The sequence below is a fragment of the Triticum aestivum genome, chromosome 6B, assembly GCF_018294505.1.
Source record: "Triticum aestivum cultivar Chinese Spring chromosome 6B, IWGSC CS RefSeq v2.1, whole genome shotgun sequence".
In the NCBI taxonomy this organism is placed as follows: Eukaryota; Viridiplantae; Streptophyta; class Magnoliopsida; order Poales; family Poaceae; genus Triticum; species Triticum aestivum.
The window spans coordinates 169,218,068-169,290,156 of record NC_057810.1 but is presented as its reverse complement, the minus strand read 5'-3'; the positions used below and the strand labels follow the sequence as shown (position 1 = coordinate 169,290,156).

Here is a 72,089-nt window from a genome sequence, read left to right as displayed (position 1 = left end):
AGCAGAGAGGTTATGGCGGCATGGGATTTCGAATGGTGAAAAGGAGGCGATGGGAGGGGGGAACCATGACTTAGGGACGCGCTTGTCCAAAATGTAGGGTGTGTTACAAAAGTACCCCCACCGATTTGAACTAGCGGCCCTTTCGGCTCAGGGTTAGAAGGGAGATTTCGCGTGTCGCGATTTGGCAGCTGGAGGGAGTTTTCACGCGCGTTGTAATTTTGGGATAGCAAGGCGCGGGTTGTGAAGGCGCGATTGTTGGGAGCACGATATCTAAATTTTCGGGATATAACAAGGCACGGGTTGAATTTTAGGGACAAGCCTAACATGTAATATTGTACTTGTACGTACCAGATCAATTCGCACTTCCCTCAATGAAAAAACGAAAAAATAAAACTATTCACACCACACAAAGAGAGAGTCTTGTCCCGTTTTACCGTACAAATTTTATTCAAAGCTATGAATCCATGTTATGTCCAATTAATTTTTTTCGCTGGCTGTATAATGTATGTAACCTACTCATACCAACATTTTAGTGCATTCCAAATGTCTATACTACTGCTGCAATTCAAACTAAATTTGAATTCGTTTCCCTACTTGAATAAGAATCTACAATCATGATTGTTGCCAACTTAAACCATCATTCGTGTATTACCTTAACACCACACCACATGATTACTATAGAGATAGATATGAACTATGTGTACTATATGAACTCGAATTCAATTTTTGAATACACTTGATGTTGATTCCAAATAATAGTACATTTGTTGTACTAACTATATATTCATAATCTAGACCATGTTCCATACGTACACCGTGTTTATCACACAAAGTATAGTGCCCCGCCCCCTGCATTATGACAAGTATTTAGCCCTGAGCTGCAAAAGCCACACGTTATCCCAAATTATAATCAATGTTCTATCTATTATATGTAGTATAACATGTTCATAACCGCACCATGTGTATCACCATCATATATATTCATTCATGCATGTGTCGGTTTAAAACACTATGATATCTTCTTCAAATATCCTAATCCACTTTTTTATAATGAATTATGATCTCTGTTTGTCTTTTACACCTTCACAATCCTCTTCTCTTTCTAGCTAGCTAGCGCTAACTTCCTATCATGCATGCACACGCCTGCCCCCCTCTCACCCTCCCTCAGCGTCCCCTCCATCACGCACATTCGTTTCTCTTTAGGTCGTTCACCCATGGTGTGTGTAGGCCCCCCGGCTCCTTCTTTCCGGTACACACCGGTTGATATACCTCTCTAGCCAAGTGTGCCTACCACAAAAACACACTTCCCCTCTTCTCTTCTCACCGTCCATGCCCCCCTATGTCCAATACGGTTCCACGCAGGTGCACACTCCCACCCCTTTTTTCATCGATCTCATACTCTCACACTCCTCCCCCCTTGACATAGTAGGCCTCTCGCACCACCTCCTAGTCGCACCCCTCTCCCCCTGTCCGTCTCTCCGAACCTTATTTGCTTCTAACACATGCATGCATGTATACGTACCGATCTCCCTACATATAGATAGGTCAACTATAATTCTTTTTCCCCACGCATCGATCAACTTACCTCACTAGTTATGTCTCCCCCTTTCTCGGACACACGACGATTGATCTTCCTATGTAGTTACGTCTGCTTACCACAACCATATCATCACCCCTCATCATCCCTGCATACCTCCCGGCCCGTCTCTCACACGCACGTGCATAGACAGGCAGACATCCCCTCTCTTATTGATTTGCACTTGTACCCTCCATTTGTTTAGCAGGCCTCTCCAACCATTTGTGAGAAGCAACTCCACCACCAACCCTCCGACACTCTACCTTTATCTTTCTCACAACCTTATTCCTCTGCTACACATATGCATGGATGTCGATCGATCTCCCTCAATACATAGCTAGGTCTCTCTCCTTCTCTACACATATACTAGTCGATCTACCTCTCTATAGTTAGGTCTCAGCCCCCTCCCCCCCCCCCCGCACACACACGGATAGTCGAACGTTGTAGGTAGGTATCCATGCCATAGAGAAAAACTGCACCTCTGCCCTCTCATATTCCAGTAGGCCGGCCGCCCTGTATCATTGACGTGGACAAACACAAATTCGATGGCACTCTTTATCGATTGCGCACCCAACACTTCATCACTGTTTTTGATTCTATCGATATCTCACGCCAATGATCCCTCCACTCTCTTCTCGTGCATCGCTCCCTCTATATATGATATATCCATGACTCTGTTTCACACACCTTACATATGTTACATTTTTTTGTTCGAGATATCATCGACACATTGCCTCTATTTAGCACAAACCATCTCTCTCACACCCACCCACGTATGTACCTGCAACTAAAGAAGAGGTGCACGCACGACGCACGTACTCATGTCTCGTTCCCGGCCACACCCGCGCGGGTACACGGTGGAGATCATTTCTGTATGAAAAGGCAACTCACATGATAATTTGACGTGTGTAGCGGTTGTTTACTCGAAGGAGGGTCGTGTATCACACGTAGACGGAACAAAGTTTGACTTGACGCATTAGTATTAAATAAAGTTATATTCCTCAATGGCACATACAAAATATAAAATGATTGTCATCGGGAAAAATAAAATCTGCTCCACTATATACAACGGAGCCTGCCTGCCGGGGTTTGTCTCTCGTCACACTATCTCACACAAGGCGGCGGTGGCCTCTCTCTCTCTTACTGTTGGTCACTGATCCGGTTGCATCCCGTCTGCCGGTGAAAAGGGAGGATGAGCATCATTTCTCTGTTCGACGGTGTTGAGGCAGCATGTCCCGATCTGCGGTACCCGCCGTTCTCTCTGACCAAGCTCCGGCGCTGTAGGGCCTTCGCCACTTGCTCGCTGCCGCAGTATGGGCAGATCTCGGCCGCCGGCGCCCTCCTAGTTACATCCCGACGACCCTCAGGTACAGCTTCCTCCGGCCTTGCTCCACTGCCCATCTTCCCACATTGCTGCATGTGGATCTTCTTTAGTTGTTTGCTTAAAACGTATCTTGGCCGGCATACTTTCCATCTTGTAATCTTGTACTCATATCGTTTTTGATAAATGACCATGCTTTTATCTTTCCCTTATTACATGGAATATGCTTCTTTTTTGTCGGCGTGTCTTCAACTCGTGTTATTGGCTAGTAATTGTTTCCTTTCTACCTCCTTCTGCAAACAGGGCTATCCATTTCACCTCATTGCTATTGCGACCTTTTGGTGAACTGCACAAATCACTTTTTTCTTAAGAGTGTTTTGTCCAGTTCCGCCAAAATGTCACATGGGCAACATTTTTACATTTCTATTGGACTGCAGAAAGGGAGATTGGTTTTGCTATCCTCCTCATCCAACTCCGTGCCTAATCTTCTCCAACAAGTAGTTAGTCCTAAAGAGAGGTCGCAGAGGTGATCAGCTTCTATTTGTGTGTGTTATGTTTCATCATCTAGTTCCACTATTATTGTAATCACACTGACTGAATATCTTTGTAAACATGGATGATCAGCTCGATTTTAGTGGAGCTGCACAAAATGATCGGATTGTGATGTCCTCCATACACCTCTTTTTTGGCTATAGAGCTGGGTGAAACTAGCAGCCAACCAATGAACACTGTGCCCAGGAAATGGAGCCATGCCTACAAACAGCATCGATCAATTATATATTTTTCTTTATTTGTACACCTTCTCACAACTTTGTATTCAGTTGTGATGTGAATATGGGCGCTGATCTGCGAACCATTGAGATGCATTAGCAGCCATGGTTGTTTCATTTGTATTTGATGGAATGTTGTAACGAGACAATCTTGAGGCAAGAGGACACATGAATCCTAAGTTGAAACCTTTTTTTCCTGCGGGAACCAAATTTGAAACCTTCATAGCATCACAATACAATTTCATTATGCTGGAAAATTATGCGTACATATAAAGAAATCTTGAAGGATTGATAGCAATGCCAGAAACAATTCAACTTCGTTTTGCCGACATGTGGGACATTCTTCATCTGGCTCCACCTACCATGCAGCAATATTGAGTGCACAACTTCAGGGAAGATTCACCCCGGTTGTTGTGCCATAGTAATAATGACTAGTGAGCAGTCAAATCACATAGCCCCACCTTCGCCACAGTAAGTTGCTCGGACGAAGCAACCATCATTTCTCTCTTCATTGAATCCACTGGTACTTCACCTTTCCCACAGTAAGTACTACCTCCTTTTTTTCTAGAAACAACCACATGCGAATATTGGATGGTAGCAGCACAGCAACTAAATCAAAAATCAAAACCAACCAATGAACTACTACTAATGGTGAGCATTTGCTAGTATCATGTACTCTGTTTGTCCATGTATATAGGGCTTAATGCGTTTTCCGAGGCTAACTTTGGCCCTGTTTGGATCCATGGGTTAGAGTTAGGTTGAGCTAGTTGGGGCTCAAATAGCCCTAAAGTATCCAAACATGAGGGTTAAATTGGAGCAAGTTGCACCAAACCCACCAAAAAACTGTCCCACCCAAGAGGTTCTAATTGGAGATAGTTCTCATTGGGCCCACTGAAAAATCACTTTTCTCTCTCTATATCCCGCCAGCCAAGTGGTGCTAATTGGAGCTGGTTCTCGTGGGGCCCACTGAAAAATCACTTTTCTCTCTCCATCAAGTGCATTTATTGTCAATCTAACCCTGTCATCCAAACACCTCTTTGGCTAGAGTTAGTTTAGGGTTAGTCATGAGTTAGTATAACATCTAGCTAAGTTAGAGTATCCAAACGTGAGCAGTATAGGACATGCAAGTTGCTCAAAGCATACCATTAAATTCGTACGTAAAAGGAACTTTTTTTTGGAAACGGAACATGAAAGGATCTTCGAATGATATAATTTTCAAATTATATAAAATCTTATCAATAGTCAAAGGCAACCTCGAAGAATACATTAGGCCCTATATAAAATCTTATCAATAGTCAAAACCAAGTGTTACTACTATACCAAACAAGTTCAAAACGAGAAACTGGACCCACTCACGGCACGGCACGCATGTCTCGTTTGGTCCGTCAGCCAAAGCGTTTCCTCTTCTTGGCATAACAATAGAGTACAATATTTTTTTAGAATGCTCTTGGCATGTCGCTAACATGTGATGAGTTAACCGACCTCAAGAGACGGCAAAATCGCCAGCCCATAGCACTTTGAGAGAGACGAGGAGCGAGAAGCAATACGGGCTGGTGGATTACTAGAGCTAGGTGTTGCATGGAGGCCAAGAAATATGGTGATAGCGTGGGTTGACATGTATGATGTAACTACACTGGATGTCGTGTTTCAGACTCTTCTGGTCTATTGTGGAGAAGATTGGGTAGATTTTATATCACCGAATAAAAATATTAAAGAGTCCAGACGCTCCACCACGAGGTTTCTTGCTCCTTCTCGGTCATCAGAAAGCGTTCTTCTAAGTTTTGCCGACACATGGGACATCCAGCATCCAGGTCCACGTGTCATGAAAGAAAATGGAGTTAAGTATAGTAGGAGGGACTCACCAACTATAATGAACGTAGGTGGAGTACATGCACGAATCACCCGAAAAAAGGAATATGAGCACGAAGAGAAGAGGTGCAGGCACCGACGCAGGTACTCTTTGCCTCTTTCCCTAATACTCACGCGCGGGTACATGGTGAGCTCATTTCTGTACGAAGAGGTAGCTCACCTAATAATTTGGCGAGTGTAGTAGTTGTTCATGGGAACCACGCGTGGACGAATCAAAGTTCGATCATGATGCGGTGGTGCATTTTTTATAAATTAAGTTATTCTATTCGATGGCACGTACGCAACATTATTTTCTCAATGGAACGTGAAATCGTGCACGCACTAAATGACGGAGCACGAGATGGTATCCATGGACATGGTCAGCCCTTTTTGGAGACTAATACACTACTTTTGATGTGTCCCGTCAACTCACAAATGAGGAGAAGCTTTGCTTACTAGTATGACCTCTCCCTCGCTCAGAGCAAGTACAATAAGGTGAATGATTACCTCCATGCTGGTTTTGACTAGTTTAATTTAGAAATGAACCACGTGTTTTCTTTAGTAACACAAAATTAGTAACTAAATGGTGATTGGACACCATGTCCTGCCATGTACATATCTACAGCAAGCAAGACTTATTCATGTTCCTTCTTGACGTGAGCTTTGCTCATCCTTTTCCAACACACGGGACATCTAGCATCAAGGTGCGTGTGTCATGCAAGAAAATAGAGATAAGTAGTGCGTAAGTGAGTCGTGCACTTCGATGGCATGTACTACGCAATATTTTTGCTCCTCGATGGCACGTGAATAGTGCACGTACTCAATGATGGAGCACGGATGGTAGCCATGGACATGGTCGACCCTTTATGGAGAGAGTACTAAATAACTTTGATGTGTCCCGTCAACTCGCAGAACAACAAGAAGCTTGCTTACTACACATTCTCTGTCGCCCACGTGTGTGCAGTGGCTCGTAGCACGAGGAGAAACTTTTGCTTAAAACTGGTGGACGTGCAGTAGTTTATTTGGTGTCAGATTGCCAGAAGTACTACTGTAGTACCATCATTATTGTTTGACTTCGGGAAGAGGCGAAGAGCCAAGCACAAGCTCAGGTACTAACCTAGTACAGTATCTACTATAGCCAAATCCGGTCCACCTTTTTAGAGCATGGTTAATTAATATAGGCGGCTCTTGCAGCGACACATCATTTAGAGCAAGTACTCTCTTCCTAGGAACTTAAAACACATGAATAGGAAAAATAAAGGATTGGAGTGGCATGTCCACTTGAATCCCATAGCATTAACGCAGTGTTCCCCTAAAAAATCCAGAGTGTTTGACACAGGAAAAACAAAGGAAGTGAAAAAAATTTGGAGTGGATGCTAGATTGCCAATTAACACATGATTTCATAGGGAAAAAATCCTATAGCATTCTATCCTATGAATCAAACGACCAATGTAGGAAAATTATGAAGGGGGTCTCTCCAACAGTGTTCCTCGGCTCGCACCTAAGAGCATGGTTAATAGTATAGCCAACTGCTGGCTATAAGCCATTGCCATGTCATCTATAGCCCATCTTATAGCCAATATGTACAATAGTTGATTAGAAGAGTGTACTGCTTTTTTTATTATATGGCCCACCTTTCACTCTCACAAAGTGCCTAGGAGCACGTGCTAGAGCTGGCTCTTCACCAAGAGCCCGCCTACCTTATCTCTCCTCTTCTCTTTCCTCCAACTAAGAAAGAATAGACTAGTTTATTTCTTATAGCCAACTGACTCAGCTCTATTGTACTTGCTCTAAGCATCACGGTCGTCGAACTTGGAGTCATTCATCTGGTACACGTGGCATCTCAGATCTGGATACAAGGTGTACACCGTCAAGGTCCAAGGATAATGTTGTCCTCAAGGTCGGACATACACGGTCAAGGTCCACGGTCAAGGGGGTCAGGGCGGACATGACCCCTCACTGCATCCGCCATTTGAAGCGGCACGCCGGTCGAGGGCGCCGCCCACTGCACTCCCAGCTGTTCCCGGCTCCTCACCGCATTCAAAAACCTACATTTAAACCCGCATGGAATGCGAGAAACCCACTCCAGCCACACACATCCATTCAGGAGCAGGATGCTAGCCAAGCTCCTTCTTCCACCATTTTCTCCACTCTTTCGGCGGCATCCGACGAGCGGGAAGAGCAGTTCTCCGGCATAAACTTGTCTGGGTGGCCCGCCTAGCCTGGCAGTTACAAGCTAGGCAGATCGCTGCTCCACCTACCTCGCCTAGCCCGTCGGAGGCAGTTGCCGAACTAAGCGGCACGGGCATCATCGTTGCCCTCAACGTCGCCGCGTCGTACAACGCCTCCAGTGCCTATGACTGCGCCATCTGCCGTCGATGCTCGTGTATCCGCGCCATGCAGGCATAGAAAGAAGCCACCACGGATGTTGACGAGGTGACGGTCAGCATGTCCCCGCCCGCCGCCATCATCGAGGAGAAGTAGAACACTGGAGTCCGCCGCCGATTGTATCCCATGAAGGCCACCGCCGAGGCGACGCCGGCAAAAACAGTCGGCGTCTTGCATGATTCTTCTTCAGCTAGATGCTGGAGAAGGACAAAGAGATCGGGCGGAGACCATTTAGATTAGGTATATTAATTCTACCAGGATGGTTGTAATGGGAGTATCATAAGTAGTATCATGCATGCCAACTAGGCAAATTTGATGAGGTGGCATAGAATTAAATGAAGAAAGAGAGGGTTGAGTATCATATTATGATACTGTATGGAATTAAGTTACTCCCACTGTGGTTAGTCTTAGGCCTTGTTCGGTTCAACCTCCTCCCAAGGGGTTTGGAGAGGAATGGAGGGGAATTTGTCTTGTACATGACTTAATCCCCCACAATCCCTGTTAATCCCCATTAAAACCCCTTGAACCGCACATGCCCTTAAGGTTAAAAATGACCGGGATTACAAAGGACATGGTACAAACTTCAAGGATTTGAAGGTGAGGGTTTGTTTCCAACTAGCTCTACAACCTCAAGGTTTATAAATCGGACTTCACTCTCCCCTCACGCACACGCCCGGGTACACTCACGATGGAGCGCCTTTGCACACGAAAAGGCAGGTAATGTGACAATTTGAGACATCTAGTCGTCCACTTAATGTGGGGTCTGGGACCAAATGTCAGCCATACCAAGTGCGACCTGAACGCGGTAGCACGGTTATTGATCGAGTATCTTTTTACTGGTACGTTAAATGAAAAATATATGGTTGCGCGCGTATTCAATTTAAAATGATCGCTATGGAGGGAAAAACAATTGCTACTCCACTAGTCCACTTCGAAACTTGCTTGCTAGGGTTGTTCTCTTCTTGTCACTCTCTCACCCTCTCTAGATCTAAACAAGACCGTGGTGTCCACTCTCTTTGTCTCTCTCTCTCTTCTCTCTGGTTGACACAGATCCGGCCGGATACCTTCTGCTGGTGGTCGCCGGTGAAGGGGGAGGAAGCCGACGCGCGCCGTCTTCTCTGACCTGGCGTCGGTGTGGGAGAGGTCCTCCTCACCCTTGCTCCCCACTGTCGAGTTGGCAGATCCCGTCGCCTGCCTCGCCACATCCCGTTGACCGGAGGTATAACCTTTTTTAGAACTGGCCTTGTTCTAATGGCCCAGCTCCCTGACGGTGTCCTAGACTAGGGGGTACTCACCACGTCGTCCCCCGATCAGTTAGATTGGGCCAAGGACCCCCATGGTCGTATACTCATGGGCCAGTTCGGACAGTTGCCGCATAGAAGGAAGATTCCACAAGACTTGGTGATCAAGACAAGGACTCCTCCCCCACCGGCGTATTCGGCTAGGACTCTTGTTACCCTAGGCCTATGGTACATTATATAAACCAAGGCCAGGCTAGTCGATAGATGATTATGACATTACTCATCATACCTCTAGGGTTTAGACCACAACATATGATCTCGGGGTAGATCAACTCTTGTAACCCCTATACTCATTATAGTCAATCAAGTAGCATGTAGGTTATTATCTCATCAAGAGAGCCCGAAGCTGGGTAAAATCCCGTGTTCATGTTACCATCGATCCTAAGATGCACATCTTGGGACCCCCTACCCGAGATCCGCCGGTTTTGACACCGACATTGGTGCTTTCATTGAGAGTTCCGCCGTGTGATCAGTGAAAGGATCAATGGCTCGACTGCAGGTCAACTGCGACGTCGGTTTCTTCATCACCAGGTCGACTGGTCACCTTGGCTTGACCGAGGGTTGCGCCCTACCTCCGATCGTCATGTTCGGATGAGGGCTTTCATTAACATCAACTCCAATCTCTATCAAGATCATGGAGGAGTCATTCATGGAGCTCGGGGGCTCAACGTGAACATTGCCCTCGGGCGACCGTGCTGTTTTTCTGGACAGCAAAATCGTATCCGCCGTCATCGCCTCCTCGAGTGTCGCCTAGATGATTGCATCGGTGGAATTATGCAGAATTAAGTCTACAACAACCCTGCAAAAATTTCGTTGAGTTCCGATGGAGGAATCTCCGGCAATCTCCGATATACCGGAGCCCTGTTGAATCTGGACGAGAATCCGGACGAGTTTGGAGCGGGGTGTCCAGCATCTAGCTCGGACGTCCTTTGGAAGATCCAACTGTTGATCGGCTGTGGAATTCCCATATCTACCACCTGCCAAAAAATCATCTCGACCCGACCGTCCAAACTCCGGGAACCTTCCGATTAGTGCACCACTTTTAGGATCTGTTTTCTGCGCGAGAACGAATCCGACCCAAGTTCATCTTCTTTACGAACGAGATTTCGGACATCCTTTTTGAAGGACGTTTTCGTATGGGGTATTGTGTTTTATTCTCAAACACATCCCATTATTATTAAAAGTATTTTTACAATACGATCTTCACCATCGCGCCGGTGTCAAACAAGCCCGACAACATCACTCCACGGCGGCCGACCTGCGCTAGACACGTCGTCGCTTTGTTAAGCCAAGCTCAACTTCTTCGGATCGTCATCTCGGCCGGCCGAACAATAGTTTGGCATTGCGAAGGATAAATCATCACCAACATCGCCGCCCCACGGATTACACGGAGCGGGCACACCGGCATTGCCGCACGGTCATTTCTTCAAGCCAGCATTGATCACGTCACAAGCTACGACCTACATCGGCATGGCCGAACTATTGCTTCATCGAGCCGATGTCTATCACGCTGAACTACTTCAACACCTCGGCTGACACATCTCCTCACTGACCTGCTCTGTCTCCTCGCCTGGACTGAGGGCTTCGTCATCCCTTCATCAACTTACCTCGGAGACTCCGGCGTCACCGGCCGACCAACTTCATTACATTAGCTGGACCACGGGCTTGCCTCGGCGAGCCAGCCTTTGCCAGCATCGTCATGCCTTCGCTTCATCACCCATTAGGCAATGGGTGTGCGGATTGAGTCCCAATTTTGGGAGTAACCTTTCTTCGGACCGCTATAACAAATAAACCAGGTGCTATTAATCCCAGCAATTTTTGCTTGTTTGGGTTTATTTTTCCCAAGGAATTATTACTCTGCTTTGTTCCATCATCTATTCACATGCCTATCAAATGGTGGCCGCATTAACGATGGTCGCGTGATGGTTCGGTCAGTTTCCGTACATAGTTCGGCGAACGCCGTATCTGGAACTTGGACCGACCTGTGAATTCGGGCTTTGCCACGCCTTTACCACATCACGCCCTGCATCGACATTGACCTCGACGCTCAGACCATATCTCTCTCATTATTTACTTCACTTGTATTAAACAAGTAGAAGAATTTATATATATATATATATTATTATCTTTATTTGTCATTACTTTTTGGTTTGCACTATTTTTTCTGTGCAGCCAATTGACTCAGACTGAGCCGTGCTGTCGCCTCCTTCAACCGAATTGTGTTGTCGCCTTGGCGCGCCGACCTGCTCCATTACCGCGGCTGGACTGAGGGCCTCATCTTCTTGGAGTGCCGAACTCTCGGCTCGGCCACCTGGGGACCAGCCTGAGAGGCTGGAACCTTGTCCCGCATCAAGCTCGGACCGCGTCATCAATGTCGAACACATTAACCAGCTAAGTCGCTCTTATGCTCAAAAACTTCCAGTTTAAATTTTTGTTCGGCTCGACCAAGCATTATAACTTTTTTGGCAAAAAAATGTTTGCAAAAAAACTCCTTGTCATAACTTTGTTTGTGACACACATATTCAAATACCCCGTTTAATTGGGGGCTCCCTTGCTGGAGCTTTTCCTCTTGCATATGATTGTACTTGTACGGCTTCGTTCCTTGTTTGTGTATTACGCCACAATATGCACCATATTGACCTAAGTGATTTGCGAGCTGGGTTACCTGGCTCCTGTGCTTACCCTACGTACCCGATTGTTTGGCTAGGGAGTAAAGGGAGCATCTCTGCGATTGTCACGACCGGTTCTTCCGAGCTCTGACCTCAAACTGGGTGAAGCCGAAAGCTAGCGCTCTTATTGTTTTCAATCATGGTTGGCACACAGCGGAACTCATGAGTACAAAAAATCTATTGCACAAGTCTCATAATAACAATGAGCAACCAAAGAAAGGTATCGGGGGGTACTATTTTCTTCGAAGATGCTTCTTACACTTCGTTAGTAATATAGCATAAGTTCCCTGAGCGCACTTTGTCTGTTACAGCCTTATAGCCTGATTGCCTGGTTATCGGAAACACCGTCGATATTCTCGACAGATGGAGTACATAACACTTTTCGGCCCTTGGCCGAAGAGGGAGAAGCCGGCGGTCAGTTAAGACGCGTTCAAAGTTCGGGTGAACACATATATGATATAAGTACTTCGGTACATACAACCATTATACATAAAATTCTTTTACCCAAGTCACTCTGGGGCTCTTAAATTTATATGAGCTGTTTTATAATAAGTGTTCTTCTTCCTAGTCGTTGCAAAGTTTTTTTCTATCACTCCTTTTTTCGACGCAAGTGTGTGGTCAATAGCCTGATTTCCCTCTCATCCACCTTCAGGATAGGAGGTTGAAGCCGTAGGCTGACCCGCTTGAAGTCTTGAGATAGGATGTGTCATGTTAAAGCACGACAGAAGCACAATTTTTTCTCTAAGACCAATTTTCTGATTGGCACCGAACAATTAATCTAGTTCGGACGTTGAGTTTTTACTGACGTTTTTTAGTTTTCCAATCCTATGGCACTTTTCAACTATTTGTGTGTTTTTCGCATAAGTCTCGCAGTGCAACGCCGGACACCTTTAGAGATTCAGCAAAAATTCTCGGATATTGCTATATATGCATCGGTTTCAAATTGTGTCTTCGGTCGATAGTTGGGTTGCCCGGCTCCTGTGCTTGCCTCCTACATTCCGCTTTGTTCGGTTAAGTGTGCAAAAGGAGAACCACTACGATTGTGCTTCCAGCTCGCATGGTTAAGCACCTCGGTGGAGAAAGCCGAAAACTGATTGTCATAATAAAGCATAAACCAGTCAGCGATCGGATGACTATATTAAATGACGGGCCATTCATAACATTGGCCGAAGTGTTTACGGCTTGACCTAGGCTATCGCCGAACACTAAGCGGGGGGCTACTTCCTGGCCTCCCAACTTTAATCTCCTATGACTAAGTGAAAGTCATAAAGCCTACATATCTTATTGCCTCGTTTTCGCCAACACAACCGCCATCGGGCACCGAGATGTTGGCTAAGGGTTGTTTTGTTATTTCGGAAACACCCTGCGTAGCATCTACAAGGGGGTAGAAGCCGACAATGGGCCACTTTCAGATTATAAACGGTCACAATGGAAGTGAAAATTTGGGTTTATCTAGACCACAGAGTTTGGAAGCTTTTCCCGAACTAAATCCTCAGTATTTTCCTCCCACATTGATTGGAGCTGAGGTTTCATGATCATGCTTAGCATGACAACCCAAAGAAAGGAACCGATAGCGGGACTATTTTCTTTGGACGATGTTTCTTATGTTAAACAATAATAACATGTCTCTCTGCGTACCTTTGTTTATAAAACCGTATGGCCGGATTGCCTTGTTTGCCACAAATCTTTGCCCTCATAAAGGCTTTATAAAGTGGGACAAACACTCCCCGGCTACTGGCCGAGGAGGTTAAAGCCGATGGCCGGTCAACAAAGTTTTGTACAATGCGGATCCGAGCATTGATGATGTAAAGTACTTGGATACATAGAATCATTACACATAATTTGTGATTTTACTTTGGACATCGATCCTTAATTCGGCCACCCGTTCCCACATTAAGGCTCGGGGGCTACTGGGCTTCGTGCTTATTATTTACAAATATTAAAGGGGTACATCGATCCCCTACTCTGGTGTCGCCACCCGACCAGTGTCTCGGGGGCTACTGCATTGCTTGTCCGCAGAAAATTTAAAGTGCAATATAGTTTTCGAGGAGATTATTATCCTCAGGTTGGTCGGCCGCACCCAACCTGAGTCTCGATGACTTTGCACACCGGGTTTCTATTCCTATGTATGCTGCTGAGCTAGGAGTTGATCCTCAGGCCAATTTCGCGCATCGACCTGAGTCTCAGGGGCAACTAGGATCAACGGTTTCATGTTTTCCTTCAGGTGCATCTTGGGTTTTAGACCGACGCACACACCTTGAGCGCTACTGGCTATATATCTCCGCAGAGAATAAATCGCACCAATCAAAAAATCAGCCCGCAGTCAGGGGTGGTGCACCACCTCGGAAGTAGTCCGGCATTAAGCTCGAGCGCCAGTGGCTGGCTCCATAGAGGCCATTTCCGGCATTAAGCTCGGCTAAACTCCTTCAACTTTTTGAACCCAGATGACCTATGACATCTCGGGTATAGTCCGACGTTGGAGCTCGGATACAGCCCGGTGTTGGAGCTTGGACACAGTCCGGCGTTAGAGCTTGGATACATTCTGGCGTTGGAGCTCGGAAGCAGTCTGGCGTTGGTGCTTGGCTGCAAAAGATACCTCAAACGCAATCCGGCATTGGAGCTCGGACGCAAGAGGACACTGCCGCCCGGGAATAACTTCAAACCTGAGGTGTGGCATAATAATAACAAGGCATTGATACAGGCCAGAAACTTAAAGGGCTCCTCGGATACCCGACATATAAACCCTTCGGATTTACTTCGCGATCCTCAAGATCAGAGATGAGAAGATTTGTTGAACCAGTTTTCAAGACCGACGACTAAAGATGAAGAATAGTTCGGCAGAATCGAGGAGCGTCCCCAACTTGAAGACCGGTTCAGGGGGCTACTGACGGTGTCCTGGACTAGGGGGTACTCACCACATCGTCCCCCGGTCAGTTAGATTGGGCCGAGGACCCCCATGGTTGTATACTCATGGGCCAGTTCGGACAGTTGCCGCATACAAGGAAGATTCCACAAGACTTGGTGATCAAGACAAGGACTCCTCCCCCACCGGCGTATTCGGCTAGGACTCTTGTTCCCCTAGGCCTATGGTACATTCTATAAACCAAGGCCAGGCTAGTCGATAGATGATTATGACATTACTCATCATACCTCTAAGGTTTAGACCACAACATATGATCTCGAGGTAGATCAACTCTTGTAACCCCTATACTCATTATAGTCAATCAAGCAGCATGTAGGGTATTATCTCATCAAGAGAGCCCGAAGCTGGGTAAAATCCCGTGTTCATGTTACCATCGATCCTAAGACGCACAGCTTGGGACCCCCTACCCGAGATCCGCCGGTTTTGACACCGACACTCCCCACGTTGTTGCATCCCTTTTTTCATCAAGTTAGGATTGCTCCCCACGTCGTTGCATCTTGCATGTGGATATTCTTCTAGTATTACAAAGCTCTCCATGTAGATAGCTTCGTCGGCTTGTCAAACACTTGAACACCACCTAAAGTTTTACTATTAGAGGAAAAAAGGTACTGCAGATGCTGGCTAATGAACCAATCTCTTGGTTGGAAAGGGAAATAAAGATGTTGGCCTGACCGGTCTCTTGGTCTAAAAAGGACAGAAAGTGTGTGTGGGGGGGGGGGGTGTTGGGTCGACAATGCAACCAAGAATGAGCACGTCTAGATTTCTTGTGGTCACATAGGAAAGGTCACTGACGAGAACAAAAAATGCACAAATCCAGACATCCTTTGCATGTTTGCCACACTCGGCAACACCTCTGCCTCACCACTTTATGCCTCAGTGGATGTAAAACATGCTTGTGCCTCCCCTGTCCCTATGCCCTTACGCTATTGTTAATCTAGCATCACAGGTACAATGAAACAATGCCATTGTTAATGTGATGTCGCTGTTAAGTAATGCTGCTGTCAATCTATTGCCATTGATAAAATGAATCAATGCCACCACCGTTTTATGAAATTCTTTTGTCTTGCTTTATTTCTCGTAAAGAGTGTTTTGGGCCGTTACACTAAAGTATGACATCGGTAAAATAGTTGCATCTCCATTGAACTGCACAAAATTTAATTGCACAATGGTTGACACGACGATGTGTTTGTCCTTTCCGTCCCTTCGTTAGAACGATCGTTCCCGTTACCCATGCACATACGTACTAATCAAGTGCTACTCCTAATCTATCATCACATAGTCATAATGCAATTGTTATGCATGTTAATGTAAGCCCCCGTTAATCTAGTGCCAGTGTTGATTTGATGTGATGGCACTTCTTAGTTAATGGCACTTTTTCATACTGTCACTGTAATGCCATTGATAACATATGAGATGCTGCTATTAATCATATGCCACTGCAAAAAAGTGACACTACTTATATAACCCTGTTACATATTTGTGCAAACAGGGTTGTTTATCTCCATATGGTGTCTATTTGTGCAAATGGAAGCACAAACCTCAATTTTAGTGGAACTTGCTGTCAGCTGGCCTCACGGTGTTCTAGGTATTCCTACATTCATAACTAGGTAGAATGACTAACGCAAGATGAAATAAGATTATTCGTACGCTGAATTGATGTTTGTAGTGTGGAACGAGCCTGTCATGTGTGGAGGAGCAAACAAGCACTTCAGCCATGCTGTCAACGCAAGATAAAAGGGACCGAGTCATTGATGGCCTGGCCGGCGAGTCGGGGTCGTGCAAACGGCGGTGATATTGGGGTTAGTCGGACAAATTTTCTACAGCCACACGGAAGGAATTATGCTCATCGATTGGATGGAATTTCCTCCTCCGTGCCATCATAGGAGATCCCAAGGTGGAAATCAACTAACCACCTATAAAGTTATGCATAATCTTCCTCACGCAGGTCAGTATCCCCTTCATCCAGATGATTGTGTTTTGTCATGCCGAGCTATTGATATGTGCTACTGTTTTGCGACACCGTTTAAGTACATCACTTTCCTATCTTTTCACATTCAGGACAATGAAGATGATTTTAGTGGAACTGCACAAAATGGCCTGATGTTGAGTGATCTCTATTGCCTCCTCTTTTTGCTGCAATGTGTCAGTGTAAATTGCAAGATGAGCCATCAAACTAGCTGTGGTGTTGCCAACATGCTCAAAGTGCACGCAACATTGAGTGGAAAGAAGCATGCCCAGGAAATTAATGCGTGCGTAGGGAGGCCCTTTGCTCAGAGAAGCATCGATCATTTTTTCTTTATTTCTACACCTTCTCACAGCTTTGTCTTGGTTATAGTCTTATGAATCATTTAGATGCGTAAACATGCTGAACTTAAGTGCTTGTGAATGTTATCTAGTATGCATACCGTATCTTGTGAAGCTTAGTTTGAATGTTAGCGTGTCAACCTTTACAATCTATGTATATTGTGGGCATGTTATTTGACACCTCATTTTGCCGCACTATGACCAGTGTGAGTGTCTGCATGTAGTACACCATCCTCTAATTTGGTAGATGCCAAGCCAGCCCAAAAAGGAGCTATAACTTTTTTTAAGTTGAAAAATGTTATCGATGAGGAGCCATAATTAAGATAGAGTCATCTCTTCTTTTTCTTTCAAATGGGAAATAAGCTAGAGAGTGTCTCTAATGGGCTGCCTCTAGTGTTAAGGGCCTCCAATATGGAACACGGGCAGCCGACTAGGCCATACAAAAGCCTATCCATCTTGAAGCCCATTTGTTTTTTTGTGAGGAAAAGCCCATATTTCTTAAAGAGGGGGTGATCCCAGAAAAACCATCCTTCCTCCTCGCTTCCACTTATACTGCAGCTCATTGGACTCTCCCGCTTCTATCGCTGAAGGAGTCCTAGATTAGGGGGTCCTCGGGTGTCCGGGCTATGTGATATGGGTCGAACTAATGGGCCGTAAAAGGACAAGGCAGAAGACCTTTCCCCGTGTCCGAATAGGACTCTCCTATGCGTGGATGGCAAGATTAGGTGTCTGGATATGTAATTTCCTTCCTCTACAAGCCGACTCTGCACAACCCTAGGCCCCCCCGGTGTGTATATAAATCGGAGGGCTTAGTCCGTAGAGGATATCTTGATTCACATAGGCTAGACGGCTAGGATTTAGCCATTATGATCTCGAGGTAGATCAACTCTTGTAACCCCTATGCTCATCAAAGACAATCAAGCAGGACGTAGGGTTTTACCTCCATTAAGAGGGCCCAAACCTGGGTAAACATCGTGTCTCCTTTGTCCCTTGTTACCTTCAATCCTCAGACGCATAGTTCAGGACCCCCTACCCGAGATCGGCCGGTTTTGACACAGACATTGGTGCTTTCATTGAGAGTTCCGTTGTGTCGTCGATAGAAGGTTCAATGGCTTGTTCGATCATCAACCACGATACTATTTCCGGGGAAACTTTCCTCCCTGGTCAACTTTTTGTGTTTGGCAGCTTTGTTCTGCATGCCAATTCAACTCGTCACCTTGAATAGATTGACAGATACGCCCCTGGTCGCCAGATCACATTTGGAAGCCTGAACTATGTCGCCGATATCCGAAGAAACTTGATCTTCGAAGGGTTCACGGCCTCGACCGCTATTCCTCATCTGCTAGAGGGAACCCCGTCGGATCCACCATCAGGCACCATTCAAGGATCAACTATCGTTCCTGCCCAGACCCTAGATCCAGAGCAGACCGCCTTGTCCGAAGATGGGAGTTTTATCCCTGCCAGACCTTCTCCCACTGCGGAGCTCCTTGCTGGAGACCCAGAGGCGGCCATATTATCGGCGGACCTGAACTCAAATAGGGTTCTCCCTATCAACAGAAATCCAAACTCACGTCCGAATCTTAACCCCGAACTCTTGAGGTCAGCATCCATTGGGCGTGGCCAAGCTGCGTTCATCAGGCCCAGCTCCACAGATCCTCAGCCACCCGCCTAGTTTTCACTTCTAAGTGAAGCTTTGGACTTGATGCAATCCCTCGCTATCACCTAAGTATCGCTTCTGAACTACGCCCAGCCCGAACTAGGAACTGAGTGCGGGGAATTTTGCGTACCACCCACCACCCACTTGGTAGCCACTGTTGAGGACTTAACCGACATGCTAGACTATGCCTCTGAAGACATTGACGATATGGACGACGATACCGTAGCCGACCAAGGACAAAATCCGCCTATCACTGGGCATTGGACGGCCACCTCCACATGTAACATGCACATGGTAGATACACCTAAAGAGGATGACGACAGGCAAGACCCGATCAAGGATAAACCAGTCGAGGTGCCACTAAAGCATCGATGACAGCGACGCCACCCACGATCGCATCGGGAAAAAGACAGCAATGCCGGCACCGAAGATAATAACACTCCGGATCACGCCGAAGATCCTGAAGACCCCGCAGAGCCTGTAGTCGAATAGGATGAATGGGAGGAGGGACAAGTTAACCATGACGAACCTATCAAGAATGAGGATTCGGAAGATAGTAACTACCTACTGGTCTCCGAAGAGGATGTCAGCCTCGGCAATGAAGATTTCATCATGCCAGAGGAACCCCTCGAGCAAGAGCGCTTCAAGCGACGGTTAATCGCCACTGCGCGGAGCCTTAGAAAGAAACAGCAACAGCTTCAAGCCGAACAGGATACACTCAATGACAGATGAACCAAGGTCCTGGCTGCCGAAGAATACGGCCTCGAGCACCCAACAAAGAGTTATCCGAAGCATCAGATGCTACCACAATTCGACGACGAGACCCTTGAGCCAATACCGTTAAGATATAATCCTGCTGATGAACCAGACCGACCACCACGTGGACGGGACAGAGCGGCTACCTACACCAAACACCAGCCCGCGCCACCTCACCGTCGAGGCAAAGAAATAGCAGCTTCGGGATATACTTACGGCTTACGTCAGGACATGGACAATAGAGCCGGTCAGACTAGATCAATCTACGGATCAAGGGGACATGCTCCAACACAAGACGACAGCCATCAAGCTTGGCGCGATAAGCATAACCAAACTCAGGCCGAAAACCGAACATGGATGTCATCCGAACTCCGTCGTGACATCGCCCGATGCAGAGGCGCCGCACACCCCTTGTGCTTTACCAATAAGTTAATGTAGCACCAATTTCCCAAAGGGTTTAAACCCATAAACACTGAAGCATATGATGGAACGACAGATCCCACTATATGGATTGAAGATTTCCTTCTCCATATTCACATGGCTCACGGTGACGATCTCCACGCCATCAAATACCTCCTCCTAAAGCTAAAGGGACCAGCAGAACACTAGTTAAATAGCCTCCCACATAACTCTATTGGCAGCTGGGAAGATTTGGAGGATGCTTTTCAAGACAACTTCTAAGGTACCTATGTCCGGCCACCGGATGCCGATGACCTTAGTCACATAGTCCAGCAACCCGGAGAGTCAGCCCGCCAACTCTGGACTCGGTTCCTAATCAAAAAGAACCAAATAGTCGACTTTCCAGATGCCAAAGCCTTAGCGGCCTTTAAACACAACGTCCGTTGAGGGAGTCCTAGACTAGGGGGTCCTCGGGCATCCGGGCTATGTGATACGGGCCGGACTGATGGGCCATGACGATATGAGATCAAAGACCTTCCCCCGTGTCCGGATGGGACTCTCCTTTGCATGGATGGAAAGCTTGGCGTTCGGATCATGCATCTTCCTTTCTCTATAAACCGACTCTATACAACCCTAGGTCCCTCCGGTGTCTATATAAATCGAAGGGTTAGTCCATAGGGGCAATCACAATCATACAGGCTAGACATCTAGGGTTTAGCCGTTACGATCTCGAGGTAGATCAACTCTTGTAACCCCTGTACTCATCAAAGTCAATCAAGCAGGAAGTAGGGTATTACCGCCATTAAGAGGGCCTGAACCTGGGTAAACATCATGTCCCCTACCTCCTGTTACCCTTGATCCTTAGATGCATAGTTCGGGACCCCCTACCCGAGATCTGCCAGTTTTGACACCGAAATTGGTGCTTTCATTGAGAGTTCCGCTGTGTCATCGCTAGAAGGCTTGATGGCTCCATTGATCATCTACAAGAATATCGCCTTAAGGGAGACTTTTCTCCCCGGCCAAATTTTCGTATTTGGCGGCTTCGCACTACGCACCAACTCGGTTGGCCATCTGGAGTAGATCGACAGCTATGCCCCTGGTCATCAGATCCGCTTTGGAAATCTAAACTATGTCGCTGATATCTGAGGAGACTTGATCTTCCAAGGCTTCGCGGCCCCAGCCTCAGCTCTGGCCTTAGATCCGGAGCACATCACTAGGTACGAAGGCGGGCGTTTAAATCCCGCCGGACTCTCTGCAGCTACAGAGCTTGGCACCGAAGAACCAGAGGAGATCACATCACCGACATGCCTGGAGCCATGCTAGGCCCCCTCTACCCTCAGAAAGCCGGACTCGCCTCCGGACACTAGCTCCGAACTCTCGAGATCCGTGTCATATGAGCTTGGCTAGGGAACTTCTATCCCGCCCTGCTCCATGGACTCTCGCTTCCTTGTCCAAACCTCACTCTTAAACGAGGCTCTGGAATTAATGCGATCCCTCGCCATTGTAGAGGAATCGCTGCCAAACTACGCCCAGCCCACACTAGGGGCTGAGGGCAGGGAATTTTACATCCCACCCACCACCCGCTTCATAGCCACTGCCGAAGACTTGACCGACATGCTCGACTACGCCTCCGAAGGCATCGATGACATGGACGACGATGCCGAAGAGGAGCAAAGCCAGAACCCGTCGTTCACCGGACGCTGGACGGCCACTTCCACATATGATGTGTACATGGTGGACACACCCAAAGAGGATGACGGCGATGGTGGGAAGGGTCCCATAAAGGGCAAGCCTTCTGAGGCACCACCAAAGCGTCGATGTCAGCGACGCCGCTCAAAATCACGTCACGAAAAAGACAGCAATATCGGCACCGGAGACAATAATACTCCGGAGAATGCCAAAGACCAGGAAGCCCCTGTCGAGCCAACATCCGAACTGGGTGATTGGGAAGAAGGGCAAGTCAACCCCGACGATCCTATCGGGAATGAGGGCTCGGAGGATAGTAACTACCTACCGATCTCCGAAGAGGACGAGAGCCTCGGTGACGAAGATTTCATCATGCCAGAGGAACCCCTCGAACAAGAGCGCTTTAAGCGCCAGCTAATAGCCACTGCAAGAAGCCTGAAAAAGAAGCAGCAACTAGCTGATTAGGATTTACTCAACAACAGATGGACTAATGTCCTGGCAGCTGAGGAATACGAACTTGAGCGTCCAACTAAGAGTTACCAAAAGCGCAGGTTTCTATCCCAATTCGAGGATGAGGTCCTAGGATCTATACCGACAGCATGTAACACAGCGGACGGACCTGACCGACCACCTCGTGGCCGGGACAGAGCTGCAACTCAAGCCGAACACCAGGCCGCACCACCTCGCCTTAGAGGCAGAGAGACAATAGCTGCAGGATACACATACGACCTATGATAGGACCTTGACAATAGAGCCAGTCACACCATATCAATCTATGGATCAAGGGGGCGTGCCCCAGCGCGAGAAGATGGCCATCAGGCCTGGCGCGACAAGCACAACCTCACTCAGGCCGAAAAACATATACGGACTCCATCCGAACTACGTCGTGACGCTGCCCAATAGAGAGGCGCCGCACACCCCCTATGCTTCACCGATGAGGTAATGGAGCACCAGTTCCCAGAAGGGTTTAAACCCGTGAACATTGAATCATACGATGGCACAACAGATCCCGCAGTATGGATTGAAGATTTTCTTCTCCACATCCACATGGCATGCGGTGATGACTTACATGCCATCAAATACCCCCCCCCCCCAAAAAAACTTAAGGGGCCAGCATGGCATTGGCTGAATAGCCTCCCAGAAAACTCTATTGGCAGCTGGGAAGACTTGGAGGACGCCTTCAGAGACAACTTCCAAGGTACCTATGTTCGGTCCCCAGACGCCGATGACCTTAGTCACATAATCCAGCAACTCGCTGAATCAGCCCGGAAGCTCTGGACCAGGTTCTTAATCAAAAAGAACCAGATTGTGGATTGTCCGAACGCCGAAGCCCTCGCGGCCTTCAAACACAGCGTCCGGGATGAGTGGCTCGCCCGACACCTCGGCCAGGAGAAGCCAAAGTCCATGGTATCCCTTACCGCACTTATGTCCCGCTTTTGTGCGGGAGAAGATAGCTGGCTAGCTCGTAGAAGCAATAGCACCAGTGACCCAAGCACCCCTGAAGCCAGGTACGGCAATGGAAAGCCACAACACGACAAGCACAAGCGTCGAAACAATAACGAAGACACGGTGGTCAACACCGGATTCAGTGGCTCCAAACCTGGTCAATGGAAGAAGCCATTCAAAGGAAACAAAGATGGTCCATCCAGTTTGGACAGAATACTTGATCGACCTTGCCAGATTCATGGCACCCCCGATAAACCTGCAAATCACACTAACAGAAATTGTTGGGTCTTTAAACAGGCTGGCAAGCTCAATGCCGAACACAAGGGGAAAAGGCCGTCCAGAAAGGACGACGAGGAAGAGCCTCGCCCACTGAACACAGGGGGACAAAAGAAATTTCCCCCCGAGGTCAAAATGGTCAATATGATCTACGTCACCCACATCCCCAAGCGGAAGAGCAAGCACGCACTAAGGGACGTGTACGCCGTCGAGCCAGTCGCCCCAAAATACAACCCATGGTCGACTTGTCCGATCACCTTCGATCAAAAGGACCACCCGACCAGTATCCTTCATGGAGGTTTGGCAGCTTTGGTCCTCAACCCAATCATCGACGGATTCCACCTCACGCAAGTCCTCATGGACGGTGGCAGTAGTCTTAACCTGCTTTACCAGGACACTGTCCGCAAAATGGGTATTGATCCGTCAAGAATCAATCCCACTAAAACTACATTTAAAGGAGTAATACCTGGCGTAGAAGCCCGTTGCTTGGGTTCAATAACATTGTAAGTCGTCTTCGGTTTGCCAGACAATTTCCATAGTGAAGACTTAATCTTCGATATCGTCCCCTTCCGCAGCAGCTATCATGCACTGCTTAGATGGACCGCTTTCGCTCAATTCAACGCGGTTCCGCACTACACTTATTTAAAGCTCAAGATGCTTGGTCCATTTGACGTCATAATTTAGTGAATGGATCATCTTATAATGCTACCGTCAATATAAGTAAAATAAGATGCATAAAGGATAAACATCACATGTAATCAAAATATGTGACATGATATGGCCATCATCATCTTGTGCTTTTGATCTCCATCTCCAAAGCATCATAATGATATCCATCGTCACCGGCTCGACACCTTGATCTCCATCATTGTGTCGTGGTCGTCTCGCCAACTATTGCTTCTACAACTATTGCTAACGCATAGCGATAAAGTAAAGCAATTACATGGCGTTTGCATTTCATACAATAAAGAGACAACCATAAGGCTTGCCGGTTGCCGATAATTTACAAAACATGATCATCTCATACAATAACGTATATCACATCATGTCTTGACCATATCACATCACAATCATGCCCTGCAAAAACAAGTTAGACGTCATCTACTTTGTTGTTGCAAGTTTCGTTGGGGAACGTAGCAGAAATTCAAAATTTTCTACGCATCACCAAGATCAATCTATGGAGAGACTAGCAACGAGAGAGAGAGGGAGTGCATCTTCATACCCTTGAAGATCGCTAAGCGGAAGCGTTGCAAGAACGCGGATGAGGTGGTCGTACTCGTGGCAATTCAGATCGCGGTTGATTCCGATCTAAGCGCCGAACAATGGCGCCTCCGCGTTCAACACACATGCAGCCCGGTGACGTCTCCCATGCCTTGATCCATCAAGGAGAGAGGGAGAGGTTGGGGAAGACTCCATCCAGCAGCAGCACGATGGCGTGGTGGTGGTGGAGGAGCGTGGTACTCCAGCAAGGCTTCGCCAAGCACTACGAGAGACGAGGAGGGAGAGAGGTAGGGCTGCGCCTTGGGAGAGAGACTCATGTGTTGGGCAGCCCCAAAACCTCCACTATATACAGGGGGAAGGGAGAGGGGGAGGCGCCCTAGGGTTTCCCCTAGGGGGGGCGGCGGCCAGGGCAGATGGGATCTCCCCTTTGGGTGACTTGGCCCCCAAGCCAGGAGGTGGGAACCCTAGATGGGGCACCCCAAACCCCCGGGTCATGTGGGAATAGGTGAGGGGGCGCACAGCCCCTTAGTGGGCTGGTTTGCCCCCTCCCCTTGGCCCATTAAGCCCCCCCAACACTTGTCGGGGCTCCCGAAACACCTTTCGGTCATGCTGGTCATTACCCGGTACCTCCGGAACACTTCCAGACTCCAAAACCCTTCGTCCAATATATCAATCTTCACCTCCGGACCATTCCGGGACTCCTCGTGACGTCCGGGATCTCATCCGGGACTCCGAACAACATTCGGTAACCGCGTACATACCTTCCCTATAACCCTAGCGTCATCGAACCTTAAGTGTGTAGACCCTACGGGTTCGGGAACCATGCAGACATGACCAAGACAACTCTCCGGCCAATAACCAACAGCGGGATCTGGATACCCATGTTGGCTCCCACATGTTCCACGATGATCTCATCGGATGAACCACGATGTCAAGGATTCAATCAATCCCGTATACAATTCCCTTTGTCTACCGGTATAGTACTTGCCCGAGATTCGATCGTCGGTATGCCGATACCTTGTTCAATCTCGTTACCGGCAAGTCTCTTTACTCGTTCCGTAACACATCATCCCGTGATCAACTCCTTGATCACCTTGTGCATATTATGATGATGTCCTACTGAGTGGGCCCAGAGATACCTCACCGTCACACGGAGTGACAAATCCCAGTCTCGATTCGTGCCAACCCAACAGACACTTTCGGAGATACCCGTAGTGCACCTTTATAGCCACCCAGTTACGTTGTGACGTTTGGTACACCCAAAGCATTCCTACGGTATCCGGGAGTTGCACAATCTCATGGTCTAAGGAAAAGATACTTGACATTTAGAAAAGCTTTAGCATACGAACTACACGATCTTGTGCTAGGCTTAGGATTGGGTCTTGTCCATCACATCATTCTCCTAATGATGTGATCCCGTTATCAATGACATCCAATGTCCATGGTCAGGAAACCATGACCATCTGTTGATCAACGAGCTAGTCAACTAGAGGCTCACTAGGGACATGTTGTGGTCTATGTATTCACACATGTATTGCGGTTTCCGGTCAATACAATTATAGCATGAATAATAGACAATTATCATGAACAAGGAAATACAATAATAACCATTTTATTATTGCCTCTAGGGCATATTTCCAACAGTCTCCCACTTGCACTAGAGTCAATAATCTAGTTCACATCACTATGTGATTGTAATGAATCGACACCCATGGGGTTTGATCATATCTCGCTTGTGAGAGAGGTTATTAGTCAACGGATCTGAACCTTTCAGATCCGTGTGTGTTTTGCAAATCTCTATGTCATCTCCTAGATGCAGCTACCACGCTCTATTTGGAACTATTCCAAATAACTGTTCTACTATACGAATCCGGTTTACTACTCAGAATAATCCGGATTAGTGTCAAAGTTTGCATCGGCGTAACCCTTTACGACGAACTCTTTTACCACCTCCATAATCGAGAAAATTCCTTAGTCCACTAGTTACTAAGGATAAGTTTGACCGCTGTCCTGTGATCCATTCCTGGATCACTCTTGTACCCCTTGACTGACTCATGGCAAGGCACACTTCTGGTGCGGTACACAGCATAGCATACTATAGAGCCTACGTCTGAAGCATAGGGGACGACCTTCGTCCTTTCTCTCTCTTCTGCCGTGGTCATGTCTTGAGTCTTACTCAATACTCCCTTCTTTGCTGATCTATTTTGAACTCCTTCAAAATCTTGTCACGGTATGTATTCATTTGAAAGTACTATTAAGCGTTTTGATCTATCCTTATAGATCTTGATGCTCAATGTTCAAGTAGCTTAATCCAGGTTTTCCATTGAAAAACACTTTTCAAATAACCCTATATGCTTTCCAGAAATTCTACATCATTTCCGATCAACAATATGTCAACAACATATACTCATCAGAAATGCTATAGTGCTCCCACTCACTTCTTTGGAAATACAAGTTTCTCATAAACTTTGTATAAACCCAAAATCTTTGATCATCTCATCAAAGCGTATATTCCAACTCCGAGATGCTTACTCCAGTCCCTAGAAGGATTGCTGGAGCTTTGCACACTTGTTAGCATCTTTCAGGATTGACAAAACCTTCTGGTTGTATCACATACAACCTTTCCTCAAGAATATCGTCGAGGAAACAATGTTTTGACATCCTATCTGCAAGATTTCATAAATCATGCAGTAATTGCTAATATAATTCCAACAGACTCTTAGCATCGCTACGAATGAGAAAGTCTCATCGCAGTCAACTCCTTGAACTTGTCGGAAAACATCTTAACGACAAGTCGAGCTTTCTTAATGGTGATACTTACCATCATTGTCCGTCTTTCTTTTAAAATCCATCTGTACCCAACAGCCTTACGACCATCAAGTAGTTCTTCCAAAGTCTATACTTTGTTTTCATACATGGATCCTCTCTCGATTTTATGGCCTCGAGCCATTCGTCGGAATCCGGGCCCACCATCGCTTCTTCATAGCTCATAGGTTCATTGTTGTCTAGCAACATGACCTCCAAGACAGGATTACATACCACTCTGAAGTAGTATGTATCCTTGTCAACCTACGAGTTTTGGTAGTGACTTGATCCGAAGTTTCATGATCAATATCATCAGCTTCCACTTCAATTGGTGTAGGCGCCACAGGAACAACTTCCTGTGCCCTGCTACACACTAGTTGAAGTGACGGTTCAATAACCTCATCAAGTCTCCACCATCCTCCCACTCAATTCTTTCGAGAGAAACTTTTCCTCGAGAAAGGACCCGTTTCTAGAAACAATCACTTTTGCTTCCGGATCTGAAATAGGAGGTATACCCAACTGTTTTGGGTGTCCTATGAAGATGTATTTATCCGCTTTGGGTTCGAGCTTATCTGGCTGAAACCTTTTCACATAAGCGTCGCAGCCCCAAACTTTTAAGAAACGACAGCTTAGGTTTCTCTAAACCATAGTTCATACGGTGTCATCTCAATGGAATTACGTGGTGCCCTATTTAAAGTGAATGTGGTTGTCTCTAATGACTAACCCATGAATGATAGTGGTAATTCGATAAGAGACATCATGGTATGCCCCATATCCAATAGGGTGCATCTATGATGTTCGGACACACCATCACACTATGGTGTTCCAGGCGGTATTAGTTGTGAAACAATTTCCACAATGTCTTAATTGTATACCAAACTCGTAACTCAGATATTCATCTCTATGATCATATCATAGACATTTTATCCTCTTGTCACGACGATCTTCAACTTCACTCTGAAATTACTTGAACCTTTCAATAATTCAGACTTGTGTTTCATCAAGTAAATATACTTAGCATCTACTCAAATCATCTGTGAAGTAAGAACATAACGATATCCACTGCGTGCCTCAGCACTCATTGGACTGCACACATCAAAATGTATTACTTCCAACAAGTTGCTTTCTTGTTCCATCTTACTGAAAATGAGGCTTTTCAGTCATCTTGCCCATGTGGTATGATTTGCATGTCTCAAGTGATTCAAAATCAAGTGAGTCCAAACGATCCATCTGCATGGAGTTTCTTCATGCGTACATACCAATAGACATGGTTCGCATGTCTCAAACTTTTCAAAAACGAGTGAGTCCAAAGATCCATCAACATGGAGCTTCTTCATGCGTTTTATACCAATATGACTCAAATGGCAGTGCCACAAGCAGGTGGTACTATCATTACTATCTTATATCTTTTGGCATGAACATGTGTATCACTACGATCGAGATTCAATAAACCATTCATTTTAGGTGCAAGACCATTGAAGGTATTATTCAAATAAATAGAGTAACCATTATTCTCCTTAAATGAATAACCGTATTGCGATAGACATAATCCAATCATGTCTATGCTCAACGCAAACACCAAATAACAATTATTTAGGTTTAACACCAATCTCGATGGTAGAGGGAGCAGGCGATGCTTGATCACATCAACCTTGGAAACACTTCCAACACACATCGTCATCTCACCTTTAGCTAGTCTCCGTTTATTCCGTAGCTCTTTTATTTCGAGTTACTAACACTTAGCAACCGAACCGGTATCTTAATACCCTGGTGCTACTAGGAGTACTAGTAAAGTACACATTTAATACAACGTATATCCAATATACTTCTGTCAACCTTGCCAGCCTTCTCATCTACCAAGTATCTAGGGTAGTTCTGATTCAGTGACCGTTCCCTCATTACAGAAGCACTTAGTCTCAGGTTTGGGTTCAACCCTGGGTTTCTTCACTGGAGTAGCAACTGATTTGTCATTTCATGAAGTACCCCTTCTTGCCCTTGCCCTTCTTGAAACTAGTGGTTTCACTAACCATCAATAATTGATGCTCCTTCTTGATTTCTACTTTCGCGGTGTCAAACATTGCGAATATTTCAAGGATCATCATATCTATCCCTGATATGTTATAGTTCATCACGAAGCTCTATTAGCTTGGTGGCAATGTCTTTGGAGAAACATCACTATCTCATCTAGAAGATTAACTCCCGCTCGATTCAAGTGATTGTTGTACCCAGACAATCTGAGTACAAGCCCAATGATTGAGCTTTTCTCCCTTAGTTTGTAGGCTAAGAAGCTCGTCGGAGGTCTTATACCTCTTGACGTGGGCACGAGCCTGAAATCCCAATTTCAGCTCTTGGAACATCCCCTATGTTCCGCGACGTTTCAAAATCATCTTCGGTGCCTCAATTCTAAACCGTTTAACATTACTGAACTATCATGTAGTCATCAAAACGTGTATGTCAGATGTTCGCAACATCCACAGACGACGTTCGAGGTTCAGCACACCAAGCGGTGCATTAAGGACATAAGCCTTCTACGTAGCAATGAGGACAATCCTCAGTTTACGGACCTAGTCCACATAATTGCTACTATCAACTTTCAACTAAATTTTCTCTAGGAACATATCTAAAACAGTAGAACTAAAGCGCGAGCTACGACATAATTTGCAAAGACCTTTTGACTATGTTCAGGATAATTAAGTTCATCTAATGAACTCCCACTCAGATAGACATCCCTCTAGTCATCTAAGTGATACATGATCCGAGTCAACTAGGCCGTGTCCGATCATCACGTGAGACGGACTAGTCATCATTGGTGAACATCTTCATGTTGATCGTATCCACTATACGACTCATGTTCGACCTTTCGGTCTCTTGTGTTCCGAGGCCATGTCTGTACATGCTAGGCTCGTCAAGTCAACCTAAGTGTTTCACGTGTGTAAATCTGGCTTACACCCGTTGTATGTGAACGTTAGAATCTATCACACCCGATCATCACGTGGTGCTTCGAAACAACGAACTTTCGCAACGGTGCACAGTTAGGGGGAACACTTTCTTGAAATTATTATGAGGGATCATCTTATTTACTACCGTCGTTCTAAGCAAATAAGATGCATAAACATGATAAACATCACATGTAATCAAAAAGTGACATGATATGGCCAATATCATTTTGCTCCTTTTGATCTCCATCTTCGGGGCTCCATGATCATCATCGTCACCGGCATGACACCATGATCTCCATCATCATGATCTCCATCATCGTGTCTCCATGAAGTTGTCTCGCCAACTATTACTTCTACTACTATGGCTAATGGTTTAGCAATGAAGTAAAGTAATTACATGGCGTTATTCAGTGACACGCAGGTCATACAATAAATAAAGACAACTCCTATGGCTCCTGCCGGTTGTCATACTCATCGACATGCAAGTCGTGATTCCTATAACAAGAACATGATCAATCTCATACATCACATATCATTCATCACATTCTTTTGGCCATATCACATCACATAGCATACCCTGCAAAAACAAGTTAGACGTCCTCTAATTGTTGTTTGCATGTTTTACGTGGCTGCTATGGGTTTCTAGCAAGAACGTTTCTTACCTACGCAAAAGCCACAACGTGATATGCCAATTGCTACTTACCCTTCATAAGGACCCTTTTCATCGAATCCGATCCGACTAAAGTGGGAGAGACTGGCACCCGCTAGCCACCTTATGCAACAAGTGCATGTCAGTCGGTGGAACCTGTCTCACGTAAGTGTACGTGTAAGGTCGGTCCGGGCCGCTTCATCCCACAATACCGTCGAAACAAGATAGGGCTAGTAACGGTAAGCATATTGAACAAAATCAACGCCCACAGCAACTTGTGTTCTACTCTTGCATAGAATCTATGCAATAGACCTAGCTCTGATACCACTGTTGGGGAACGTAGCAGAAATTCAAAATTTTCTACGCATCACCAAGATCAATCTATGGAGAGACTAGCAACGAGAGAGAGAGGGAGTGCATCTTCATACCCTTGAAGATCGCTAAGCGGAAGCGTTGCAAGAACGCGGATGAGGTAGTCGTACTCGTGGCGATTCAGATCGCGGTCGATTTCGATCTAAGCACCGAACAACGGCGCATCCGCGTTCAACACACGTGCAGCCCGGTGACGTCTCCCATGCCTTGATCCAGGAAGGAGAGAGGGAGAGGTTGGGGAAGACTCCGTCCAGCAGCAGCACGACGGCGTGGTGGTGGTGGAGGAGCGCGGTACTCCAGCAGGGCTTCGCCAAGCACTACGAGAGACGAGGAGGGAGGGAGGTAGGGATGTGCCTTGGGAGAGAGAGACTCATGTGTTGGGTAGCCCCAAAACCTCCACTATATATAGGGGGAAGGGAGAGGGGGAGGTTCCCTAGGGTTTCCCCTAGGGGGGGCGGCGGCCAGGGCAGATGGGATCTCCCCTTTGGGTGACTTGGCCCCCAAGCCAGGAGGTGGGAACCCTAGATGGGGCGCCCCAAACCCCCTCGTCACATGGGAATAGGTGAGGGGGGGGCACAGCCCCTTAGCGGGCTGGTTTGCCCCCTCCCCTTGGCCCATGAAGCCCCCCAACACTTGCCGGGGCTCCCGAAACACCTTTCGGTCATGCTGGTCATTACCCGGTACCTCCGGAACACTTCGGACTCCAAAACCCTTCGTCCAATATATCAATCTTCACCTCCGGACCATTGCGGGACTCCTCGTGATGTCCGGGATCTCATCTGGGACTCCGAACAACATTCAGTAACCGCGTACATACCTTCCCTATAACCCTAGCATCATCGAACCTTAAGTGTGTAGACCCTACGGGTTCGGGAACCATGCAGACATGACCGAGACAACTCTCCGGCCAATAACCAACAGCGGGATCTGGATACCCATGTTGGCTCCCACATGTTCCACGATGATCTCATCGGATGAACCACGATGTCAAGGATTCAATCAATCCCGTATACAATTCCCTTTGTCTACCGGTATAGTACTTGCCCGAGATTCGATCGTCGGTATGCCGATACCTTGTTCAATCTCGTTACCGGCAAGTCTCTTTACTTGTTCCGTAACACATCATCTCGTGATCAACTCCTTGATCACATTGTGCACATTATGATAATGTCCTACCGAGTGGGCCCAGAGATACCTCTCCGTCACACGGAGTGACAAATCCCAGTCTCGATTCGTGCCAACCCAACAGACACTTTCGGAGATACCCGTAGTGCACCTTTATAGCCACCCAGTTACGTTGTGACGTTTGGTACACCCAAAGCATTCCTACGGTATCCGGGAGTTGCACAATCTCATGGTCTAAGGAAAAGATACTTGACATTTAGAAAAGCTTTAGCATACGAACTACACGATCTTGTGCTAGGCTTATGATTGGGTCTTGTCCATCACATCATTCTCCTAATGATGTGATCCCATTATCAATGACATCCAATGTCCATGGTCAGGAAACCATGACCATCTGTTGATCAACGAGCTAGTCAACTAGAGGCTCACTAGGGACATGTTGTGGTCTATGTATTCACACATGTATTGCGGTTTCCGGTCAATACAATTATAGCATGAATAATAGACAACTATCATGAACAAGGAAATACAATAATAACCATTTTATTATTGCCTCTAGGGCATATTTCCAACAAGTTTTACGTGGCTGCTACGGGCTTCTAGCAAGAACCGTTCTTACCTACGGCAAAAACCACAATGGTGTTTTATCAAGTTTGTTGTTTTAACCTTCTTCAAGGACTGGTCGTAGTCAGATTCGATTCAACTAAAGTAGGAGAAACAGACACCCGCCAGCTACCATTATGCAAAACTAGTTGCATGTCTTACGGTGGAACCGATCTCATGTGCATGAACATGTAAGGTTATTACGGGCCGCTTCATCCCAAAATACCGCCGAATCAAAATAAGATGTTGGTGGTAAGCAGTATGACTATCACCACCCACAACTCTTTGTGTTCTACTCATGCATATCAGCTACGCATAGACCTGGCTCTGATGCCACTGCTGGGAAATGTTGCATGGAAAACAAAAAAAATTCTACGCACACGCAAGATCTATCAAGGAGTTGCATAGCAATGAGAGGGGGAGAGTGTGTCTACGTACCCTCGTAGACCATAAGCGGAAGCGTTTGACAACGCGGTTGATGTAGTCGAACTTCTTCGCGTTTCAACCGATCGAGCACCGAACGTACGGCACCTTCATGTTCGGCACACGTTCAGCTCGATGACGTCATCTGCCTTCTTGATCCAGCAAGACGACGAGGTAGTGGATGAGTTCCGACAACACGATGGCATGGGTGATGGTGATGGTGAAGCTATCTCCGCAGGGCTTCACCTAAGCACTACGAAAATATGATCGGGGGTGTAAACAGTGGAGGGGGGCACCGCACATGGCTAGGCAATTGTCTGTTGCTGTGCTAAGTGCCCCCTCCCACATATATATAGGTGGGAGGGAGGGAGGAGCAGCCAAGGGGGGCACCCAAGTAGGAGGAATCCTACTTGGGGTCTCTCCTAAGCCGCACCCCCTGCCTTGTATAGGTGCGGGGGAAAGGCATGGGAGGGTGGCGCCCCACCCCCGCCCCCTTTCCTTTCTCCCATGAGAGGGAAAGGTAAGAGGGGCTAGCCCTCCCCCTTTTCCTTCCCTAGGGCTGAACGACCAGGGAGAGGGGCGCACCAGCTCCTTGTGGGCTGGTCTATCCCTCCCTTAGCCCATTAAGCCCATGACACCTACCGGGGGTGTCCGGAACCCCTTTTGGTGACCCGATGGCTACCTGGTGCATCCTGAAACCCTTCCGGTGTCCAAATACCATCGTCCTATATATCAATCTTTACCTCTAGACCATTTCGAGAATCCTTGTCATGTACGTGATCTCATCCGAGACTCTAAACAACATTCAGTCACCAAATCATATAACTCATATAACACTATATCGCCAACAAACGTTTAAGCGTGCGGACCCTACGGGTTCGAGAACTATGTAGACATGACTGAGACACGTCTCCGGTCAATAACCAATAGTGGAACCTGGATGCCCATATTGGCTCCTACATATTCTACGAAGATCTTTATCGGTTGAGCCCTTATACGTAATTCCCTTTGTCCATCGGTATGTTACTTGCCCGATATTCGATTGTCGATATCTTCTACCTAGTTCAATCTCGTTGCCGGCAAGTCTCTTTACTCGTTCCGTAATACATCATCCTGTAACCAACTCATTAGTCACTTTGCTTGCAAGGCTCCTTATGATGTGTATTACCGAGAGGGCCCAGAGTCTGATACTCGAAGTGACAAATCCTAATCTCGATCTATGCTAACTCAAAAAACACCTTTGGAGATACCTGTAGAGCATCTTTGTGATCACCTAGTTACGTTGTGACGTTTGATAGTACACAAGGTATTCCTCCGGTATCCAGGAGTTTCATTCATAGTCGAAGGAATATGTATTTGACATGAAGAAAGCAATAGCAATAAACTGAACAATCATTATGCTAAGCTAACCGATGGGTCTTGCCCATCACATCATTCTCCTAATGATGTGATCCTGTTATCAAATGACAACACATGTCAATGGTTAGGAAACCTTAACCATCTTTGATCAACGAGCTAGTCTAGTAGAGGCTTACTAGGGACACGGTATTTGTTTAAGTATTCACACATGTATTTAAGTTTCCGGTCAATACAATTCTAGCATGAATAATAAACTTTTATCGTGAATAAGGAAATATATAATAACAACTTTATTATTGCCTCTAGGGCATATTTCCTTCACGATGAATTGTGGGTTTATGACCAAATTATTCACTAAAAGTAATTGAGTCTTTTTTGAACTTTATTATGCATGATCTTCGTATTTCTCTCTGATCTATCCGTTTGGTTTGGCCAACTAGATTGATTTATCTTCAACAGAGAGGTTCTTTGTAGTGGGTTCAGTCTTACGGTGTCCTCACCCAGTGACAGCAGGGGTAGCAAGGCACGTATTGTATTATTGCCATTAAGGGTAAAATGATGGGGTTTAATCATATTGCTTGGTTTTATTCTAGGGATAATTGGTTTTATGCCCCTAGTTGTGTCCCACTCGACATGATTGCCCCTAATCCAAAAGCCAGCGGTTCTGTCCAACCCACTTTGGTCGTCTTGTGCTTTTACCCTTTGACCGTTTGACTGTCACTTTGAAAACTTCATAACTAATTCATACTAAATCAGAAAAATGCAAATAAGATGCCAAAATGTTTGGAAAAACATCACCTGTATGTCAATGTCACTTTGCATTCATGAAAAAAGTGTTGATAAGTGCCCATTTGAGTTTTAGCTCTTATCACACCACCATGAATAGTAAAATCATACAAAGTTCAAAAAAATCCAAAAAACATTGGTGTCAAAGAATGACAAATGTTTTTAGTGCTTGCCAAGTTTCATCAGGCAATGACATTTGTGGAAGTCATGGCAAAAAAATCAACACTCCAAAATAGATTGTTTTTTGCCATGACTTCCACAAATGGCATTCCCTGGTGAAACTTGGCAAGCGCTTAAAACATTTGTCATTCTTTGGCACCAAATTTTTTTGGATTTTTTGAACTTTTTAAGATTTTACTGTTCATGGTGCTGTGATAAGAGCTAAAACTCGAATGGGCACTTACCACCACTTTTTTTATGAATGCAATTGACATTAACATACATGTGATGTTTTTCCAAACATTTCAGTATCTTATTTGCATTTTTCTGGTTTAGTATGAATTAGTTATGAAGTTTTCAAAGTGACAGTCAAACGGTCAAAGGGCGAAAGCACAAGACGACAAAGTGGGTTGGATAGAACCGCTGTCTTTTGGAAATTAGGGGCAATCCCGTCGAGTGGGACACAACTAGGGGCATAAAACCAATTATCCCTTTATTCTATCTACATTATGCCATCTTGCTTAAAGCATTGCTTTGTTTGTCATGAACTTGATACCCTAGATGCAGGCATGAGTTGGTCGATGGGTGGAGTAATAGTAGTAGATGCAGGCAGGAGTCGATCTACTTGTCACGGACTTAATGCCTATATACATGATCATTACCATGAATAATGTCATAACTTTGCGCTTTTCTATGAATTGCCCAACAATAATTTGTCTACCCATAGTATGCTTTTATTATGAGAGAAATGCCTCTGGTGAAAACTATGGCCCCGAGGTCTATTTCAATCATATTACAAAAACCAAAAATACCTTGCTACAATTTTACTTCTTTTATTTTATTTGCAATTTTATCTACCTACAACTATTAGATTTAATCCTTGCAATTAACAAGTACAAGGGGATTGACAACCATATTGCCCGTGTTGGGTGCAAGTATTTGCTCTTGTACGTGCATGTATTGTTCACTTGTGTGGTTATCCTATTGGTTCAATAACATTGGCTCACTAAGGGAAATACTATCCTCTACTATATTGCTTCACCCTTCCTCTTCGGGGGAAATCCCAACACAACTCACAAGTAGCAGCGACTCCCACGGTTTTCCTTCGAGATCATTGGAGCAAGGACACATATGTCAATTGGGTCAAGCGCAAGTTTCTTAAGGCGGTCATGCCTTACAACAAGAGAATGTCTTCCGTGATCCGCCAAAGACCATACTTTCATTCCTTATCCTCCAATTATGTGTTGGATGATTTCATCGCCATGGACATCTTGAACAAGACCGCCGACAATGCTATTGCTCGTGTATGATTGAAGAAACCCGACCTTGCTTTGAAGGCCAATGTTATCCAAGAAGAGGAAGAATAAGAGGATGATAGTTGCCCCGAGGACACCAAATATGCTTACTAGATCACATGACTCTTGAGTTAAGGCAATTTTGGGGCAACAAGAGGAACTTCAAGTCCAACAACTCAAGTGGCTACAGGCCAAAAGGTCAATGAGTAAGGACTTGTCACAATTATGGGAATGTGACTCCCTTCATTGTGGAGTGTCCTTATGAGAAGAGAGAAAACAATGGAGGCAAGTTTATCCAAAGAAAAGATCTACACTTCCATCAAAGAAAATTTGATTCCCCCATACACTTCTTGTTGATCTTGTTACTCTTGGGTGTTTGGGCATCCTAGAAGGAATAGATCACCTTGGAGCCACATTCCATTATGGTGAAGCTCTGTGGTGGTGTTGAGAGCCTCCAATTAAGTTGTGAGAGAGCCCCAACCTTGTTTGTAAAGGTTCGGGTTACCACCTTCAAGGGCACCGCTAGTGAATTCGTGGCACCTTGCATCGTGCGAGGGGTGAGGAGAATAGGTGAGTCCTTGGGATGCTTGGGGATCATTGTGCCTCCACACCCCTCCAACGGAGACGTACCTCCCCCAATGAGGGAACTTTGGGAACACATCCTCGTCTTCATCGTCTCCACTTGCGGTTATCTCGTACATTTACTTGTTGGTAGCTTCCACCTTGTGTTTTACTCTTGCGAGCTTGTGCTGCTCATTATTCTTATCACATAGGTTGTCCACCTAGTTGCATATCTAGACAACCTACCTTTTGCTGAGCCTAAAATTGAGAACCAAGTTAAAAATTATTAGTCGCCTATTCAACCCCCTTCTAGTCGATCATTCTTATCCTTTCACAAACCAAATAAACTAGCCTACCCAAACTTATCCACTTTCAAAATATCTAGCCTAGTATAAGATTGAGCCATTGGTTGGCTATCCCCTTGCACACGGGGGAGTGGGAAACCAACTGGACAGCTCTACCGCGCACACAAGGTCTACTCCTGCGCACATGGGGTCTCCAGACTCCAAACGGTTTTTTGGAGAGACCGTAAATTCCTCCCTTCTTCTACCTCCAAACCTAACCCTAACACCTTGTGAGCCTTGATACATCTCCAACGTATCTACATTTTTTATTGTTCCATGCTATTATAGTATCAATCTTGGATGTTTATATGAAACTACAAGCAATTATATATCATTTTTTCCTGCAAAAAATTATATATCATTATTTGGGACTAACCTATTAACTTAGTGCCCAGTGCCAGTTGATGTTTTTGCGTGTTTTTGGTTTTTCAGAATATCAGTACCAAACGAAGTCCAAATGCCATGAAACTTTTTGAAGATTTTTTCCGAACAAAAGAGACCCTGAAAGCTTCGGGAGAGGGCCAGAAGATAAAGGAGGATCCCACAAGGCACCAGGGTGCGCCCAGGGGGTAGGCGCGTCCCTGGTGGCTCGTGAGGTCCATGTTCACCCATTTGACCTAATTCCGCCTCTATAAGTTCTCTGAAATCGAGAAACCAACAGAGAGCCACCCAAAATACTTTTTCCGCCGCCGCAAGCTTCTCTTCTCGAGAGATCCCATCTGGAGGCCTTTTTCGGCACTCTGCCGGAGGGGGAATCAACCACGGAGGGGCTCTACATCAACCTGTTGCTCTTCTGATGATGTGTGAGCAGTCTACTATAGATCTACTGGTCCATAGTTAGTACCTAGATGGCCTCTCCGCTCTCTTTGATCTTCAATACAGTGTTCTCCTCGATGTTCTTGGAGATTTATTCGATGTAATCACTTTTTATGGTGTGTTTGTTGGGATCTGATGAATTGTGAGTTTATGATCAGATTATCCATGAATATTATTTGAGTCTTCTCTGAACTCGTTTATGCATGATTATTATGGCTTTGTATTTCTATTCAATCTATTGATTTGGTTTGGCCAACTAGATTGATTTTTCTTGCCATGGGAGATGTGCTTTGTGATGGGTTCGATCTTGTGGTGCTCAATCCCAGTGACAGAAAGAGACATGACACGTATTTGTATCGTTGCCATTAAGGATAAAAAAATGGGGTTTATTCATGCATGAGTTTACTTTGTCTACATCACATCATCTTGCTTAAGGCATTACTCCGTTCTTTATGAACTTAATACTCTAGATGTATGCTGGATAGCGGTCGATGTGTGGAGTAATAGTAGTACATGCAGGCAGGAGTCGGTCTACTTGTCTCGGATGTGATGCCTATATACATGATCATTGCCTTGGATATCATCATGATTATTCGCTTTTCTATCAATTTCCTAACAATAATTTGTTTACCCACCGTATGCTATTTTCAAGAGAGAAGCCTCTAGTGAAAACTATGGCCCTGGGTCTACTTTTTATCATATATTAAAATCCAAAATACCTTGCTACAATTTTTCTTTACTTTATTTATTTTGTATTTTATTTATATATCTATCACTACGAGATTTTAATCCTTGCAATTAACCGACGAGGGATTGACAACCCCTTGTTCGCGTTGGGTGCAAGTAGTTGTTGTTTTGTGTGTAGGTACTGCTAACAAGGTGTTGTGTGGTTCTCCTACTAGATTGACAACATTGGTTCTTAACTGAGGGAAGTACTTATTTCTAATGTACTTCATCATCCTCTCCTATTCGGGGAAATCACAACGCAACTCACAAGTAGCAAGCCTCCCCCATTGGTACACCTGGATTTGCTCAATACTCTCCATTCCCCCACTCAAACTTGTTGATTCTTTGGAAAAAGAGAGCAAAACCCGATCTGCACTTCCACCAAATCGATTTGTGTTCTCCGCTCAATTTTTCTCCATCAGCATTGTTACTCTTGAAGGTTGGGCTCCTAGGCGGTAGAGGTCATCCCCAGAAACTTCTCTACTTATGGTGTGCTTCCGAAAATTTGTAAAGGTATGGTACTCACCTTTAAGACCATCCCGAGTGATTTGATGCTCATACATTGGGGAGGGGAGGGGGTGACTCAAACTGGGAATATGATGAGCCGGTGACGCTCTCGAGCTTTGCCTTCGACATTCTTCAACGCAAATTAGAACTCCCCAAGGAGCTTGAACTCCGGGATAAAATCTGCGTCCTTGACTCACTCGTGGTTAATCCTTGGCCTCACTTTACTTCTCTTGTATGCTTATTGGTTTGCTAATAAGATTGTTGCCTAGCATACTCTGATTTGAGCTTGCTTGCCATATAAATTGTGTTCACCCATTTGCATATCTAGATAATCTACTTTATTCACATTGCCCTAAAATTAGAAGTTAAGTTTAAAATTAATAGTATTTTATTCACCCTCATGTATTTGATCGTATTGATCCTTTCAGCTTCCACGTATCACATTGCATATAGCACAAGGCCTGACCCTATCATATTGTGATGGTGACAAACTAAAAATGCATGAACATGATTCTTCACCAAACTCCGTGCAAAGTTTTTTAGTTTTGAGGGGACCTTAACTTTCACAACCGCCTCCACTGTTTTATGCTTGTCTCGGTGTTTGAATACTCAGCTCTATGCTGCAACCAATCTTCCCTAAGGATTTTTATTTTTGAGAAAGTAAGTTTTTGTTTGTTTGTTAGGGGAGCCATTTTACCATTCTGCCGTTCATACATTCAGCCCGGATGAGAAAAAAAAACAACCTACAACTGACCTAACAGGCCTTCTAGTCATATGGGCCGAACACCATTCGTTCGAAACAATTCCGAGCACCGGTCCAGCCCTAAAATAAAGGGGAGCGTCCAGCCCCATTAAAGAAACTGAAAAAAATTCTTCTCAAAAAAAAAACTGAAAAAATTGTCTCAAAAAAAAAACTGAAAAAATTCGCAGGGGCGCGTGCTCGGTAGGGCAGGGTGGGGGGGGTCCCCGATTTCAAATGCCTCCCCATTCCACGCCGAAGAGGGGGAGAGGAGACGAGCACACGCACCCTGTGAGGTTTCCGTTTGTCCACTCCTGCTGCCGCTGCTGCTCGCGTCAGCCGCCGCCGCCGCCGACGCGAGGAGGGAAACCGTGGATGGAGATCGCGCGGTCCGCCGCCGCCGTGGGCTGCTCCAAGGAGCACCAGAGGATCTACGCCGACTGGTTCGCCATCGCCGACCCAGGTGCGTGCTCTCGCAACCTTCGCGGTTCCCACCACCAGCGCCCCCCAAATCTAAGGATTGGGAGGGGATGGCCGACGCTTTGCTGATTCTCCTGGGGCGGCGTCCCCGGCTGTCCCTGCAGATGGAGACGGGCGCGTCACGGGCGCCGACGCCACCAAGTTCTTCGCCATGTCCGGCCTCTCCCGCGCCGACCTCAAGCAGGTGAGTGAACCGGCCGCCGATAACTCGAGTTGCCGCTGGTGAATGGGAGTCTAACTAGTCCGTTGTCGATCGATTCAAGGTTTGGGCGATTGCTGACTCCAAGCGGCAGGGTTACCTCGGCTTCGGCGAGTTCGCGGCCGCGATGCAGGTTTGCCCACTTTTGCCCTCTCCGTTTAGGCGCTAGTTCGCTAGTCTGTGCTGCTGGTAGTAGGAGATGTGGCTGTGTGGTGTTGATGGTTTCGTCTGTTGCAATCTGCAGCTCGTATCTCTGGCTCAAGCGGGGAATGAGATCACCCAGGACAGTCTCAAGCGTGAAGGTCGGTGGCACCTTGTTATGATGTGGGCTGTGAACTGCGCCTCATCTGTTTTTATTTCTGCCGAGTTCATCTGTGTCTGATATTTGAGCTGGATTGCTTGTGGTTGTTTTCTCAGATCTGAGTAGCTTCGATCCTCCTGTGATGAAAGGTCTTGATGAGCTGCTTGCTGTAAGTTTATTAGATGTGCAGCTTATCCTGTGTCATTCAATTGCATTTACAGCCTCTCACACTAACATGGTATTTTGTAATGGGTATTTCTTTTTTAGAGATCAATGGCTATTGTGAATGTAGTTCGCCCACAAGAAAATGGTAATCAGTCTGCCCCCTTTTCCCATGGTAAATCATGATAATAAAGTCCTGTATGATGCTAATCATTTCTGTTCTGTTCAGGCACCCCTCAGGTGCAAGCACCTTCTACAAACAGCTGGTTCAGTTCCAAATCAGCAAAGAAGGTACTCTACTCATGTGCAATCTTTCCATTTTCAGTAACTTTGTCATTGCAGCACATATTAATTTTCTCTCTTTGTTATTAACTAAACCACTGTAACTTATTGAATCATCGAAGCTGACTTTGCCAATTAGAGCATGTATTCACAGCAGTCTTTTCTTTGGTGCTTTGTAGATTCAAACGCCTCTGACTGCTGTTACTTCTGTAATTGATGGCTTGAAAAGACTGTACATCGAAAAACTGAAGCCTTTAGAAGTTGCATACCGGTTCAATGATTTTGCCTCTCCATTGCTGGTACAGACTTCTGTTTAAACCCTAGTTTCGTTATGATTTACAGATCACAATGTTCTCGACCCCATCTTCTTTCATCCCGAGTGTGTTATTGAGTCGGTACTTTCATGTCATTGCATTTATTCTTCCATATTTCAGACGAACAGCGACTTCGATGCGAAGCCAATGGTTATGCTCTTAGGTCAATATTCTACAGGGAAAACAACATTCATTAAGCACCTGTTGAAGACAAACTTCCCAGGTTTGGGGCTTTATTTAATACAGAAAACCTGAGTTTCATTTTTGGCCACGCCATCTATTTTGGTGGTACGTTTCTCTATAACATCGGACTGCAACTCTAATTGGCCTTTCGAAATGCAGGAGCTCATATCGGACCAGAGCCCACTACTGACAGATTTGTGGTTGTGATGGTAAGTGTTGCATGAATATTTATGTACATGCAGCAAGGATAAGAGATTTTTCAGATAATTATTGCTTGAGCATATTTACTCGGAATGCTTGCTTTTCAGTGTTAACTGAATTATTTATGTTGATGTTGAAAACATCAGCTCTTTCTTTTGTAAGAAACAAAGATGGCATACAGATATGGACCAATGACAGTAGTGTCTGTTCTGCCCAGCTTCATCAATTTTGTAGCATGATGTGAGGATTTAATAGTTGCTTTTGTTTCTATGTCAGCAAAAGCATGAATTGATGAGAGCTGTTAATAAACACATAACTTGGTAATAACCCAGGAGTTTGAGGAGTTTCTTTATCACGATGGTGTTGTGTTCTTAGTTTGCTGAAATACAATGGGACACAGAAGACAACTGCTGTTTTGTTTATCCCACTTTTCATTAAAATATTCCTTTAGTGGCTAGAGTTTTAATGCACACGTGTAAAATATTTGTGCACTTTTTTGGATACAGGATTTCTGGCTGACATTTGACATAAAAATCTTATCAATTTGCATTCCCTATTTGCTTCTATTGTTAATGTACTCGTATTTATCCCATTGATCTCTCATATTTTTTCCCCACGTCAGTCAGGATCTGATGAAAGGACTGTTCCTGGCAATACAATTGCAGTCCAAGCCGATATGCCTTTCAATGGTCTCACGACATTTGGGGGTGCATTCCTATCAAAGTTTGAATGCTCTCAGATGCCACATCCTGTAAGCATTAATTGAGATACTAATACATGTGAAACAGTCATTTCAGACACTGATAGCTGCCTTGTTTTTTGAAGCTACTGGATCATATCACCTTTGTCGACACTCCTGGTGTTCTCTCTGGTGAAAAGCAAAGGACCCAGCGTAGTTATGATTTCACTGGTGTAACTTCATGGTTTGCTGCAAAGTGCGATGTTATTCTTCTATTGTTTGATCCTCACAAGCTCGATATCAGTGATGAATTCAAGCGTGTCATTTCTTCTTTACGTGGGAATGAAGACAAAATACGTGTGGTGCTGAACAAGGCAGATCAAGTTGACACTCAGCAGGTATATGTTTTTCTTGCAATCTACTTGTATGTTCCTGCTATTTTTTTCCCTAGGTGTAACCCGGCACACATGATTATATGAAACCAAAATTTTCCCTTATGTGTGCTGCAGCTTATGAGAGTGTACGGTGCGCTGATGTGGTCTCTTGGGAAAGTTCTAAACACCCCTGAGGTTATGCGTGTCTACATTGGGTAATAGTCCTCTTCTCTGTAATGCTGTAATGCTTTAGTAATCTTTACTTCTGGAGATTGAAGGTTGTACAGCTCTAGTATACTATCAAAGAAAAAAAAGTCTGCATATTTTTGAAGACCAAAATGTAGTGTGAATCCAGCACCAGGTGCAGGACTGGTGTCTTCATGTTTTTGTATCGTAACCTGAAACTCATGTTGAAGCTAATATTTGCAGGTCGTTCAATGACAAACCTGTGAATGAATCAGCTGTTGGGCCAATTGGAAAGGAATTGTTTGAGAAAGAGCAAGAGGATCTCCTTGCTGACCTGAAAGACATACCTAAGAAGGCTTGTGATCGCCGGGTAAGTAATAATGTATCATACTTAATTATGTATGGAATCCTTATATGGACTGCAGAATTTCAATATGACTGGCTTGCCATTTCCATGCGTAGGTCAATGAGTTTGTGAAGCGTGCTAGAGCTGCGAAGATCCATGCTTACATAATTGGCCAGCTGAAGAAGGAGATGCCTGCAATGATGGGGAAAGCCAAGGCTCAACAGCGACTCATTGACAACTTGCAAGATGAGTTTGCAAAGGTATTAACATGCAAAACAATGAATTTGCATGATGAATTTCAGATACATGATGAATACCTTCCTCCACCGCAAAGTGAAACCAAATGAATTTCAAATACATGGTGTTCATTTGCTTGCATCTTAATCCATAACTGCCTCCTTTCTGCACAATGTGCCCGCTCCATTGACGCCTGAGATGTATTGGAAACAGGTCCAGAGGGAGTACCACCTTCCGGCGGGCGACTTCCCCGACGTGGAGCACTTCAAGCAGGTGCTGTCCGGGTACAGCATCGACAAGTTCGAGAAGATGAAGCCCAAGATGGTGCAGGCCGTGGACGACATGCTCGCGCACGACATCCCGGACCTCCTCAAGAACTTCAGCAACCCTTACCAGTGAACTTGTTGCTGACCTCTCGTCAGTCGCAACTTATTCCGCAAGTGTTGTTCGTCTGCCATGACTCATGATGGAAGTAGGCAAGCGTGAGAGACCCATGGCATGTGCAAGGTTATGCCTGCCCTTGTGTGGGAAAAGTGATAAACGTGTAACACAATGTTCAGAGATGCGTCGGCTCTTTCCTTTTGTCTTCAGTGCTGTACTGCCGTAGCCTATGCATCTTTGACCACTGTTCGGAATAGATACCTGGTGGGAAAATTCAAGATGAATAGGCACTATAGTAGGACTTGTGTTTTTTCCGGCAATTTTGGCAGAAACATGCATGGATTGGCCAGTTTCAAAATTGCAGAAATGAAGTTTAGAAGGAAGAAACATTTTCTGAAGAATTCCATGTGTGGCAGCAGAGCAGACGCTACCCGCCTGCTACCATGTGTCGCTGTGTCGGCTCCCAACAATCTCATCCACGAATCGTGCGCTTAAAATCGCGTCCCGTAATATATAATATTCCCGTAATATATAATATAGTGATATAATAAATAAAATAAACGGCGCAACCAAAGATCGACCGCACGGCACGCACCGGCAGGCCAGGCTGCAGCGTCGGCGAATATGCCCCGCTAGTGGCCGACGGCGCTACTGCCGACCGTGCCCACCACCGCGATTCCGCACCCATCCGTCCATCACAGAAAGGGAAAAAAATCTGTGCACCAGACAGACGGTTAGTCTACCAGCGGCCGGGAGAGGGGGTACGCGTCGCGCTGACGCCGGACGGGAACGCGGTGCGGGGAGGGGGAGGTGACGACCCGACCCCAACCTCAACCTCACCCGACCCGAGGACGGGGACGTGGACGCGGTCGATTGGAATGGAATAATAATCATAAACAAACCGACGCGACGCCCGGTCGTGGGCGGGCCCGCCGCGTCAGCCGGCCAGCCCGCTGCCGACCAAACACACAAACAAGGCGCGCACGGTGGAGTCGCCGAGGGAAGGCCGAGCGAGCGCGAGACGAGAGAGACCACACCAGACGAGGCGAGCGAGAGGGGCGCCGAGGGAGGCGAGGCGACGCGATGCGGCGCGCGAGGCCGCCGCCGGGGCCGGGGCTGGAGGGCGAGGAGGTGAGGTACCGCGGGGTGCGGCGGCGCCCGTCGGGCCGGTACGCGGCCGAGATCCGCGACCCGGCGAAGAAGACCCCGATCTGGCTCGGCACCTTCGACTCCGCCGAGGCCGCCGCGCGCGCCTACGACGCCGCCGCCAGGAACCTCCGCGGCGCCGCCGCGCGCACCAACTTCCCCGCCTCCCCCGCCGCGGCGCCGCCGCGCGCGGCGCCCCCCGCCCCCGTCGCCGCGCCGGCGACGATGGCCGCGGCGGCCACATCTAGCCACAGCAGCACGATCGAGTCCTGGAGCGGCGGCGTCCCGGCCACCAGCGTCCTCTTCCGCGCCGCCGCCGCAGCCGCGATCGGCGCCCCGGCCGTCGAGGAGGACTGCCGCAGCTACTGCGGCTCCTCCTCGTCCGCGGTGTGCGAGGACGGCGCGTCGGGGGGCGCCGCTGCCGCAGACGAGGTTGCAGCGCCGCCGCGCCCCTCCTCGTCCTCGCTGCCCTTCGATCTGAACCTGCCGGACCCCGCGGCCGCCGCCGACGAGATGGACTGGCGCTGCGACACGCTGCTCCGCCTCTGATCGGCCTCCCGCCTGCTTCGGATGCGTCACCTCCTCCCCTTCCTGCTCCCGGACTAACGCGGCGGCGCGGCTGCCTACTGCGAAGTGCTTCTACTATCTCGATAGAATTGGATTTTTGGTCTCTGTTTTACTACCACTCAAGTTCTGAATATCTGATACTCTGCCTTATGTGATAATGTGAATAAGTTCATCATCATCATATCATCATGTAATCCACGGGAAATAGACTGATAATTTTTGCCATCTTTCTCTGTTCTTACTTGTGTGTCATCCACTGGCTGCTGCAGCAGCTGCTGTCGATATAGTATGGATTGATTAGATGATGCGTAATGGAAGAAAGCAAGAGGAAATTTACATGTAACTTGTGTGAACTGGCTCATTTGTTTTCTGAGATTGTTGGCTGCTGAGCGAGAGAGAAGTTCTGGCTCCTGGAAGAGTGTCTGATTGTGCTGTTCTGTATCTCTGCATTATGCAGCATGGCCAGAAAGCTTTTGGCCTGTGGCCTTCCTGCCGACACGATACAACATCGATGTGCACCACGAGAATTTCAAGGAATTTGGATCATAATGCTCCTCTGATGTTTGTATTCTCTTGAGCAAATCATCACACTGGAAACCCAAAATCAAGCAGCAGATGCAGGGCTCCGCTCTGGATCTCCGTGTGTGGCTTCCCGTTCTGTGGCTGCTGCTGTCTCTCGCGGTGCATTATCCATGGTGCTAATCTCTGCTGAGTGTTGAGGTCCGATGTACTCTACTACTGTTCTTTGGGCAAGGATTACCACAAGGGCAGGATATCGTCAAAGTGGTGCCGCACGGTAGAAATGGCTTGATGATCTTCATTTCTGAGTTCCTGGGCGTTGCGCCTTCTCCATTAAGGTAAAAGCAGAGCACCGGCGGAAACAAGGAAAATCAGAACATCCGAGCTAACTTTATAACGGCGATCATATGGGGGATGCCTCGTTGGAAAAAAATTAACAGCAATCATAGCCCTAATTAAGGCGATCTCCCAAGTTCCAGACCTGTCGAACAGAAGTACAACTACAACGTCCCTACTTCTTCGTTCACATTTGTTTTGAGGGTTTGCTTGTTTTGACAAAATAAAAATGTTCAAGCTTTGAAAGTAGAGCTCCTATCATGTAGCATAAGGCGTGGGATAGGGAGTAAACGCGGATGCGGCGCTGTGCTGGGCTAGCCAAAATCCCAGATACCATTTTTTATTGAGCAACTATTGCAGAGGCTATACATCGCCAGTACTGATTTTATTACAGCTCGCCTGCAGCCGACTATTTTGGGCCAGCACAATAATTGAGCGCCCACAAGTTTTTTCCCTGTGTTTTTTTAATAGGTTTTTTCACTGTTATTGCATTGGCCTTTTTCTTAGGTTTTCTCTTTATTTTATATTTTTGCACACAGATTTCCTGCAAAAATGTTCAAGCTTAGAAAGTAGAGCTCCTATCCTGTAACATAAGGCACGGGATAGCGAGTAAACGCGGATGCGGCGCTGTGCTGGGCTGGCCAAAATCCCAGGACCGGTATCCGTGGACTAAAATTGGTCCGGGCCCATTTTTATGTCAGAATCTATTGTATTTTTTCTTTTAGATGCAAAAAATTTATATTTGGTTTAGATAAATGAAATAAAATACAAAAGAGTAGAATTTTATCACTAAATTTTAAAAATATTTATAAAGTTTAAAAATATTCAACAAATTTAAAAGGTGGTCAATTTATTATAAATGTTCGATCTAGATATATATTCTTGTTTAAAAATAGTATATTCTAAAGATTCATTAACTTACAAATCATGGTGTGGAATTTCAGAAAACATATTTTTGAAATGGGAAATCTAAGTGGCACACCACATCTTCTTGGTGGACGTACCGAACGCATGCAACTCCGTCCGATCCGCATCTGGCGGACGCGGTTTTCGGCACCTAACGCTCCCATCTATTCGGAGCAGAGGATAAAAATGATGGAAAATGACACCGATAGCTAGGAAGCGAGCTCGACCCTGCAACTAACTCACCGGCGTTTTGGCTTTTGTTGGAGTTGGGAAACCAAACTATTTGATCTCTTAGCCATATTAGTACACAGGATGTCACCATGCGTTTGATCGTTTTTGTTTGTAAAAGTTTCCGCCTACCCGGTGATTGTTTTACAACAGTCATCTAGCATTTGGGCTCAAGTTTCTACCGACTTCTTGTTATGCACGTGGGAAGGCCAGATGAGGCCCCTTGGTTCAGCCAAACAACCATACTAAACAAACAATTACCCCACAAGAAAATAAACAAACAATAAGGGTTTCTTGTACCATCACTGTCGTCATCTGAGAAATTTAGGTCCCCTCGCCTCCGGCTGTCATCCTGGCGCTGAGAGGTGGGGGGACCTCGCATCTTCAAGATCTCTATGTTCTTCTACTGATTATCATAGTTTTGTGAGAATAAATTTTCACTCATTTTTTTGGCAGTGTCATGAGGTTAGAGAGTTTTCTGTCCTCGCAGATCCGATTACTCAGATCTGATTTTTTTATGTTGTTGTGTCAAGCTTTTTTGTTGGTCTGATTTTTTGTGGAATTGAAAACTTTCATTGACAACATGGTGAAGATATAGTGATTCGACGACCTGCACATCTAGGGGATCATCCCCAACCCAAGCACGTTCATCGATCCAGGCTTTTCATCTCTTTGGATGGGCAACTCAAGGCGCTTTCAAAAATCATTATTGGTAGTGTTCGTGCAGGTAAAAGAGTGACAACATCGTTGCTTCAGTGCAATTGCAATCTCTTTACCGAAGTCTTTGGAGTATTTCTTCGAGCAGAGATTGACGCCGCGAAGAAGACGTTTTCAAGAGATTTTATTGTAATTTTAGTCATAGAAGTTACTTTGTATTTTATTGGATCTTAGGTCCAAATCAGTGTACTTGTAATGTTATGAGTATTTAAAGTTACAAATGTTTCTCAGAAAACTAAACAAACAACTATTTTATTGCCAATTTTATGATCTTGAGTCTTTGTACCTAAGAACTTTGTCCCCCCCAAAAAATAGTTGTAGAAAAAACCCATGAAAAATATGTGAAAATATCATAACTTATGTATAAGTACCGCGGTAATATTAACCAAGGGAAAAAAGTTTTTCAAGCATACCCTGGTAATATCTATGCAAATAACATGGTAATATAAGTACCGCACAACCGCTAACTTACATACAAACACCATGTTAACTTTTACAAGAAAAAAAGTTGTTGAAAAACTTACCAGCGGTAATATGTGAATATATCACGGTAACATACAAATCACATACCCAATAACTTACATACAGGCGATAACTTTGACCAAGGAGGGAAAAAATTGTTCAAAAATATACCCCCAATAACTTATGTGAAAATAACACAGTAATATACGAACCGCATACTCGATAACTTATGTACAAACACTACGGTAACTTTGACCAAGGAGGCAAATTTTTTGTTGAACAATATGCCCCGGTAAGTTATGTAAAAAAAAAATGCAAACCGCATAACTGATAAATTTTATACAAACACCGAGGGAACTTTGACCAAAGAGTGTACAAAGTTGTTGAAAAACATACACCGGGCAACTTGTGTGAAAATACCACGATAACTTGTATACCACAGACATGGTAACATATGTAGCCCATCTATGATAACTTTTGACCGAAAGTAAAAGTCACAAGAACATATCAACATGAGATATAGTTTCGAAGAACTCGCCGTGAGGAATTTTTTATGTGAAAAGAGATTTTGCATCGGACCAACAATTTGAGATACAAAACATTCTAAAGTTTTGGAATAGAGAGAATCTAGGATGATATACATTTTTTCCTCTAACGCATATATACATGTGTATGTAGAGAAGAGTGAGAGAACCATTTTGATGCCTCCGATAATTTATGATAACTTGCATACCACACACATGGTAATTTATGTAACTCAGGAATGTAACTTTTGACCTAAAAAAAGTCATCGAAACATATCAATATGAGATCTACTTTCGAAGATTTCGTTACGATGAATCTCTTGTGTGGAAATGGTCTTTGCGTCGGACAGACAGTTTGAGCTACAAAATATTTTGAATTTTTAGAATAAGGAGAATCTAGGATGACATCATCTTTTTCTCCTCTAATACATGCATATAATTAAAGAAAGGAATGCACACAATCATGCATGTAATTAGGGAGAAAGAAAGAGGTATGTGGTAAATTTTGCTATCTAGCACACACGTGTCAAATATCATGGTCCTTTTTAAAAAAAATTGTGCATTTAAATAATGTTGATAAAAATCTATAAAAGCATTCCTGAAGTAAAAATATATTAAAAAATGATAATAAACACAAAATATTAATGGATACTAAAAATGTTGAAGACTTAAAAAATGTTCAAGGGCTTTAGAAAAGCTCATGCATTTTAAAGAAATATTTTCCTATTTAAAAGTATTGACTTGTCAAAATAAAATTTAAAAACTAGTAAAATCCAAAATGGATAGAATAAAAAACAAGAAAAAGGATGCCCCAAAAAAGTGAAAAAGCGTGAACACCAAAAAAATTGTGCATCCTCTATAACACTAAGCTCACTAATTTTAAAGGGCTTGGAATAGAATCAATTGAGGCCTTCAATTAAAATTGGATCACCCGTTTTTGATCGGGTCAACAATTTCTCAAAGCTCTCTCATTCAATTCTTTTATACTATACATACATTGTGCTTTCTAACTTTTTTAAGGCCTCATAATTAATTGAGGTCTTCATTTAAAATTGAGTCACTTAATTTTGACTGGGTCAATAATTTCTTGAGGAGCTCTCCTATTCAATTATTTTAATTTACTATTGTACCCTAATTTTGAAGGTCTTCAATTTGATTGAGGTATTCAATTATGGATTTGGTTTACGCTTTTGATCGAGCCAAGCATTTTTTAAATCAATCATCAGCAACCAGCTATAAAAACATATCAATCCCGCTCACCTTCCACCACCTAAAAAAACACCATCATGTGATACTATAGCACCAATATAGTACATGCAGCTACCGACACAGAAACTTCCCCACATAAATATGGGTTTCTTAGCGAATAACACAAAATCACATCGAGAAAGGCCCACCAAATCATCGAGTTATAAAAAAATGAAACACACACATCATTTCCCGTCCTCGCCAAACTAAATATTCCACCAGTTCCAAAATAAGAGGGGTATTAGTTTTTTTGAAAGTCAAATTCCTTTAGCTTTGACCAAGTTCAAAGCCAAAAATGTCAACATCCATAATATTAAACAAAAAATGGAAATTCATTTCATGATGAATCTAAATATACCGATTTGGTATTATCAATTTTGATATATTTCTCTACAAATTTGATCAAACTTAAAAATATTTGACTTTAAAAAAATAATATACCTTTTTTTTGCGGAAAAAAATAATATACCTTATATTTGAAACAGAGTGAGTAATGTTTTTAAGAAACACAACAACACCAACGGTGCAGCAAAAGCACGCCCAACACTTCTAGTGTACTATATTCTAGAACTAGCAGCAAGCACATAATTAACCTGAGCGATGTGTCTGAATTCTGTTCAGTGATCTGTACTTGCTTGCAAGAGCTTAATTTGCATGCGTCTTTTCCTTCTCTGGGGTGGCCGATTGGATGCTGGAACTGGAAGAGAGAGATATGCAGCTATGTATATGCATGCTAGCTGAAGCATGAAGCATGCATGGTACAGTACACTCTAATAAGTTGGTTGTCGATCTGTCTGCATGAAAATGACATGCATTCACAATACGAGTATATGCTATGCATCTACTATCCGGTGATCGATGGAGTTTGCTACGCGTCCATCTATAATTCGAACCATCAATACACAGCGAGCTGTCAAGGCCAAGTGAAAATTTGTTAAGCTCTAGGGACTGCAAATTTCTCAAAGGAAAGAAGAGTACTGCGGCCGTGCCGTGTCTATCTAGGGATTATCAAGTGCTGCCGCAACTATCACTGGGCTCGCAGACCACGCGTCGCAAAGTGGCAATTCGACTTCAGTTACCCTCCACCCGAAAAAAAAAACCCTTCAGTTACCCTTCTCCTAGTTATGCAAATCATTTTCATACTACTAGTTGTATTGTATCTATCTGTGCAAGCAGTAACTGATTAATAATAATGCAACAAATTAAGAAAGGATCGGCCACAGGTGGACCGGCAGCAGGCCACTAAGAATCCTGTGCAGACCAAACCGAGGCATGGTGAACCTCCATATATGTATGAACGACATGAACCATCTGCAGCTTAATAAAACAAGATACTAGAAAAATAAATGTGAAATAGGGCATCTAGTTCTGCTCGTCAGCTTAAATGCTCCCTCGTGAACCATAAAATCAGAACAACTGTAAAAATTCAAAAATCTGATTTTTTTGCAACAAACATTAACAAATAGTCTACAGATGTACAAATTTTCATGATGAAAAAACATTCCTAAATGCTCTGAAATAATAGATGGTCCAAAAAGACTATTTTTTGTTCGTTCATGGGGTGGTTAGAAGGAATGGCTTCTCTGATTCTGCTAGTGCTGAAATGTTGAGAACCAAATAATCAGACTTCAGAACTGCATGTAAAGATAGGGGAAAGAAGGATGGAGTACAAGGAACTGAAGCAGGAGGAGATGAATGAACAAACCAATAAATTTCAGGTACAGAATATTATGAGATGAGATGAATTACGATTAACAATTTTGTACTACTAGCTAGAACTGAAGTATGTACTGCCAAATAGGTATAACTCGAGCAATTTACTAGCAGAAGATAAGAGAATATCTGCCACAGCATAACAGTCGGTTAACGAAGGTATTACAGTTCAAATTGAACTTGCTCCATGCATATCGCCACCCATGCTAACCGCTAGATATGACCTGCATTATGGTTCGCAATGAACTGATTATTATTCCACCTGGCTGGACTGATTATTCCACCACGTGTGTCCCTGCATGTATATATAGGAGGGGAATCATTATCATGCCAACTAAGTTGTCTGAACTAAGTAAGTTTGAGCGGGTGCAACAAGTAGCTCACCACTTAGAAACACATCGACAGGTATTGCACATATGGTCAATGAGGCTACAAGTACAACACTCCATGCTACAACCATGTTCTGCACATCCCCCAACTCTTGATGACCAGGTATCGCTGCTGAGGTGGTATTGAAAAATATATTTGTCAGGGGTGCGATCTGCAAGCACAATGGTATCACCCGTGGTGGTAGGCACCGCCGACAAACTAAAACTCGGGTTCCTTTTACTATCAATCAAAAGAGCATTTCCTCCGATGCTTTTTACTGGGACAAACTTTCCTTGGGCAAGATCCGCTAATCTGTAAATAAGAATATGTGTAGTTTCTTTATTGCCAACCACCAGGATCTCGGAGTCGCATTCTACCAGCTCGGGCAAGTGGAACTTATCCGCGGGACATGTGGCAACCAACTTGGGTGACAACAAGGAAGACGAAGCTAAACCCAATGTCGTTGAGTGATCTTGCCAAGGTGGGTCGAACCGGAGAATATTTACTTCCGAGCTAGATATCTGCTCCTGCAACATGTAAAGTTGTCCTTTGAATGATAATGGGCTTGCATGTGGGTGTGGGCGGAAGCCCGGAAAGGCACATAAACTCCACCGCTTGTCATTTGTGCTAGCAAAGAGTATGAATGGTGTATTCTGAAACGTGACCATGACCCCAAGGACTCCATCTGGACTTGTACTCACAGCGGCGAACACGTTGATTGGTAACAAGCGTCTTTCCAAGTTTTCTGGGAGAGTTATGTCTGCCGGGAGCTCCACAACGTCGCCCGTGAAGGGATGGAGGAGGCATGGATGGTCGCCCTGGGTGTATGTCCGCGGCCGCAGGACGAGGAGCATGCCATCTGCTGGGCAGAGGACGAAGTGGTCTCTAAGAACAGGAAGTCGAGGGCGGACGAAGACTCCAGTGGACAGGTTGAAGAAACGTTTCTTGCCGTCTTCACGGGGATGGAGCCCGTGCCCCTCGGGCAACATCATCCAGCGGCGCGTGTGAAACCGCGAATCAACGATTCCGTGGCCGCGCGGGCAGACGGTGCTGGACCGCCAGTACGGGCAGACGGCACGGAAGCGGACGTAGTCGAGTAGGTCCCCGGCGAGCACCCGCCATCCGACGAGGCGGACCAGATCCCCGTGCAGGGTCGTCCATGGCGAGATGTCCCCGGAGCTGGCGGTGGCGGCGGTAATGGCAGGTGGGCGCTTGCGTACCGTGGAGGAAGACATGGATCGATCTCGATCCTGGTAGATCGATCGATTGGTAATCTTCTGTTTTACCCTAGCCTACGGATACGAACTAGTAGGTTATTGCGAACTCTCAACCTGTGGTTGAGATGGTTAGGTGGACAATGGTATCCTCAACCCACCAGGGTTCAAATCCTGGTGCTCGCATTATTCCTGAATTTATTTCAGGATTTTCGGCGATGCGCTTTCAGTGGAAGGAGACGTTCCCGTGAACGACGAGGTGCCTACGGTGACTTCGTAAATTTCAAGATGATATGTCGGCTCAGTCTTTCGGAGGTGCTCATAGGGGTAGGGTATGCGTGTGTGCGTTCATAAGGGTGAGTGTATGCGCGTGTATATGAGTGCTTGTGTCTGTACTGATGCTAAAAAAAAAAGACTCAGAAATAAAAAACTGGTCAAATTAACCTGCCTGGGCCTGGCCCTCTTTTTTGAACCTAGGGCCTGGCCTTGGGATGGTTGAGTTGGGTTTTGGTCTAATGTCTACTTACTGACGGGCCTAAAAATATTGGATCAATTATCTGACAAGTAGTGATAGCGCCCCCTCAAAAGAAAAAATCAAGTAGTGATAATGTCGACTCAAAAAGAAGTAGTGATAGTAGAACACACTCGACAACGGGCAAGAATTCATTTAGCTCATTATCCGTACATATCAGCGCAATGCAATAATTCGAGGCTAGTTGTGCCAGCATGTCATGTGCACAAATGCTGGTTACTGGGCTGGCAGAGGAGGCAAAGGGACAGCTGGAAGTTATTTGGATGAACACATATGAAAATATAAACCAAATACATTGCTTCCGCAGGTTAAAATGACCGCGATATTTTCAACATTGTAAGCATGTTTCATATATGTTCACATGTGGCATACTTATTCAACAACCTGGTCGACTAACATAACTAGAAGAACGCCCGTGCGTTGCAACGGGGCCACATTAACTTTAAGAGTTCAATATTAATATTCTCATACATATCAATCCTTCTTCTCCTTCCGCCTGCCACCGAGACAGGGACCTAGACTTTGTGCTGCTCTTATTGATTTCAAACCCAGACGAGATGGGGTGGTGGGAGGGGGAACGAAAAAACCCAGACGAAACAAAGGAGAAGGAGAGCCTCATCAGTAGCATCATGGTGAATTTCAAACCTAGCATTGTGCTCCGCCCAACGAACATGGACGCCGCCGCCGGCGGCCCGGTGGAGCTCGAACCCGAGAGACTCTGCTGCTTGCTGGGAGGGGTCGGGGAGGGTCGGAGCACATGAGCATTGACGTGAAGACAGAGTAGGCCGGGGAGATTACTGTGCACGCCGCACAGCGACTTGGACCTCGGAGGGCCTTACCTCTGTCAGGAGGAGGTCCCGAGTTCCTGCCGAGGACGGCCTGACGGGGGAGACGCACGGCCGCTCTCGCTGCCCGCAACGCGACCACGCCCTGCCCTAGGGTTCTGCGACGGCGGCAGCGTCGTCCACAGCCACACCCTCTCTGAGTCCTGCCCTAAACTGGGGTTCCGAGATGGCGGCGGTGGCGGAGGTCTCTGAGGTTGGAGAGGGGCAAGATGTAGGACGGCGGAGGCTGGAGCCTGGAGCGATGGCGGCGTTTCGGGATTGCAGGCAGGGGGACGTGCGAGGTGAGTGTTTTTTTCACCGGTTTATGTTGTGTTGCCTGCACGGATATATAGGAGAACAAATAGGTGGATTATAATTCCTTCCATTGTATAAGTGCTGGGAAAGGAAGCGAGGGACAAAAATCAATCGAGGGGCCTTTAAGAGTAGAGATTAGTTAATTGGATTTTTCTTTAAAGTCTGTTATTTGTTTTCTTAAAATTTATTATATGTTTCCTAAATCAAATTGCATTGATGGGATGGATCGATTGATTTGGATAGTCTATTATTTGTTTCCTTCACATCCATTATATGTTTCCTAAAGCAAATTGCATTGATGAGATGGATCGTTTGATTTGGATGGATCGATTGATTTGTTTCCTTAAAATTGGATTTTTTTAAGTCTGTTATTTGTTTCCTTAAAATTTATTATATGTTTCCTAAATCAAATTGCATTGATGGGATGGATCGATTGATTTAGATAGTCTATTATTTGTTTCCTTCACATCCATTATATGTTTCCTAAAGCAAATTGCATTGATGAGATGGATCGTTTGATTTGGATGGATCGATTGATTTGTTTCCTTAAAATTGGATTTTTCTTTAAAGTCTGTTATTTGTTTCCTTAAAATTTATTATATGTTTCCTAAATCAGATTGCATTGATGGGAGGGTGGCGCATGGAAAGTTATGATCCGTTAAGATTTTTTTCGTTGTGTGAGAGGATGACGCAAAACTAAACCGGTGGGGTAGGGGAGGGACGAAAAAACCAGCGAAATGAAACAGGTGGGAGGTGGGAGGAAGTACCAAAGAAGTACCAAAAAAAACCGGGTGAGGTGGGACGAAAAAAAACCTGGAAGCGAGACTACCAACTGCTCCATTAGGAGTAGAGATAGCTGAATCACGCACGCACCAAGGATCGACCTATTACACGCCTAGTCTGCAGGATACTAAAGGAAATTCACGGCCGGTAGATCCTGGGCCAGCCTATATTTCGGCTTATTTATTACACTGATTTTTTAAAAATTGTTTATCAGTTAGATATTGGAAAAAAGATGTGATTTTACAAAAAAAAACTCATCTTTTTAAAATTTTAAAAATGTCCGTGATACGAAAAAACTGTTTGCAAATTTGAGTTTTTTTTGCAATTTTAGAAATCCTGAAAATATACTTGAAATTTTAAAAATATTCACCTTATTATTAAATTTGGAAATATTCATGAATTTTTGCAAATGTTATCAGTGATTTCTTTAAAAATGTTCATAAATTAAAAAATGCTTGTGGATTTTGAAAAAAATATTCTTTAATTCGAAATAAATTTCATTTATTTCATAATATATATACCCATGAGTTCTGTAAAATACATCTATGGTTTTAGTTGCTATGATGAGTGATAGTCATAGCAAACACTAAATAAACCTGTATTGCGGAGCTCCTGCTTGACACTCGCTGTGACGAGTTGTCGAGCAACAGGATAGGAGCCAACGACTAGGCTGGCCCAGTTCATAGATCGAGACTATTGGTTTTCCTCTGGTTTTCTTTCTTGGTTTCTCCTGAAAAGACTGGCTAAAATAGAAAGATAGTAAAAACTGTAAAATAAAAAATGCACTGGTTTTTAAATGCTCATGAAAAAGAAACATGTGCTCACAATTTTAAAAGGTTCTAAAATTTAGTGACGAACTTCCTGGTCAACAGTTGCGTGGTCGGTTGTTGCGGGGAAGAGCGGTAGTGGTGTGGTCCAAGCCGGCGGTGTCACTCGTCGGAGGGGCGAGGAGGAGGCCAAGGAGCGAGCTCCCGGAGCAGGGACAAGTCGGGGAGAAAGAGAGGTGAGCTCCGGTCGGCGGAGGTGGTAGAGATGGCGGCAACGGGGTGACCAAAAACCCTAGTGCCCTATTCTCTCTTCTCCTATCAGGTATGTCGTGGTGGGCGCACGGCAGATGCCAAGGGATGGATAAAGAGAGGAGGAGGCTCGAGGGTGCTGGTGGGCTCCAGAGGCGAGGTTGGCATGAGCGGGCGCGGGACGCCGGACATACCCAGGTTCGGGGCTCTCCGGAGAGATAATACCCCTAGTCCTGCCGAGTGTAGTTGGATGATCGATAGTACGATGTTGCTCCTGGAGCTGTATGAGGAGGAAGGAAGTTGGCCAAGGCTTAGGATGCTCCTTCTCTCCGGTGTTGCGGCTTGGTGGCTAGTCCTATGCTTGCTTGCTCTTCCGGAAGCCTTGTGTATCTTCTGTTGCCTTCTATTCCATATCCTATGCCCCTATAAGCGCGGGTTCCTGGGGAGTTTTATAGACCAACCCACCCAGGGTTACAATGGTAATATGCCGAGTCGGTGGGTCCGTATTGTCGGTGTCCGGGATCCCGGGCTGGGTCCCGCTTGAGGGCTTGTGGTTCGCCGGGTTCCCCTAGGTGCGGGCCCCGCATGCCTAGGGGAACTGTGCGCCGTCTTGTAGATCGTCAGGGCATGGCCGAGTCGAGTCGTGTACAGTGCTTCCCGTCAGGCTGCCGCTTGGTGTCGTTAGCGGTGAGGGCGGAAGCACTGTTGCCACGCCAGCCCTGGTCAGCGGGTAGGTAAGGGGCACTGTTGCCACGCTCCGTCTGACCATAGGCATGGGTGCAAACACTGTTGTCTTGGTCATCGGTGACTGTCGTCTCGTCCCATCGTACGACCTGGATGGGACGGGAGCTTGACCCGTGGCTGGATTGCAGCGCACGCCACGGGTAGGGTCGGCTTGTTGGGGAAGCCTTGGTCGTGCCGGGTTCGGACGCCTTGCGCCAGTTGCTGAGTCCGGGTCGACGTACCTTCCCGGGTCGGAAGGGTTGGCCGGGCTGCGGGCCTTGCCGGGTCGAGCGACCCGGCCAGGCGCGTGCCGGTTTTGAGGGGCGATGCGGGCCCCATTGTTTTTGAAGAGGATCCTGGTTCCGTTGCCTGCCCGGGGTTCATCCCCCCCGACAATAGAACCCGAAGCTGTGAAGGTCCGCCGTCCTCAGATGACTGGGCCTTCACAGTTTCCCCCTTGAGCAAGGCGGATTCTGCAAGCGCCGGGTCTGGCAACACCCACTGTGTGCCGGTTTTCTCGAAAACCGGATCGCGGCATCCTGGCCGTGGCGGGAACCGAGGAGTCCATCGAGTCTTGGGGCAACCCCTCGGGCTTTGCACGGGCGCCACGTGGCGGTCGAAGCCGGAGGGGCCTGACAGACCACGCGCGTGACGGGACTGGGTGACGGGCCGGGGCCCGCCGCCGGGCGCCCTTGGCCCATGCGCGCGGATTTATTGCGGTGTCTGGGGGCCGGCTGTAGTTCCCCGATTAGTTACTGCACGTGTACATGCGCACTTATTGCAGGGTAGTGGAACGGGCGCGTGCAGACGATCCCACTCCCCCACGTTTGAACCGGGGGCTATAAATCGGGGGGGGGGGGGGACAGGGGGGCGGCGGACATTATTCTCGCTCGCGCCCTCCTGTCCCTTTGCTTTCGCCCTGCCCTTTGCAACCGACGCACCGCGGCGCCCGCTGCTCCAAGCAGAGCTTCCTCCGCCATCCATCTTCGTCTGCCTCTTCTTCACATCATGTTGCTACCGTCGGGCTCCTGGATGGGCTCGAACATCACCGCCGACGACATCACCCGGCTCTGGGCGTCGCGGCACCTGCCATGGGAGACGGACGTTGGCATTCGCCTACCGCGCGGCGAGCAGAGGCCTCGGCCTGAGGGGCAGGAGTGCGTGGTCTTCCTCACGCACTTCGAGCGCGGATTCGGGCTGCTGACGAGCGCCTTCTTCCGCGCGTTCTTGGAGTTCTTCAGGCTCTAGCCACACCATCTTGGCGCCGGCGCCATCGTCCAGCTTTCCGGCTTCATCATGCTCTGTGAGGGATACCTGGGATCAAGCCCACGATCGACCTCTGGGCACGCTTCTTCTCCTTGAAGAAGCAGGGTCCGTCGGCCGGGGAGTTCGCCGACTGCGGCACCGCCGTCATCTCAAAGCGACCGGGGGCGGATTTCCCCAAGATCCCGCTAGAGGATTCTGCCAAGAAGTGGCATAACTCTTTCTTCTACGTCCGCAACCATGGCACGGACCACATCAACCTTCCGCCCTTCGCCATCGTGCCGCCGCGGGCGAAGACGAACTGGGGCTACTCGCTCCGGCGCCCGTCGCAGGAGATCGTCAATCTCTGCGAGCGGGTGACGGTGATGAGGACGCAGGAGGGGCTCATCGGCACCGACCTCCTTGCCGCGTTCATCACTTCCCGGGTCCTTCCGCTTCAGAGGCGCTCCTGCCTCATCGGCGAAATGATCGGCCTGCAGGATCCTAACCGCATGGGGTCGATGCGGCTATCCGCAGAGCAGGACGCGCGCGGTGTGAACGACATCTCGAAGGCCAACCTTGGAGAGGACTGGCAGTTCGGCAAGGCACCGTACAGCCAGTCGAACCCGGCGCCGTAGGTTAGTGTCTGGTCTTCTTACTTTGCTGCCGCACATCTTCTCATCCATCCTGACGCGACGCGGGAGATTCTTATGAACGCGATTCGGCATCCTTACGCCTGGGCTCCGTCGTAGGTGGCGCCGGTGGCGCCAAAGGACCCCGCGGCTCCTGGCGAGGAGGAGGTGGCCGAATCCAACACCGGCGCTGGGCGTCGCGCGGGTAAATCTTGCATCTTTCTTTCTTCATTTGAATTGTTGATCATGTCGCGTTGCAGGCGATGCTGATGCCGGTTGTTGGTGTAGTGGCGTTGGGCGAGGGAGGCGGCGACGCGAGGCAGAGCCGGGTCCTCGCATGGGGCGGCGCCGAGCCGCCCGCATGGAAAAGACAGCATCGCGCCGGGACCCCGGGCCTCGAAGCGCACGACGGACGCGGTGGTGGCCGGGAGGCCGACCAAGAAGAAGCGCGGCAGCGGGCACGGGAGGCCGGCCCCGGTCCCAGTCTTGACGGGGTAAGCTTTATTTCTTGCTTGTGCCTGGGTTTTTCGAGCTAGTCTTGCTTCTTTTTGCTCATTCTGCCTTCTTCTTCAGGACGCCAATCGCGCTGGCGAGGGCGGCGGCGGAGGCCGCGGCCGCCGAAGGGGCCGCGTTCCGCAGGAGACGGGCCGATCTCGCCGAACGGGGCGAGGTGGAGGGGCGGGCCGACTCAGACCTCGGCCTGGACCCCAATGACGCCGAGGCCTTGGCCTGGTGGGACAGGAACCAGGCCAAGGCGTAGCTGGAGGCGGCGTCGGTCCAGGCTTGGACCAACGTGGCGGCGGCATGGGCGCGATCCGGCGTGGAGCCGGCTTGGCGCAAGATGCCGTAGGGTACAATGGTGGTTGCGACGGTCTTTGAGCCGTCGTCGGTGAGGGAGCGCGGCCGTGGAGGCCGGGCCGAGGTGGTGATCCTCGACCAGGAGGTCGTGGAGGTGGGGAGCGATACCCCGCCGCAGGCCGACGTGGTCGAGCGCGCGGGGGTTGATGGTGGTGGGAGCGGCGTCGTCTTGGAACAGACGCTGCAGGCGGCGGCACCGGTGGTGCCGCTAGATACAGAGGAGGTACCACAGGCGGCGGTGCCGGAGGCCACCCCGGCAGCTGGGCCGGTGGTGGTGACGCAGGGGGTCCCGGCGTCCGGGTCATCTTCGGTGCCAGGAGGGGCGTCGGAGGAGGTGCTGGCCGCATCACAAGAGGCCAGCGGGGCATGCCTTGGTGCCCCGGCAGGGGGGGGGGGGGCGCCGAGCCGCCGTGCCGCAGCCGGCACGGAGCGGGGGCACCACTATCTTCGGGCCCCAGACCCAGTAGGACGCGGCGCTGGACGCCATCAGCCGCCGCCTGTGGGGTCGGACGGAGCGGCTTGAGGCCTTCGCCCATGCCGAGGTGGAGCGGACGCGCGACCTGGAGCGCGTCGTGCTAGTGAGTCTTTTTGCTTCCTTGAAATTTCTTCTTTGTGGGGGCGCGCCAGCGCACCTAATGGGTGTAGCCCCCGAGATCCGGGCCAACTACGTAGTAGTTGGGTCGAATCTTCTAGAGCGTTGGCCTTGTTTTTGACTTCTGATTTCTTCAGCATCTTGACGCCTTCCGGGTTGCCGCCTACAACCGTCTCCTGGGCAAGCACCGGGAGCTCGTGGAGCAGCTTGTCGCCAAGGAGGAGGAGCTCCGTGTCGCCGCAGGTACTCTTGTGCTATTTTTTAGTGGGGGCGCGCTAGCGCACCCACTGGGTGTAGCCCCCGAGATTCAGGCCAATTGTGTAACAATTGGGCCAAATCTTATGTCTTGTTCTTTTCTTCTGCCGATTCCTTCTTTTTCACAGCTGAGGTGCTGTCCTGGCAGACCCAGCTGCTCCGGGCCGGTCATCATTACGACCGGCTTATTGCCGACACCGGCCGACTTGGCGTCGAGGCGGCGTAGGCGAGGGTGGAGGCGGCCGCGGCACAGCGGTCTCTTGACGAGGCCAACCAGCTGGATGAGCAGCTGGCAGGTCACAAGAGCCGCCTCGAGGCTAAGGTGGAGCTTCTCAAGGCGGAAGCCGCCAAGGTCGTGGAGGCACAGCGGGCCCTGGTGGAGGCGGACCAGCAGCGCGGCCAGCTGGCAGATGACAAGGGCCAGCTCCAGGCCGAGGTGGAACGCCTGCGGGGGTAGGTCACCACGGCCGAGAGGGCTCGCGAGGACGAAGCCCGCCGCCGTGAGGCAGCCGAGAAGGCAGCCGAAGACAAGGACACCGAGCTGAAGGAGGCCCTTACCAAGGCGGCTACTCTGAAGAAGGTGCTCGCGGAGCGCGACCGCGCCATGGAGCGGGAGTGGCGTGGTACGTTGCTTGAGGCACATCACCTGGAAGAGTCCTTTTCCAGTAAGTGCTGCTTCTTGTAGCTTGCCGAGTCGGGACCCGACTTTTCTTCCTTGTCGTTCTTCTAACTTGCTTCTTCCTTTGCGGCAGGGGCCTTCCCGGAGACGCAGTGGCTGGCGGAGGAAGCCATCCACTATCAGCGCGACTCGACCGGTGTTGTTGGGTCTGGGACGCATCCGCGGATGGCCTGGACCTTCCCGGAGATCATCGCTGCTGCTGAGGCCCGCCTGCGGGTCCTGGGGACGCAGATGGAGCGGTTGTCCCAGGCCGGCACCGTGATGACGACGACCCTTTGGCCGGGCGCCGTCGTGCTGAGCAGCTTCACGCGCCTGGCGTGCTGGCTGGAAACGGGTCCGGACCGTCTTGGCGAGTGGCGCGTCTCCGCCGCTCGTGCCGGTGCCAAGATGGCGCTCCGGTTTGCGCTGTCTTGGCATCCGGATCTTCAGCTGGACGCGCTAATGGGCCAGCGGGCCGGCTCGGAGTAGTTTCTGCAGGAGCAGGCCAGCCGGATTGCCTCCCGGGCGAGTTACATCGCCGAGTTCGCCTTCCACGACGAGTTCCATCCAGAGCGGACGGAAGACGACAAGGCCGTGGATGGCAATGACTATGGCTTGCTTCTCCATGATCCGGAGGGGAGCTCGGAGGAGAACGGCGTCTTCAGCGACACGGATGCCGAGGAGGACACCGGTGTCTCGCCGGACCCGGAGGCCGCCAGGGGAGAGCCGTCGACGTCGCGACGCGGCGCTGGAGATGCCTGAGACACTTTATGCAGAATCTGTTAAGTAGCAGTTCCACCCACCCACTAGGGTTTTTTAGGGTGTAATGAACTTCGGCCGTGGGCCTTTTGTTTAAATATCTATGTGTAAATATTGTGAGTGTCTTTGGTTTTTTGCCGTCTGTTTTTCTGACCGATTTCATGCTTTTTCCTTTCTTAAACCTCCCCCCCCCCCGAGTCAGACGGCCGAGGCTCCGATCCGTGACAAGGAGTTCAATTTTTGAAAGGGGGCGCGCAATACTTGGGTCTTTGGAAACGTTGAGTGCGAGCGAAACACCCACTGGGCCGGCTGGCGGCAATCCAGCAAAGCCGGTTGGCGAGCAGTCGGTCATGCAGCTGTTCATTTGGTGAGTGGCGGGCCGGGTTGATCGACCTGGCAGCCTTTGACTTAGTGTATGAAACGTACAGGAGCTTTGGCCCGTCGTGCTTGCCAGCCGACAGCCAAAGCTGGAACTGTGGCTTTAGGGCGAAGTGAAGGACCGCGGCATTCTGACTTTTATCAGAAATCACCAAGTAAGGCGGCGGGGTGGCTATCAAGCCGGCCAACCCCCGAGCCCCCAGGTCGAGCGAGTCGGACCGGCGGCCAGGTTCAGTGGTATAGTGATGCAGAAAAAATAAGGACGCAATAAATTGGTTGGCAAAAGGTAGCCCCCGAGATTCTTTCGGGGAACCCATAGTTTCATGCGTTTCCAAAAGGCGACGGTACATACACTCGTGCGGCTAACTGTAAAACGGGCGAAGGAGTCCCGCGTTCCATGGCCGTGTCATTTCTTCACCGGCGGTGTCCTTCGTGCACTTCTTTGACTTGCGTGCATCGATGAGGTAGTAGGCGTTGCGATCGCGCAAGGCCCTGCTCATGATGAATGGGCCCTCCCACGGAGGGGACAACTTGTGCTGGCCTGCCTGCTCTTGGACGAGGCGGAGGACGAGGTCGCCCTCGCGGAACGCGAGAGGCTTGATCTTCTTGCTGTGGTAGTGCCTCAGACCTTGCTGGTAGATGGCCGAGCGGCTGAGCGCCAGGAGATGTGCTTCTTCAAGCAGGTCAACGCCATCTTCGCAGGCTTCTCTGGCTTCAGCTTCGGTGTACATTGCGACGCACGGCGAGTCGAACTCGACGTCGGTCGGGATGATGGCTTTGGCTCCATAGACGAGGAAGAACGGGGTGAACCCGGTCGACCGATTCGACGTGGTGCGGAGACTCCAGAGAACGGCCGACAACTCATCGAGCCAGCTGTCGGGTGAGCGGATGAGTGGCTCGATGAGTCGCGGCTTGATGCCGGACAGGATGAGTCCATTGGCTTGCTCGACCTGCCCGTTGGACTGCGGATGCGCAACGGAGGCCAGGTCGAGGCGGATGCTGGAGACAGAGCAGTATTTCTCGAGCGCGCCGAGGGAATCCTGGATTAGGGGGTGTCCGGATGGCCGGACTATGACCTTTGGCCGGACTCCCGGACTATGAAGATACAAGATTGAAGACTTCGTCCGTATCCGGATGGGACTTTACTTGGCGTGGAAGGCAAGCTTGGCGATAAGATATGTGGATCTCCTCCCATTGTAACCGACTCTGTGTAACCCTAGCCCTCTCCGGTGTCTATATAAACCAGAGAGTTTTAGTCCGTAGGACGAACAACAATCATACCATAGGCTAGCTTCTAGGGTTTAGCCTCTCCGATCTCGTGGTAGATCTACTGTTGTACTACCCATATCATCAATATTAATCAAGCAGGAGTAGGGTTTTACCTCCACTGAGAGGGCCCGAACCTGGGTAAAAACACCGTGTCCCTTGTCTCCTGTTACCATCCGCCTAGACGCACAGTTCGGGACCCCCTACCTGAGATCCGCCGGTTTTGACACCGACATTGGTGCTTTCATTGAGAGTTCCTCTGTGTCGTCACCTTTATGCCCGATGGCTTCTTCGATCATCAACCACGACGCGGTCCAGGGTGAGACTTTTCTCCCTGGACAGATCTTCGTATTCGGCGGCTTTGCATTGCGGCCCAATTCACTTGGCCATCTAGAGCAGATTGAAAGCTACGCCCCTGGCCATCAGGTCAGATTTGGAAGTTTAAACTACACGGCTGACATCCGCGGAGACTTGATCTTTGACGGATTCGAGCCACAACCGAGCGCGCCGCACTGTCACGATGGGCATGATCTAGCTCTGCCGCCGGACAGTGCCCAGAGCGCCGCTCAGGTGTCTGCTTTGACCCTTAGCTCGGAGCCGACTGCGCCGATCGAGGACAGGTGGCTAGACGCCGCCTCGGGGCTGCAATCTCTACAGCGATCGAGCCGAACACCAATCTTGTCCTTCACGGAGCTCATGACTCCAAGGTGCCGGACTCCGTTCCGCACTCTGAATCTTCCGCACCCCTCCCGATCGAACCCAATTGGGCTCCGATCATGGAGTTCACCGCCGCAGACATCTTTCAACACTCGCCCTTTGGTGACATCCTGAATTCACTAAAGTCTCTCTCTTTATCAGGAGAGCCCTGGCCGGACTATGGTCAGCAAGGTTGGGATGCGGACGACGAAGAAATACGAAACCCACCCACCACCCACTTCGTAGCCACTGTCGACGATTTAACCGACATGCTCGACTTCAACTCCGAAGACATCGACGGAATGGTCGCCGATGAAGGAGACGACCAAGAACCAGCGCCTATAGGGCACTGGAAAGCCACCTCGTCATATGACATATACATGGTGGACACCCCAAAAGAAGGGGATGGCGATGGAACAACGGAGGATGAACCCTCCAAGAAACAGCCTAAGCGCCGGCGTCAGCAGCGCCGCTCTAAATCCCGCCAAAGCAAAAACGGTGAGTCCGGTACCGGAGACAATAACACCTGGACAATGCCGAAGACAACCCCCTCCAGCAGGATTCAGCGTAGGAGGATGGAGAAGCCAACCCTCATGAGAGAGCGGCAGACAGAGAGGTCGAGGACGATAATTACATGCCTCCCTCCAAAGACGAAGCAAGCCTCAGCGACGACGAATTTGTCGTGCCTGAGGACCCCGTCGAACAAGAGCATTTCAAATGCAGGCTCATGGCCACGGCAAGCAGCGTCAAGAGAAAACATCAACAGCTTAGAACTGACCAAGACTTGCTAGCCGACAGATGGACTGAAGTCCTCGCTGCCGAAGAGTAAAACTCGAACGCCCCTCCAAGAGCTACCCAAAGCGCAGGCTGCTACCCCAACTAGAGGAGGAAGCAACTAAACCTACATCACCAGCGTATGATGCGGCCGATCGGCCACCCCGTGGCCGCGACAGAGAGGCCTTTCGGCCATCAACTCAAGCCACACCCCGACGCCGCTCAAAAAGTACCAAGGCACGGGGAAACGCGCCAGACCTGCAAGACATATTGGAGGACAAGGCAAGGCAAACAAGATTGATCTACGGATCGCGTGGGCGCCCCACGACACGTGACGATAACCGTCACGCTGGATATGGCAAATACGGCCAGGCCGAACACAACAGACAAAGCTCATCCGAGCTACGTCGTGATATAGCCCAGTACAGAGGCGCCGCACAGCCACCATGCTTCACAGATGAAGTAATGGATCATCAAATCCCCGAGGGTTTTAAACCCGTAAACATCGAATCATACGATGGCACAACAGATCCTGCGGTATGGATCGAGGATTATCTCCTTCATATCCACATGGCCCGTGGTGATGATCTACACGCTATCAAATACCTCCCACTCAAGCTTAAAGGACCGGCTCGGCATTGGCTTAACAGCTTGCCAGCAGAGTCAATTGGTTGCTGGGAGGACCTGGAATCCGCATTCCTTGACAATTTCCAGGGCACCTATGTGCGACCACCAGACGCCGATGACCTAAGCCACATAATTCAGCAGCCAGAGGAATCGGCCAGACAATTCTGGACACGGTTCCTAACCAAGAAAAATCAAATAGTCGACTGTCCGGACGAAGAGGCCCTTGCAGCCTTCAAGCATAACATTCGAGACAAATGTCTTGCCCGGCACCTAGGACAGGAAAAGCCGAAATCCATGGCAGCCCTCACGACACTCATGACCCGCTTTTGCGCGGGAGAAGATAGCTGGCTAGCTCGTAGCAATAACATGACCAAGAGCCCTGGTAATTCGGATACCAAGGACAACAATGGCAGGTCGCGTCGCAACAAGAACAAACGCCGCATTAACGGCGACAATACTGAGGATACGACAGTTAATGCCGGATTCAGAGGTTTTATACCCGGTCATCGGAAAAAGCCATTCAAAAGAAATACTCCGGGCCCGTCCAGTTTAGACCGGATACTCGATCGCTCGTGCCAGATACACGGCACCCCCGAACAACCGACCAATCACACCAACAGGGATTGTTGGGTGTTCAAGCAGGCAGGCAAGTTAAGTGCCAAAAACAGAGACAAGGGGCTGCATAGCGATGACGAGGAGGAGCCCCGGCCACCGAACAACAAAGGACAGAAGGGCTTTCCCCCACAAGTGCGGACAGTGAACATGATATATGCAACCCACATCCCCTAGAGGGAACGGAAGCGTGCGCTCAGGGACGCATATGCGTTGGAGCCATTCGCCCCAAAGTTCAACCCATGGTCCTCCTGCCCGATCACTTTTGATCGAAGGGACCACCCCACTAGCATTCGTCACGGCGGATTCGCCGCATTGGTCCTAAACCCAATCATTGACGGATTTCACCTCACTAGAGTCCTCATGGATGGCGGAAGCAACCCGAACCTGCTTTATCAGGATACAATGTGGAAAATGGGCATAGATCCCTTAAGGATTAAACCCACAAAGACGACCTTTAAAGGCATCATACCAAGTGTAGAGGCCAGCTGTACAGGCTCAGTTACACTCGAAGTGGTCTTCGGATCCCCGGATAATTTCCGAAGCGAGGAGTTAATCTTCGACATAGTCCCGTTCTGCAGTGGCTATCACGCCCTACTCGGGCGAACCACATTTGCAAAGTTCAATGCGGTGCCACACTACGCATATCTCAAGATCAAGATGCCAGGCCCTCAAGGAGTCATCACGGTCAATGGAAACACCGAATGCTCTCTCCGAACAGAGGAGCACATGGCGGCCCTCGCGGCGGAAGTACAAAGTAGCCTCTCAAGGCAATTCTCCAGTCCGGCTGTTCAGCGGCCGGACACCGTCAAGCGCGCCCTGAGTAACCTACAACGAGATCGTCTGGCACGTTCCGAGCTAGCATAGCAGTGCGGCCCCAACCCCAGCCCTCACAAACTTGCAAAACCAATACCACGCATACATAATTACGCTCTGGAAATACCATGGGCATAAGGGGAGGGGCACAACCACGGCATGCCCAGAATGCGGCTCAACCGCACTAGGGGCTCCCGATTTTGTGATTTTTCTTTTTTTTACTTTCAGGACTCCACTATTCGGAAGACCTGTCCGGCAGTACAACCGCCGAACACACGATGCAACAGCCAGGGAGACAACAAGCCACGTCGAATGTCCAGGTGCTCTCTATAACGAGCTAAATACCTGTCTTACTTAAAGTCTTGCAGCTTGCCCCGGGAGGGGGACATGTCAAATAATCCCATCTCTTGCTCATCGCACTATTTGTATCGTTCTGCTCTCATAGCAGCCCTTTAATAAACAATATACAACTCTTGTCTATTATTGCATTTATTTTTTACATATGTTCAGTTATGACATTATGCAACCGTACACTTTGGTACAGCCAATACACCAGGGGCTTAATTACTCCAGAATACGGTGTGAGAAGACCGAACACTCTCATGAGTGCGGCACCCCTAACTTATAGCATTATATGCATCGGCTCTGAATCATGTCTTGGGTCAATAGTTGGGTTTGCCCGGCTCCCATGTTTTGGTACCTTATGTTCCGCTATATCGGCTAAGGTAGCACTGGGAGAACTACTGCGATTGTGCCCCAGTTGAGCTGGGTTAACACCTCAGTAGAGAAAGCTAAAACTGACCGTCATGATAGGGCGAGACCGAATCGCTGTTCACGAGGTTTTTCGAGTCCTTAAAGACTTATGCCGCTTAGAGCGAGGAGCTGGCTTTGTCCGGCCTAGGCGTGGATAGCGCCCCGAACTCGGTCTTCTGAGTACTAGGGGCTTCGCCGAAATTTAAAATTATAGAATTCTATGGCTAAGTGCGAGTGATAAAGCATTATAAGTCCGATTGCCTTGTCCGTTGTGCTGAGCACCTCCCTCGAAGGACCCAAGAATGGGAACAAGAGCGCTCAGGTTTATCCCGAACACCCCAGCACTCGCGGCATGGGGGTAGAGCCGACGACTTGCATCTCTTAGATTTAATAAATGGCCGCACAGAAGGTAATATTTTAATTCAAAAAGTGTTGCTTAGCGCATATGAACAAGTTTTCAGCGCACAGGATAAACACGAGCGAGTTTACTCAAAAATTACATCCCTAGTACATTCATTCACCACAAGGCGGGCACCCTTCAGGATGCCCTCATAATACATCTCGGGCCTGCGATGCTCCTTCCCCTCCGGTGGCCCTTCTGTCACTAGCTTCTCAGCATCTAGCTTGCCCGAGTGCACTTTAGGACGGGCAAGAGCCCTACGGGTGCCTTCGATGCATACAGAGCGCTTGATGACTTCAAGCCGCGGACACGCATCCACCAGCCGCCTCACCAGCCCGAAGTAGCTCTCAGGCAGGACCTCCCCAGGCCACAGCCGGCCTATAAGGCCCTTCATGGCCTATTCGGCCACCTTATGGAGCTCGACCAGTTGCTTCAGCTGGTCGCTCAAGGGCACTGGGTGTCCGGCCTCAGCATACTGGGACCAGAACGCCTTCTCCGTTGAGCTCCCTTCTTTGGCTCGGTAGAATGCGACAGCGTTGGACACACTGCGGGGCAGATCTGCGAATGCTCCTGGAGAGCTCCGGATTCGGGTAAGTAACATGTAATTCACTTTCACATGCTTGCTTTGCATAAAGAATGCCTTACCCGCCGCTATCTTTTTCATCGCCTCAATCTCCTGGAGGGCTTTTTGGGATTCGGCTTTGGCAGATTTGGCACTTTCAAGTGCCGAGGCAAGCTCGGACTCTCGCGTCTTTGAGTCAAGCTCTAAACTCTCGTGTTTCTTCACGAGAGCATTGAGTTCTTGCCGCACCTCCGCCACCCGCGCCTCTTGTTTCTCTCGCTCGGTGCGCTCCATGGCCGCATTATCTTCGGCCTTGGACAACGCTTCCTTCAGGGTCGCCACCTCGGTTGTGGCCCCTGTCACATTCACATTGGTCCTGTCACTATTTGCAACCATGTATTTTTATATACCCTTACATAAGGTACTACCTGCCTTCCATGTCCTCGAGCCGCTTCTTTGCAAGGCCGAGCTCGTTCTTGGACTGCTCGAGGCTCTGCTTCAATGCATCGACCTTCGCAGTCAGTGCGGTAGAGGTCAGCAGCGCAGCCTGCATCCCCATATTGACATTTTTATGTTAGACTCTTGCGTATATCTTTTTGGATCCTCAGTCTGGTTTTTCTTTCCGAACACCAAACTGAGCATCAGAGGCTACTGTCTATGCGCTAACATTTTTACATGTTTTAAATACATACCTCAAAGCCTGTTAGAAGGCTGGCACATGCTTCTGTCAGCCCGCTCTTGGCGGACTGAACCTTCTCGATCACCGCACTCATAACAGTGCGGTGCTCCTCATCGATGGAGGCGCTGTTAAGCACCTCCAGCAAATTGTCCGGCGCCTCTGGTTGGACGGAGGCCGCAGGTGTCGTATGCTTGCCCTTCTTGCAAAGGGGCCGCCTGCCGAACTCCAGAACCACTAAAGGTTCCGGTGCGGTGTCCGGCCCAGGGCCGGACTTAGATCCCTCCGGGGTTTTATCCCCTTTGGGCCTGGAGTC

General features: G+C 47.7%; 3 protein-coding genes across 3 annotated transcripts; 2 read left to right on the top strand and 1 right to left on the bottom strand.

Moving 5' to 3' along the window:
- Positions 1–40,974: 40,974 nt before the first annotated feature.
- On the top strand, positions 40,975–45,370 carry LOC123136390 (EH domain-containing protein 1). Its single transcript, XM_044555745.1, has 16 exons — positions 40,975–41,213; positions 41,335–41,414; positions 41,494–41,562; positions 41,674–41,731; positions 41,847–41,899; positions 41,998–42,040; positions 42,122–42,183; positions 42,354–42,473; positions 42,609–42,711; positions 42,831–42,880; positions 43,495–43,623; positions 43,698–43,949; positions 44,061–44,140; positions 44,355–44,481; positions 44,574–44,717; positions 44,908–45,370. The coding sequence occupies exons 1-16, from the start codon at positions 40,988–40,990 to the stop codon at positions 45,091–45,093; spliced, it is 1,782 nt and encodes a 593-aa protein (XP_044411680.1). The 5' UTR covers positions 40,975–40,987; the 3' UTR covers positions 45,094–45,370.
- A 583-nt stretch (positions 45,371–45,953) lies between these two features.
- LOC123133874 (ethylene-responsive transcription factor 3) lies at positions 45,954–47,015 on the top strand. The gene has a single exon (XM_044553265.1). The coding sequence runs from the start codon at positions 46,159–46,161 to the stop codon at positions 46,768–46,770; it is 612 nt and encodes a 203-aa protein (XP_044409200.1). The 5' UTR covers positions 45,954–46,158; the 3' UTR covers positions 46,771–47,015.
- A 6,461-nt stretch (positions 47,016–53,476) lies between these two features.
- On the bottom strand, positions 53,477–55,090 carry LOC123133873 (uncharacterized). Its single transcript, XM_044553264.1, has 2 exons — positions 53,826–55,090; positions 53,477–53,736 (listed from the first exon to the last, which is right to left on the bottom strand). Exons 1-2 carry the CDS (start codon positions 55,043–55,045, stop codon positions 53,655–53,657), a joined length of 1,302 nt encoding a protein of 433 aa, XP_044409199.1. The 5' UTR covers positions 55,046–55,090; the 3' UTR covers positions 53,477–53,654.
- Between the last annotated feature and the right edge of the window lie 16,999 nt (positions 55,091–72,089).

What these genes read in the sequence shown, in the direction of transcription:
- LOC123136390 (XM_044555745.1), top strand. Translation starts at nt 40,988, where the DNA reads ATGCCTCCCCATTCCACGCCGAAGAGGGGGAGAGGAGACGAGCACACG. An exon ending in CCCGCGCCGACCTCAAGCAG is followed by an intron (nt 41,415 to 41,493) that starts GTGAGTGAACCG and finishes GATCGATTCAAG; the next exon opens with GTTTGGGCGATTGCTGACTC. An exon ending in AGAAGGCTTGTGATCGCCGG is followed by an intron (nt 44,482 to 44,573) that starts GTAAGTAATAAT and finishes TTCCATGCGTAG; the next exon opens with GTCAATGAGTTTGTGAAGCG.
- LOC123133874 (XM_044553265.1), top strand. Translation starts at nt 46,159, where the DNA reads ATGCGGCGCGCGAGGCCGCCGCCGGGGCCGGGGCTGGAGGGCGAGGAG.
- LOC123133873 (XM_044553264.1), bottom strand. Translation starts at nt 55,045, where the DNA reads ATGTCTTCCTCCACGGTACGCAAGCGCCCACCTGCCATTACCGCCGCC. An exon ending in TGTCGATGTGTTTCTAAGTG is followed by an intron (nt 53,737 to 53,825) that starts GTGAGCTACTTG and finishes ATATACATGCAG; the next exon opens with GGACACACGTGGTGGAATAA.